The following is a 72,089-nucleotide window of genomic DNA, read 5'->3' as shown; positions in this document are numbered from 1 at the left end:
CGTATTTTCCTGACTATAAATCGCAGTTTTTTTCATAGTTTGGCCGGGCTCCAGTGCGACTTATATGTTTTTTTCCTTCTTTATTGTGCATTTTCGGCAGGTGCGACTTGTACTCCGGTGCGACTTATACTCCGAAAAATACGGTAATCACAATTAAAAAATCTGATTAATCACACTTTCAAATTTCAATTAACCATGATTATAAAAATTATTAATTGCACTTAAAAAAATGTATTAGTCATAATTAATACATTTGAGTAACCACTTTAGAATTTGGATTAATCACAATTAAAAAAACAGATTAATCACACTTTCTAATTTGAATGTGTGACAATTAATAAAATCAGATAAATTGCACTTTAAAATGTCAATTAACCATGATTAAAAATCGGATTAATTGCACTTGAAATTTGTTATTAATCATAATTCAAACATTTGATTAACCACTTTAGAATTTAGATTGATCACAATTTAAAAAAAATCTAATTAATCACACTTTAGAATTTGGGGTAGTCACAATTAAAAAATCAGATTATTCGCACTTTCAAATTTGGATGTGACAATTAATAAAATCTGATTAATCGCACTTTAAAATTTAAATTAACCATGATTTAAAAAATGGTTAATTGCACTTGAAATTTGTTATTAATCATAATTAAAACATTTGATTAACTACTTTAGAATTTGGATTGATCACAATTAATACATTTAATTAATCACACTTTAGAATTTGGATTAATCACACTTTCAAATTTGGATGTGTGACAATTAATAAAATCAGATTAATCGCACTTTAAAATTTCAATTATCCATGATCAAAAAAATTATTAATGGCTCTTAAAAAATGTATTAATCATGATTAAAACATTTGAGTAACCACTTTAGAATTTGGATTGATCACAATTAAAAATAGCATTAATCACACTTTAGAATTTGGATTAATTACAGTTAAAAAATCAGATTAAACCCACTTTCAAATTTGGATGTGTGACAATTGATAAAAATCAGATTAATCACACTTTAGAATTTGGATTAATGGCGATTAAAAAAAATCAGATTAATCACACTTAAAAATTTGAAATAACCATGATTAAAAAATGATGAATTGCACTTTTAAAATTTTAATGAACCACTTTTAAATTTGGATTATTTAACAATAAACAATCAGATTAATCACACTTTATCATTTGAATTAATCACAATTAAAAAAAAAAAATCTGATTAATCACACTTTTGAATTTGGATTATTTAGATTTGGACAAAGTTTATTGATCCACAAGCGAAATTGTTCCACTTAGTAGCTCAGTTACAAAGGAGGGAAAGTGTAAGAAGGGAAAGGATAATGCAGGTATAAAATAGACTAAAAATGTTTTGTAGTAGCAATATAACATATATGTAATATTTACATATTATATATATATAAATATATATATAATTAATTAGTTATATTATATTTTTATATAATATTAAAGAAATCAAATTACTCACACAATATAATTTGGATTAATCATGATTTAAAAACGTGTTTATTATTATTAGTTCCAACTCCTAGTCCTGTTATTGCAAACAACTGCTCCCATGTCTTGCTATTAAAAATGATATTTTAACCTACTGTGCTCCAATAAGACAATTAATCGCTGCAATATGCCTTCTTTTTTTTTTAATCCAAAGCCTGCGTCACCTTTTAGTCTTCCAAGCGTTCATGTGCACTCAACATTAATTGCATAAATTCATCATTATTGCAATTTTTAATGATTAATCACATGCGTTAAAATATTCAAATATATTTACACAAGTAGAGAATTTGTACAGCAAACATCAAAGGTGTAGTTTTGCTTTTTCTTTGGCTTTTCGCCATCATGGAAGATATCAGACAAGGTGGTTTAACTCTGGTAGTCTTTACACTTGTGTTACAAGTTTAAAAAAATGTAAATGTGAATCAAATTCCCAGCGGTATACCCGGTGGTCGTCTACAGCCACCAATCCATTTTTTGAAGGCATTGAGAGAGCGAGAACGTGCTGAAGCGTGACTTTGCCCGTGTGCACACAGCCCCCCCCACCACCACCACCGTGTACCAGAAGAACGGCGTGACGTTGGCGCTGAGTTGCGAGAAACAGTCTGACGCCAACCTGACCGTCACGCTCACCGCCTCCAACTCCTCCGATTCGGACATCTCCAGCTTCGCACTCCAGGCCGCCGTTCCCAAGGTTAGTTTTTGACCTTGTCGCCATCAAATCACTCATCAGACACATGATGCAATCTCCTTATTGTTGTTTCATTTTGGCTATAGTCATGTCAAATGGCAACTTTATGGCTTTAAGGAACACGAAAAAAAAAAAAAACTCACCACTAGTACCCTATTTTTCGGACCATAGGGTGACTAGGGTGGTAGAAGCTGGGGATCGAACCAGGAACCCTCAGGTTGCTGGCACGGCCACTCTACCAACCCCGCCATGCCGTTCATTTTGACACATTTTTGAGGGCTGTGTGTAATGTTCTATATTTTCAATGGAACATTTCAAGTTTTGGTGTTGTTTACTGGCGTCATATCGCAGTCTACACGTATTTCTTGTGTGAATGCCATCATATCGCAGTCTACACGTATATCTTATGTGTGACTGCCATCATATTGCAGTCGACACGTATCTCTTATGTGTGACTGCCATCATATTGCAGTCTACACGTATTTATTTTGTGTGACTGCCATCATATTGCAGTCTACATGTATATCTTATGTGTGACTGCCATCATATTGCAGTCTACATGTATCTCTTATGTGTGACTGCCGTCATATTGCAGTCTACACGTATCTCTTATGTGTGACTGCCATCATACCGCAGTCTACACGTATCTCTTATGTGTGACTGCTATCATATTGCAGTCTACACATATGTCTTGTGTGGCTGCCATTATATTGCAGTCTACACATATCTCTTATGTGTGACTGCCATCATATCGCAGTCTACACGTATCTCTTATGTGTGACTGCCATCATATTGCAGTCTACACGTATCTCTTATGTGTGACTGCCATCATATCGCAGTCTACACGTATGTCTTATGTGTGACTGCCATCATATTGCAGTCTACATGTATATCTTATGTGTGACTGCCATCATACTGCAGTCTACATGTATATCTTATGTGTGACTGCCATCATATTGCAGTCTACACGTATCTCTCATGTGTGACTGCCATCATATTGCAGTCTGCACGTATCTCTTAAGTGTGACTGCCATCATATTGCAGTCTACACGTATCTCTTATGTGTGACTGCCATCATATTGCAGTCTACATGTATATCTTATGTGTGACTGCCATCATATTGCAGTCTACACGTGTCTCTTATGTGTGACTGCCATCATATTGCAGTCTGCACGTATCTCTTATGTGTGACTGCCATCATATTGCAGTCTACACGTATCTCTTATGTGTGACTGCCATCATATTGCAGTCTACATGTATCTCTTATGTGTGACTGCCGTCATATCGCAGTCTTCACGTATCTCCTTTGTGTGACTGCCGTCATATCGCAGTCTACACGTATCTCTTATGTGTGACTGCCATCATATTGCAGTCTACACGTATCTCTTATGTGTGGCTGCCATCATATTGCAGTCTACACGTATCTCTTATGTGTGGCTGCCATCATATTGCAGTCTACACATATCTCTTATGTGTGACTGCCGTCATACCGCAGTCTACACGTATCTCTTATGTGTGACTGCCATCATATTGCAGTCTACACGTATCTCTTATGTGTGACTGCCATCATATTGCAGTCTACACATATCTCTTATGTGTGACTGCCATCATATCGCAGTCTACACGTATCTCTTATGTGTGACTGCCGTCATATCGCAGTCTACACGTATCTCTTATGTGTGACTGCCGTCATATCGCAGTCTACACGTATCTCTTATGTGTGACTGCCATCATATTGCAGTCTACACGTGTCTCTTATGTGTGACTGCCATCATATTGCAGTCTGCACGTATCTCTTGTGTGACTGCCATCATATTGCAGTCTACACGTATCTCTTATGTGTGACTGCCATCATATTGCAGTCTACACGTATCTCTTATGTGTGACTGCCATCATATTGCAGTCTACACGTATCTCTTATGTGTGACTGCCATCATATTGCAGTCTACATGTATCTCTTATGTGTGACTGCCGTCATATCGCAGTCTTCACGTATCTCCTTTGTGTGACTGCCGTCATATCGCAGTCTACACGTATCTCTTATGTGTGACTGCCATCATATTGCAGTCTACACGTATCTCTTATGTGTGGCTGCCATCATATTGCAGTCTACACGTATCTCTTATGTGTGGCTGCCATCATATTGCAGTCTACACATATCTCTTATGTGTGACTGCCGTCATATCGCAGTCTACACGTATCTCTTATGTGTGACTGCCATCATATTGCAGTCTACACGTATCTCTTATGTGTGACTGCCATCATATTGCAGTCTACACATATCTCTTATGTGTGACTGCCATCATATCGCAGTCTACACGTATCTCTTATGTGTGACTGCCGTCATATCGCAGTCTACACGTATCTCTTATGTGTGACTGCCGTCATATCGCAGTCTACACGTATCTCTTATGTGTGACTGCCGTCATATCGCAGTCTACACGTATTTTGGGGGTTTTAATGCAGACTAATGAACAGATTTAATCTGTTTGATCTAAAAATGCAAATGTTAGGGTCAGCGTTGGGAGAATGGCCGTGCTAGCAACCTGAGGGTTCCTGGTTCGATCCCCACCTTCTACTAACTTTGTTGTGTCCTTGAGCAAGACACTCTAACACATTTACAGACTTCCACAAGTGATTTTTTGAGTGTTTCTTAAAGCCAGAAAGTTTGATTTGACTGGTTTTGTCCTCAAAGTGTGGATCGTACAACACAAAGCTAACATGTTCATAAATCTGGTTTTCAAATTTGGCTTCAGTAAATTCTACATGATAAATGTGGCAGGGGCACATTTTTTTCCCTATTTTCAAGGGATCGCTAGAGATTTACTTTTGAAAATTCATGTTCGGACCCCAAATATATAAGACTCTCGCCGGGCACTTGCAAAAATTGATGAGTTTTTTTGTTTTTGTCCAGAGCCTCAAAAATGAGATGTAAAGGTGTGCTAATTGTTGTAAAAAAAAAAATGTGTCCACTATTTGTTGAGTGAAAATGTGAAATGTCTTCTTGCAGAGCGTCCACTTACTCATGAAGGCCCCCAGTGGAGACCTACTTCCTGCACGAGGCGCAGCTCAGGTCACCCAGCTGGTCGTTCTCAACAACCCCAACAAGGTGAGTGAGGACCCTCACACTGGTAAGAGTCCTCCCAGGTTCTTCACTTCTAAGGCCGTCTAAATAAAGCGAGGCGACTAGAATCTGAGATTATCCCAGAATTCCTGGAATTTTCTCCCCATTAAAATGAATGGGCCATTTTTCTCACTTGCACATTTCCCACATTTCTCAATCGATTTGGAACCGTTCCCCTCACGCATATCATTCACACACATTTTAGTTCTACACAGGGTAATTCTAGTTCTACACAGAGTAGTCCTAATTCTAGTTTGCCAAAGTAGTTGTAGTTCTACACAGAGTGGGTCTAATTCTACAGAGTAGTTCCAGGTGTACACAGAGTAGTTTTAATTCTACACAGAGTAATTCTAGGTGTACACAGAGTAGTTCTAGTTCAACACAGAGGAGTTGTAGTTCTACAGAGTAGTTCTAATTCTACACAGAGTAGTTTGAGTTTGACAGAGTAGTTTGAGTTCGACAGGGTAGTGCTAGTTCTACACAGGGAAGTTATTGTTCAACGCAGAGTAGTTCTAGTTCGACACAGTAGTTCTAGTCTACACAGAGTAGTTCTAGTCTACACAGAGTAGTTGTAGTAGTACACAGAGTAGTAGTACACAGAGTAGTTGTAGTAGTACACAGAGTAGTTGTAGTAGTTCTACACAGAGTAGTTGTAGTAGTAGTAGACCGAGTAGTTGTAGTAGTTCTACACAGAGTAGTTGTAGTAGTAGTAGACCGAGTAGTTGTAGTAGTTCTACACAGAGTAGTTGTAGTAGTAGTAGACCGAGTAGTAGTAGTAGGCCGAGTAGTTGTAGTAGTTCTACACAGAGTAGTTGTAGTAGTTCTACACAGAGTAGTAGTAGTTGTACAGAGTAGTTGTAGTAGTTTCACAGGGTAGTTGTAGTAGTAGACAGAGTAGTTGTAGTAGTACACAGAGTAGTTGTAGTAGTTCTACACAGAGTAGTTGTAGTAGTAGACATAGTTGTAGTAGTAGACAGAGTAGTTGTAGTTGTAGTAGACAGAGTAGTAAGTATGAACAGCAAGAAGGAGATGTACGTGTAAAGTCCAGAACCTTCTCTAAAACAGTCGCACTCTTTACATTCACCCTGCTGCTTTACCTCGGTGGAGATCGAAACTGAAAGTTAACTTGGCGTGTGAGTTGACCACACACTCTCACTGTCCACACCTGACACATATTCCTCTCCACACCTGACACACATTCCTCTCCACACCTGACACATATTCCTCTCCACACCTGACACATATTCCTCTCCAGACCTGGTACATTCTAGCACAATTCCAACTAGAGGGTGTCAGATGTATCTTCTCCATGTCACGTCCTCCCTGTAGGTCAACCTGAAGATGAGGATAAGGATGTCTTACTCCAGCCAAGGAACGACCACTCAGGACATGATCCAGATCGACTCCTTCCCTGGACTGACCTGACCACCGCTTGGTAGTGTGCGAGCACCACACCTTTTATAGTGTTGTCTCCATGGCAACACAAAGTATTCCCACTCTCCATACAAGGTGTCACATTCAGGGTTTTTAAGAGGGTATTTACTTCAATTTGTCCTTCTGAGCGGGCGTGTAACACTCCTGATGCTCCACTCCTCACTGCTCCTGTGCCTTCCTTTTGTGTGACCATCAATCAGACCCTGGACCCTTTTTAAGCTCTTTTTAATGGAACTTCATTTGGCTCTTTATTACAAAATACTTTTTTGGACAATTAATTTTTTTTTATTTAATAAAATTTCCATTTAATTTTTCATTGAATAAAAATATGTGAGCAATATTTGTTTATTTAAAAAAATCAGTGTAAAAAATGTTTTTGTGCAGAAATATTCGTGACTGAAGCAATCGATCTTGTCTCAAAGAGGCGAGTTTTGAAGCAACAAAAACATTTTTACACTGAATTTTTAATATTTTAACACAAATGTTGATCCCATTAAATAGCATAATTTGATGTAAAAAATAAAAATAAAAAAATCAGTTCACTAAATTCTGCTAGATAAATTAATTGTCTAAAAACAAAGTGTTCGTAATGAAACAAAATCCAGAAAGTATTCATAGTGCTTCACTTTTTTCCACATTTTATGTCACAGCCTTATTCCAAAACAAACCAAATTATTTTTTCTGCATACATTTCTACACACAATACCCCATAATGACAATGAAATATATATATATATATATATATATTTTCAGATGTATTAAAAAAAACTAAAAAACTCACATATCTTTGGTCAGTGTGTAATAAATGTGCAAAATAAACATCACATTGTCATGATGGAGTATTTATTGTGTGTAGAATTATGAGGACAAAAAAAGCAGTCCATTGTGAAATAAGGCTATGATGAGTGTTGTGAATACTTTCCCCACGCCATGTATATACTCATGTGGTTATACTCCTACAAGATGTATTTATTTCTGTACATGGACAACTTTGGAATGAATTGTGGGTGTCAGATCAGTTTCTCCCACCATATCCTTTTTTTTTTTTAAATAAAGTTTGGGAAGCTTGTGTTGATTTACTCTGCAGTTCATTTATCCTAACTTTCCCTCCCACTGAACACACCAATAAAGGTGTTTATAGATAGGAAGTCAGCATGTGTTACAGTACATTAATGCACATACAACATGTTAATGTGCCAGATTGAGGCTACCGTATTTTTCAGAGTATAAGTCGCACCTGCCGAAAATGCATAATAAAGAAGGAAAAAAACATATAAGTCGCACTGGAGCCCGGCCAAACTATGAAAAAAAACTGCGACTTATAGTCCAAAAAATACGGTAATTTCCATCTGCAGTCATTTTACCCAACTTTTCCACTACAGAGGGGGCCGGGGCCCACTCCTGTATTAACACTGAATTAGTCATCTTACTCTTCAATAATTATATCTAACCTATTTACAGTTTACTACCTTGTCAAATGATATAAAAGCATGTGCTAACCACAAAGATTATTATTAATTTAACAAATAAACCTCAAACTTAGGTCAGGCTGATTAGAAAAATAAGTACTAACCAAATAAACAACACATTTAGTGCTAAAAATTGATAAATGTTTCTTAACTGAACAATCAATAAAAGTAACATACAAATAAAAATACTAAATCACATATTTAGTCATAATTTTTGCGCTTAAGAAATTTCTTTGACATTGTTTTATATCACAAGTGTCAAACTCAATGTGTGTTGATAAAATACTACATTTTTACGTCCACAATTTCGCCTTGCGGAGTGGAAAGCTTCTCCGAGGTGTTATTCAATTTATCAATGCAGAGATCGCAAAACCCTAACGCCCGCAATACTGGGAGAGTTGTCCTGATGCCAATATTTTGGTACCGGTACCAAAATGAATTTTGATAACGTTTCAAAATAAAAGGGGTACCACAAAAAAAATTCATTATTGGCTTTATTTTAACAGAAAATCTTATGACTCATCAAACTTGTTTCTTATTGCAATCAAAGAAGAAGTTTCATTAAATAAAATAGTGAACATACTAGACTGCTTCAGTTTTAGTAGCAAGTAAGCAAACAAAGGCTCCTAATTTGCCTGCTGACATATTGTCATTTCTTGTTCTATTATTTTGTCAAAATTATGAGGGACAAGCGGTAGAAAAGTGATTATTAATCTACTTGTTCATTTACTGTTAATATCTGCTTATTTTCTGTTTTAACATGTTCTATCTACACTTCTGTTAAAATGTAATAATCACTTATTCTTCTCTTGTTTGATACTTTACATTAGTTTTGGATGATACCACACATTTAGGCATCAATCCGATACCAAGTCGTTACAGGATCATATTCAAAGTCCTCATGTGTCCAGGGACATATTTCCTTTTTTTTTTTTTTTTTTACTACCGGTAATTGAATGGACTGAATGAAAATATCTATTTCTATTTTGACAGGAAAAAATGCTAATCTTTTAAACGTTATTATCTAATCATAGCAAATATGACATTATTATATAGTGTATTACAAAAATATGTTAGTAAAGATAAAAATAAACAGTTGAATATTTGCTAGTCACTTTTAAGGGGGGTGTGATTGTTTGGAATTTCTTAAAGAAACATCACCACCAATCTCATCAATATTAACATATTTATCATCACCACTATTATTATTATTAACATGATTTACCAAACTTGTCAATATTAACATTATTTATCATCACCACTATTATTACATTAAAGTTACAATCTCATCATGCCAAATATAACATTATATAGTGTATTATAAAAATAGTCACTTTAGCGCATGATATATCCACTAATTTGTACATGAAATTTTTTTTATAATTATATTAATTATATTGTCATTACTGCCACAAGTGGTGGAAAAGTGTATTACAACTACCCTGTTTTATATTGTCATTACTGCCACAAGTGGTGGAAAAGTGTATTACAACTACCCCTGTTTTATATTGTCATTACTGCCACAAGTGGTGGAAAAGTGTATTACAACTACTTCTGTTTTATATTGTCATTACTGCCACAAGTGGTGGAAAAGTGTATTACAACTACCCCTGTTTTATATTGTCAATACTGCCACAAGTGGTGGAAAAGTGTATTACAACTACCCCGTTTTATATTGTCATTACTGCCACAAGTGGTGGAAAAGTGTATTACAACTACCCCTGTTTTATATTGTCAATACTGCCACAAGTGGTGGAAAAGTGTATTACAACTACCCCGTTTTATATTGTCATTACTGCCACAAGTGGTGGAAAAGTGTATCACAACTACCCCTGTTTGATATTGTCATTACTGCCACAAGTGGTGGAAAAGTGTATTACAACTACCCTTGTTTTTTATTGTCATTACTGCCACAAGTGGTGGAAAAGTGTATTACAACTACCCCGTTTTATATTGTCATTACTGCCACAAGTGGTGGAAAAGTGTATTACAACTACCCCTGTTTTATATTGTCATTACTGCCACAAGTGGTGGAAAAGTGTATTACAACTACCCTGTTTTATATTGTCATTACTGCCACAAGTGGTGGAAAAGTGTATTACAACTACCCCTGTTTTATATTGTCATTACTGCCACAAGTGGTGGAAAAGTGTATTACAACTACTTCTGTTTTATATTGTCATTACTGCCACAAGTGGTGGAAAAGTGTATCACAACTACCCCTGTTTGATATTGTCATTACTGCCACAAGTGGTGGAAAAGTGTATTACAACTACCCTTGTTTTTTATTGTCATTACTGCCACAAGTGGTGGAAAAGTGTATTACAACTACCCCGTTTTATATTGTCATTACTGCCACAAGTGGTGGAAAAGTGTATTACAACTACCCTGTTTTATAGTCACTACTGCCACAAGTGGTGGAAAAGTGTATTACAACTACTTCTGTTTTATATTGTCATTACTGCCACAAGTGGTGGAAATGTGTATTACAACTACCCCTGTTTTATATTGTCCTTACTGCCACAAGTGGTGGAAAAGTGTATTACAACTACCCCGTTTTATATTGTCATTACTGCCACAAGTGGTGGAAAAGTGTATTACAACTACCCTGTTTTATATTGTCATTACTGCCACAAGTGGTGGAAAAGTGTATTACAACTACCCCTGTTTTATATTGTCATTACTGCCACAAGTGGTGGAAAAGTGTATTACAACTACTTCTGTTTTATATTGTCATTACTGCCACAAGTGGTGGAAATGTGTATTACAACTACCCCTGTTTTATATTGTCATTACTGCCACAAGTGGTGGAAAAGTGTATTACAACTACCCCTGTTTTATATTGTCATTACTGCCACAAGTGGTGGAAAAGTGTATTACAACTACCCTTGTTTTATATTGTCATTACTGCCACAAGTGGTGGAAAAGTGTATTACAACTACCCCTGTTTTTTATTGTCATTACTGCCACAAGTGGTGGAAAAGTGTATTACTTTCACGACTGTATATATCGGTATCGGTTGATATCGGAATCGGTAATTAAGAGTTGGACAATATCGGCAAAAAAGCCATTATCGGACATCTCTAGTATTTTATTGACATATTTCCAGGCTTTTGCGGGCCATATAAAATGAGTTGTAGGGCCTAGAGTTTGACACGTGTGCACTCGACACAGCAATAAGATTGTTTATAGATGTATAATAAAACTCCTCATAGGAAATTGCCATGTGTTATAACTTTGTGACATGATACAATGCACTTTAATGAACATTGCAAAGAACCACTAATTCAGCGTTATAGTGAGTTGTATTTGTCATGCACTTCATTTTGCTGTGTTTATCTGGCACTATGCGGTCCCTGGTGGGAACAGTGCCTTAGAGGAACCATACAAAGCTCCACTTCAGCATTTATTCACAAGCAATAAAGCGCACATTTGTCAAACTGACGAGTCCAACCCAGAAAGCCAATACGGGTTACAAAAACATCCTTTTTTTTTTTCTTTCTTCTTCTCGGTGTTGTTTGTTTTTGTCTTAACGCGTTTATATGATAGGACACCTACGGCGCTCATGACGGAACGACGTGGGTGGCCGTCCCTCCTCTTAGCGCCAACACCAGGTGGAGCACCGAGCCGCCCTGGATTTTGTAGTCCGCTGCCGTCTTCTCGTCGTTCCTGCCAGACACAAACACACCGTGAGGATCTTTCACCTGCTTTTCTCTTACCTGCACAAGCCTGGAAGTCAGAGCTGTGGGTAAAGTGCAAGTTAAAACAAGATGGACAGAAGTGCAGTCATTTGTCCATTCCTTCTAGTCAACAACAACACTGCAGCTACAAGAAATACATTTATACTTATTTTCTGTCTGATAAGATCATTCTTCTCACTAAGCAGATTTGATGTTAGTGTTTTACTTGTTTTAAGGGTTTTGGTCCTAAGTGATCTCAGTAAGATATTATAGCTTGTAGCTGAGATTTGATGACCTATATTGAGTAAAACATGCTTGAAACTAGAATATCAACTGTTGCAAAGCTGTGTCATCAACACTCACAAGTATAAAACTACTTTTTTAAAGTAATCACTTCTTATTAAGTTAATATTTAAACATTTAACATGTGACATTTCAAACTATTTTGAACAGAAATAGTTCATGCACATTCAGATGAATTCTTCAAAATTACAATAAAAAAACATTTGGCCGGGAGCTGCGTGTGTGTGTGTGTATATATATATATATATATATATATATATATATATATATATATATATATATATAAATAAGAGATGTCCGATAATGACTTTTTGCCCATATCCGATATTGTCCAACTCTTAATTACCGATACCGATGTATACAGTCGTGGAATTAACACATTATTATGCCTAATTTGGACAACCAGGTATGGTGAAGATAAGGTCCTTTTTTTAAAAATTCATAAAATAAGATAAATAAATTAAAAACATATTCTTGAATAAAAAAAGTAAAACAATATAAAAACAGTTAGATAGAAACTAGTAATGAATGAAAATGAGTAAAATTAAAGGCCTACTGAAACCCACTACTACCGACCACGCAGTCTGATAGTTTATATATCAATGATGAAATCTTAACATTGCAACACATGCCAATACGGCTGGGTTAGCTTACTAAAGTGCAATTTTAAATTTCGCACGTAATATCCTGCTGAAAACGTCTCGGTATGACGACGTCAGCGCGTGACATCACGGATTGTGGAGGACATTTTGGGATAGCATGGTGGCCAGCTATTAAGTCGTCTGTTTTCATCGCAAAATTCCACAGTATTCTGGACATCTGTGTTGGTGAATCTTTTGCAATTTGTTCAATGAACAATGGAGACAGCAAAGAAGAAAGCTGTAGGTGGGAAGCGGTGTATTGCGGCCGACTGCAGCAACACAAACACAGCCGGTGTTTCATTGTTTACGTTCCCGAAAGATGACAGTCAAGCTTTACCATTGGCCTGTGGAGAACTGGGACAACAGAGACTCTTACCAGGAGGACTTTGAGTTGGATGTGCAGACACGGTACCGTGAGTACGCATGCAGCTGCGGCTTCCAAACATTTGATCGCTTGCCCGTACGTGCGTGCCGCTATGTGCATGTCACGTACGTAACTTTGGGGAAATATATGTGCTGTATGAACTTTGGGGAGGTGAACGGTACTTTTGGCTGTGGGATTGAGTGTTTTGTGCAGGTGTTTGAGTTGTATTGGCGGGTTATATGGACGGGAGGGGGGAGGTGTTTGTTATGCGGGATTAATTTGTGGCATATTAAATATAAGCCTGGTTGTGTTGTGGCTAATAGAGTATATATATGTCTTGTGTTTATTTACTGTTTTAGTCATTCCCAGCTGAATATCAGGTCCCACCCGCCTCTCACAGCATCTTCCCTATCTGAATCGCTCCCACTGCCCTCTCGTCCTTCACTCTCACTTTCCTCATCCTCGCTCAAATTAATGGGGAAATCGTCGCTTTCTCCGTCCGAATCGCTCTCGCTGCTGGTGGCCATGACTGTAAACAATGTGCAGATGTGAGAAGCTCCACAACCTGTGACGTCACACTACTCGTCTGCTACTTCCGGTACAGGCAAGGCTTTTTTATCAGCGACCAAAAGTTGCAAACTTTATCGTCGATGTTCTCTACTAAATCCTTTCAGCAAAAATATGGCAATATCGCGAAATGATCAAGTATGACACATAGAATGGACCTGCTATCCCCGTTTAAATAAGAAAATCGCATTTCAGTAGGCCTTTAAATTTTAAAGGTTAGTACTATTAGTGGACCAGCAGCACGCACAATCATGTGTGCTTACGGACTGTATCCCTTGCAGACTGTATTGATATATAATGTAGGAACCAGAATATTAATAACAGAAAGAAACAACCCTTTTGTGTGAATGAGTGTAAATGGGGGAGGTTTTTTGGGTTGGTGCACTAATTGTAAGTGTATCTTGTGTTTTTGTTGTTGATTTAATAAAAAAATTCAAAAAACGACACCGATAATAAAAAACTGATACCGATAATTTCCGATATTACATTTTAACGCATTTATCGGCCGATATTAGCGGACTTCTCTCGTTTTTAGTATAAGTTTGCTGGTTTCAAGAAATGTAATGCCGAGCGCATATCATTATGTCAAGATAATAGCACTAATATTTAAGAATATTTTTCAACATATTGAGAAAAAATATCTTTTTTTTTTCGACCAAGAAAAGTGCACTTGTTATTAGTGAGAATATACTTATTTTAAGGTATTTTGGGGTTCATTGAGGTTAGCTGATTTTACTTGTTTTGGAAAGTCTTGACAAGCCAAATTTTCTTGTTCTATTGGTAGATAATTTTGCTTAGTTCAAGTAAAATACCCCTCATTTTTGTATTTTTTTCCCTTTGTTTTGAACACTGACTTTTTGCAGTGTAAACACTCTTATGCACCTAAATGTACAATTATGGACCGTGGAGGCGCTCACATCTGTTTTCCGCTGTAGATAAGTCTTTGTTGTTGGGGCGGGATCCCTTCCTTTTCCTCCACCCGTTCTTTAATTCGCTCCACCTAGAAAGCCAAAAAAAAAACTGTGTTTTGAGCAGAAAAATACAGTGGTGGTCAAAAGTGTACATACACTTGTAAAGAACATAATGTCATGGCTGTCTTGAGTTTCCAATCATTTCTACAACTCTTATTTTTTTGTGATTGGAGCACATACTTGTTGGTCACAAAAAACATTCATGAAGTTTACTTCTTTTATGAATTTATTATGGGTCTACTGAAAATGTGACTTGGTCAAAAGTATACATACAGCAATGTTAATATTTGCTTACATGTCCCTTGGCAAGTTTACCTGCAATAAGGCACTTTTGGTAGCCATCCACAAGCTTCTGCCTGAATTTTTGACCACAAAATTGGTGCAGTTCAGCTAAATGTATTGGTTTTCCGACACTGACTTGTTTCTTCAGCATTGTCCACACATTTAAGTCAGGACTTTGGGAAGGCCATTCTAAAACCTTCATTCTAGCCTGATTTAGCCATTCCTTTACCACCTTTGACGCGTGTTTGGGGTCATTGTCCTGTTGGAACACCCAACTGTGCCCAAGACCCAACTTCCTGGCTGATGATTTTAGCTTGTCCTGAAGAATTTAGACTTAGACTTCCTTTTTATTGTCATTCAAATTTGAACTTTACAGTACAGATAAGAACAAAGTTTTGTTGCATTAGCTCATGGTAGTGCAGGATAAAAGAGCAATAAGGTACAGATATACAGTAAATAAATAAATTACTGTACAAATAAATATTTTTGCACTTTTGCATAAGCATCCACATTTATGGATGTATGTTATATTGTCTTTATATTCCATTTTGGAGGTAATCCTCATTTTTTCATTGTCCCATTTACTCTCTGTAAAGCACCAATTCCATTGGCGAAAATTGCCATCTAATCAAAAAACCAAACCCCAAAACTCAAAATTGCGCCCTAGCGCCCCCTAGGAAAAAACACAGACAAAACTGCGTGTAACTTCCGGTAGGAATGTCGTAGAGACCTGAAACAAAAACCTCTATGTAGGTCCGACTTAGACCTAGATTTCATACATTGACATCCTTCAGCAAAAATCAACAGGAAGTTGGCAATTCCCCCTTCGAAACAAAAGTTTACTAAAAACAGTCGCTTTTGCCTCTTTGAGCTGTAATTTGACCCCCTTAACATGCTTCAAAACTCACCAAACTGGACACACACATCAGGACTGGCAAAAATTGCGATCTCATAAAAAAAACTCAACCCCAAAACTCAAAATTGCGCTCCAGTGCCCCCTAGGAAGAAAACACAGACACAACTGCTCCTAGGAAGACAACTCAGACAAAACTGCCTGTAACTTCCAGTAGGAATGTCTTAGAGACATGAAACAAAAACCTCTATGTAGGTCTTACTTAGACCCACATTTCATACATTGACAATCCCCAGCAAAAATCAACAGGAAGTTTGCAATTCCCCCTTCAAAACAAAAGTTTTGTAAAAACAGTCACCTTTTTTCAAACATTATCTCCTCTGAGCGCGTTTGTCATGTCGGCTTCAAACTAGCACAGGAGAGAGATTGAACCCTTCGGATTAAAAGTTGACCAAAGAGTTTTAATTACTGCTCCGGTTTGGATGTTATGTGCCGTCAAAGTCGGTCCCGTCCATTGCTGCTTGCAGCTTTTATTATTATTATTATTCTGCTGCCTCTTTGAGCTGTAATTTGACCCCCTTAACATGCTTCAAAACTCACCATATTTGACACACACATCAGGACTGACGAAAATTGCCATCTAATCAAAAAAACAAACCCCAAAACTCAAAATTGCGCCCTAGCGCCCCCTAGGAAAAAACACAGACAAAACTGCATGTAACTTCCGGTAGGAATGTCGTAGAGACATGAAACAAAAACCTCTATGTAGGTCTGACTTAGACCTAGATTTCATACATTGACATCCTTCAGCAAAAATCAACAGGAAGTTGGCAATTCCCCCTTCAAAACAAAAGTTTTGTAAAAACCGGTCACCTTTTTTCAAACATTATCTCCTCTGAGTGCGTTTGTCGTGTCGGCTTCAAACTAGCACAGGAGAGAGATTGAACCCTTCTGACCAAAGAGTTTTAATTACTGCTCCGGTTTGGATTTTATGTGCCGTCAAAGTCGGTCCCGTCCATCGCTGCTTGCAGCTTTAATTCATAGTTAATATTGTAAATCCCACATTCTTTATTTCCATGTACATTCTGGGTGTCTCATTCAGTAAAAAAAAAAATTATGTTCCGTTTTTAAGGCAGTCTGTCACAACTTTTTCATTCAATCAGACATTGGGAGTTTTTGTATTCGTGTTCCGGGCCCCAGACACATTTTTTTTCTCAAAATTTGGCCTCCGGGTCAAAATAATTGCCCAGTCCTGCTCCAGAAGGTCTTATCTTTCTCCATGTGACGTCAGATGAAACAAAAATAAAAGATTATTGGAAACTCAAAGACAGCCATGACATTATGTCCTTTCCAAGTGTATGTAAACTTTTTTAATCGCGACTGTCACACAGGGTTTTTTTTTTAACAGCTTTACCTTATCCGTGGGCTCGATGTCGATCTCTATTTCTTTCCCAGTCAGAGTCTGAAATAAAAGCATCTAAATTTAATTGATGTTTATTTTTAAATCAGGGTTGACCTAAAAAAAACAGTTTTATTCGACTTGGCATCTTATATTGCTGTAAATGTCTAAATGTAACTAATAATCTTCATTCAGTGTATAAAAATTGTGTAAAAAAAAAAAAAATTGTTAAAAAAAGTCAGTGTATAAAAATTCAGTGCATAAAAAAATTCAGCGTATAAAATTTCATAGTTAAAAAAATTAAGTGTATAAAAATTCAGTGTATGAAAATGAAATTGTTAAAAAAAAATTCAGTGTATAAAAATTTAGTGTAAAAAAATCCAGTGCTTAAAAACTCAGTACATAAAAATTCAGTGTGTAAAAAAATTCCTGATTCAACCACGTTAAAGCTGAACTAGTATAGTTAAGTTAGTCTCACAGCTGATGTTAATCTCCATTAGGCGACTAACTAGCGATTTAACTAGTAGCAACTATGCTAGTTGACTAATAATAGTTACTTTATTCAATAACGAAGCCACACAGCTGACTTATTATGAGTTTAATCACACATTTAAGCTGTCCTTTTAAATAGTGCTAACAAATAATAATGCAAAATAGAGCGAAATAAATAAGCTTTAAACAAGCGACCATCTTTTTTAACGGACGAGCTCGCCTCACTCGGCGCTGCTTTCGTATAATTATGAAAAATAAACGCCTTACCTTCACTTTAATTAGCATTTTGACGGATGACTTAAGATATAACTTTAACTTATATGGACATTCGCCGAATAAAGCGCTAAGAGTGCTAGTGCTTCCAAAATGCTCGCCGGGATGATTCAGGAGTACTTCCGGTGTCACATAGAAAACCGTTCCGGCCACACTGTGCAAGTGCATGACGTTCCGCTTTGCCATTTTGTTTATTAATAGTATTTTTACGTTTTCTAACGTAAGCGATGAAGCTTTTGAGGCTAAAGTGTGACATTATACACGTTTTTAATCATGTAGATGAAATATTTTTTATAATTTTTGATCGTTGGAAAAAAAATATTTTTGTTTACAATAATATACGTAAATGTTAATGACGACTGTTTTTTTTTAACGTAAAAACACTGCTTTGATTTAAAAAACAATATTACTACTTTTACTTGCTGCAGACGTTTAGGGTGGTGTTTGTATTGTTGTTGTTTTTTTAACTTACATTTTTATTTCAATGACCTTCGTTTTTAGAACAATTTATAACTTCTGTAATTTAAATAAATACATAATATGCAAAAAAAAACACTTTCTGTTTCAGAACTAATAATAATAATAATAATACATTTTATTTGGTATAGCGCTTTTCAGAGTACTCAAAGACGCTTTACAGGATAACAAATTAAAATGTAAAACAGTTCAAAGTAATAATATAAAATATTACTTTTTTATTATAGAACAATTTAGAACATATGTAATTTACATAAATATATAATGTGCAAAAAAAAATCCACTTTATGTTTTTGCACTAACACAGTCCTAAAATGTTCACAAGTACATTAATAATATATATAATGGCGGTGAGTAGCCAGTAGGCCAAACCACCTGTGTGTTTTTTTTTAAATAAACCTTTATTTATAAATTAATAATAATAATAATCAAAGTAAGTACAAACACAGTACAAAACAGCACCAGGGGGTTGTAAATTCAAATAAAAACCACCTGTGTCAGTAAGGAAATACATTTGCTCAATGACGTAATCATCTAATTTGCATAATTTCCTAAATGTACCGGTAATTGTGTATCGTATTAATGCTGAAGACGTACAGGTAACCTTTCTATTCTGATTTCAGATCGACATTTGCAATAAAAGTGACCAATAGTTTACTTATTTTGCACTATTGGCTTTATTTTGTTGAAACAATTGTAGGTCATAAACTGAATAACTGTATCATTTTGTTCATATTCTCTTATATTGTTGAATTGATATATTGTTAGATAGTCCACAAATATGTTTTAAAGGATTTCAATAAAAGACAATAGTATTTTTTTTTACATTTACTTATTTTGCACTATTGGCTTTATTTTGTTTTAACAATTGTATGTCATACAGTTGAATAATTGCATCATTTAGTTTATAATGTCTCATATGTTTGTAATTATATATTGTTAGATAGTCCACAAATATTTTCTAAAGGATTTGAATGAGACAATAGTATTAATTTTTTGTTTACTTATTTTGCACTATTTATTTTTTTTGTTCAGTGTCATAAAACTGAATATTTGTATAATTTTGTTTATAATGTCTCATATGTTTGTAATTATATATTGTTAGATAGTCCACAAATATTTTCTAAAGGATTTGAATGAGACAATAGTATTAATTTTTTGTTTACTTATTTTGCACTATTTATTTTTTTTGTTCAGTGTCATAAAACTGAATAATTTGATCATTTTGTTGATATTGTCTCATATGTTTGTATTTATACATTGTTAAATTGTTCACGAATAATTTTCTAAAGTATTTGAAAGTAGTAGTTTGTTTTTGAAAAAAATATTTATCTTTCTGTTGTATTCTAATTATAATCAGCAAATTACAAGCACAACCTTTAAAAAGTACATTATCAGTTAAGGATGTGAACTACTCACGATTTAATTTGATAGCGATTCTTGGAGTGATGATGTGATTTGTAATCCATTATCGATTCTGCTGCATGATTTTTATAATAATTATATATGATGTGTGCCCTTTAATTAATTCCAAATATTGTTATGTAATTATGTATTGTATTGTTGATAAACAATTTGATTGTTAGTATTATTTAATCTGAATGATGGTACAAAAACACTATAAGCTTTTTTCTTTTCTTTTATTATTTCTTTATTTTCAATAAAGTTTAGTTTTTTTTGTATTTATTGATTTTTTGGGGGGTAATTAATTTATTTTATTTTAATATTACTATTGTTTTTCCAGATGACAATATCGTATTAAAGACACTCTATTTTTTTGTGTGTGTGTGTCTTTAAAATTAATTAATAAATGAAATATTTTATTTGGTATGAAAATGATGTCCAAAATAATAATTATTAAATAAACTAGTAAAATAAAATCATAAAGGAATCTTTTCAAAACCAGCTTGAGGTTACAAAAAGCTCCTCTTGGCTTAAAGCGCGGAAATTGCATAAGAAAACATCTTTAAAAATAATTAATAATTAAAAGCATATATTTTTGAAAATCATGAATCGATTCAGAATCGCAATTTTTTTTCAGCACCTCTACTATCAGTAATACGGTGCCTGTATTTCCTTGGTATCAAATCTACACACGTGTGTGCAGTATCGCCCAACCCTGCTGCCCACCTGTGCTGCACACCTGTGTGTCATTGCAGTGATGGCACAAGACACTATAAGCCTTTGTTTCCCTTTTTTTATTTTTTACTTTTATTATTCCTTTATTTTTAATTTAATTTGATTTTTTTTTTTTTTTTTTTAAATGTAACAATTTAATTTAATTTCATTTAACAATTATTTCTTTATTTCTAATTTTATTGTAGTTTTTTTTATATTTGTTTATTTTTTTAAATGTTATTTATTTATTTTATTTAATATTAATATTGTTTTTCCAGGTGACAATATCGTATTAAAGACACTCTATTTGTTTAGTTTTTTTGTGTCTTTAAAATAAATTAATATAATGAAATATTTTATTTGGTATGAAAATGATGTATAAAAAAGAATAATTAATAAAGAAACTAGTAAAATAAAATCATAAACGAACCTTTTCAAAAACCGTCTTAAGGTTACAAAAGCTAAAAAATTCAGAGCTTAAAAATTCAGGCTGTAAAAAAATTCAGTGTATAAACTTTCATTGTTAAAAAAAATTAAATGCCTAAAAATTCAGTCCATAAAAATTCAGTGTAAAAAAAATTCAGTGTATAAAAATTCTGTGTAAAAAAAAAAATTGTTAAAAAAATTCAGTGTATAAAAATTCAGTGCATAAAAAGATTCAGCGTATAAAATTTCATAGTTAAAAAAATTAAGTGTATAAAAATTCAGTACGTGAAAATTCAGTGTATAAAAATGAAATTGTTTAAAAAATTCAGTGTAAAAAGATTCAGTGTATAAAAATTCAGTGTAAAAAAATCCAGTGCTTAAAAACTCAGTACATAAAAATTCAGTGTGTAAAAATTCAGGGTGTAAAAAAATTCAGTGTATAAACTTTCATTGTTAAAAAAAATTAAATGCCTAAAAATTCAGTCCACAAAAATTTTATGTAAAAAAATTCAGTGTATAAAAATTCTGTGTAAAGAAAAAAGAAATTGTTAAAAAAATTCAGTGTATAAAAATTCAGTGCATAAAAAAGTTCAGCGTATAAAATTTCATGGTCAAAAAAATTAAGTGTATAAAAATTCAGTACGTAAAAATTCAGTATAAAAATGCAATTGTTAGAAAAATTCAGTGTAAAAAAATTCAGTGTAAAAAAATTCAGTGCTTAAAAATTCAGTACATACAAATTCAGTGTGTAAAAATTCAGGGTGTAAAAAAATTCAGTGTACAAACTTTCATTGTTAAAAACAAAAATGCCTAAAAATTCAGTCCATAAAAATTTAGTGTAAAAAAATTCAGTGTGTAAAAATTCTGTGTAAAAAAAAAAAAATTGTTAAAAAAATTCAGTGTATAAAAATTAAGTGCATAAAAAAATTCAGCGTATAAAATTTCATGGTTAAAAAAAATAAGTGTATAAAAATTCAGTACGTAAAAATTCACTGTATAAAAATGTAATTGTTAAAAAAAATTCAGTGCTTAAAAATTCAGTACATACAAATTCAGTGTGTAAAAAAATTCAGTGTACAAACTTTCATTAACAAAAATTAAATGCCTAAAAATTCAGTCCATAAAAATTTAGTGTAAAAAAATTCAGTGTATAAAAATTCAGTCCATAAAAATTTTGTGTAAAAAAATTCAGTGTATAAAAATTCTGTGTAAAAAAAAAAAAATTGTTTAAAAAAAATTCAGTGTAAAAAAATTCAGTGCATAAAAGAATTCAGCGTATAAAATTTCATAGTTGAAAAAATTAAGTGTATAAAAATGTAATTGTTAAAAAAATTCAGTGTAAAAAATATCAGTGTATAAAATGTCATTGTTAAAGCTCCTCTTGGCTTGAAGTGAGGAAACTTCCTGAAAAAAAAACATCTTTTAAAAAATGTACTGTGAAAAAAATTAATAATTGAAAATATATTTTTGAAAATAATGAATTTATTCGGATGTGAATCGATTTTTTTCAGCACCTTTACTATCAGTAATACTGCGCCTGTATTTCCTTAATATCAAATCTACACAAGCGTGTGCAGTATCGCCCAACCCCTGCTGCCCACCTGTGCTGCACACCTGTGCGTCATTGCAGTGATTAGACAGGAAGTGGGTATATAATCCCCCCTCCAGGTGCACAGTCTTCTAGAGTCACCATGATCCACCTGTGCCTGGGCGTGCTGGTCTTGGCTGCGTTAGCGGCGGGCGAAGATGAAGGTAGTGTGTGGGAAAAACTGTCGGCGTTGTCCCGGGGGGGCCGCCCGTTAACGCCATTTTTTTTGTCTCTGCAGCGATCCGCATCGCCTGCGGGAAGAACCGGGTCAACGTCACGTGGAGGCTCAGTCGCCAGTTGGCGCCGCACGGCAGCCGCTTCTTCCTGGGCAACTGCATCCGCTCGCACGCCACCAAGCTGCCCGGCGGGGAGGTGGAGCTCAAATTCGACGTCTCCTTCACCGAGTGCAAATTCACCAAGCTGGTATTTTGTTTTATTTCTTCTAAAAAAGGGATTTGTTGCTAACTGTTTGTGTCCGCAGATGAAAGGCAAGCACGTGGTCTTCCAGAACAAACTGACCTACAGGCCGCAGCCTAAATCCAAGCCTGCAGCTTATGAGTACCCCTTCAGCTGCGTCTACGACAGGTACATTTATTTTTACTTCCTTTCCTCCCGGCTGCCGATATATTAACCCTTTGTCAGGTTCAAACACTGGCATTTATTAAACAAGACAAGAAGCAAGGAATTAAACAGACAGGATTCAATTTGGCTCAATTGAGGAGAAACGTGTCGACCTGTAACCTCTTACAGGGTCACCCACGCTCTGGTGGAAGATTGTACGCCACTTGAGGCGGTAGAGCGGCCGTGCCAGCAACTTGAGGGTTCCAGGTTCAATCCCCGCTTCCGCCATCCTAGTCACTGCCGTTGTCCTTGGGCAAGACACTTTACCCACCTGCTCCCAGTGCCACCCACACTGGTTTAAATGTCACTTAGATATTGGGTTTCACTATGTAAAGCGCTTTGAGTCACTAGAGAAAAGCGCTATATAAATATAATTCACTTCACTTCACACTTTTTATTTGGACTTTCCTTGTTTACATAACAGCTGGGAAAGGAATGGGTGGTATGTAAACGGTCTTTGTTTTCGGTCACATTAACCCAAAAGAGAAAGATGCCTCGGGCTGGTCCTGGATCGAGCTTGGGCAAATCTTGGATTCATCCATTTTCTACCGCTTGTCCCTTTTTGGAGTCGCGGGGGAGGGGAGTGCTGGAGCATATCTCTGCTGCATTCGGGCGGAAGGCGGTGTACACCCTGGACCTACTCTGTGGCCTTGTGGTTAGTGTCCGCCCTGAGATCGGTAGGTTGTGAGTTCAGACCAAAGACGATAAAAATGGGAGCCATTACCTCCCTGTTTGGCACTTAGCATCAAGGGTTGGAATTGGGGGTTAAATCACCAAAAATGATTCCCGGGCGTGGCCACCGCTGCTGCCCACTGCTCCCCTCACCTCCAAGGGGATGGGTCAAATGCAGAGGACAAATTTCACCACACCTAGTACTTTAACTTAACAAGTCGTCACCTCATCACAGGGCTTTTTGTATATATATTTTCTATATGTTTAGTTATTTATGTATATATTTAAAATATATGTTGTATATATTTTATTTTTTTAAATATATTGTGTATATTTATATGTATTTATATATATATTTGAAATATATTTCATGTATATATAAATATGTTAAAATTGTGTATAATATATTTTTGGTTATATACTTTCTATATATGTATGTATTTGCATATATTCAAAATATATTTTGTGTTTAAAATATGTTGTGTACAATATATATATTTTTTATATATGTATTTATTGTGTATATAAATATATATGTTAAAATATATTAAGTATATTTTTGTATATACTTTCTATATATATGCATTTACTTATTTATATGTATTTGTTTTTGAAATGTATTGTGTATAATATATATATATATTTTGTGTGTGTGTTTGTTAAAATATACTAGTATAATTGTATATATACTTTCTATATATGTAATTTATTTATATGAATATATTTAAGTTTGTTTATGCTTTTAAAATATATTGTGTATAATATATATATACTTATTTATGTATATATTTTGTGTATATATTTTTGTTTTTAAAAATATATTATAATATATTTTTGTATATACTTTCTATATATATGCATTTATTTATGTATATATTTTATTTGTATATAAAAAATATATATATATTATGTTAAAATATATATATATATATATATATTTTAAAAACAAATACAATATATACATATATATATTATTTTTAAAATATTATATATATATTTTAAAAACAAAATATATACATAAATAAATGCATATATATAAAGTATATACAAAAATATATTTAAAAAAAATATGTATATATATTTTTTTAATATTTTTGTATATACTTTCTATATATATATGCATTTATTCATGTATATATTTAATATATTTTGTATGTTTTTAAAATATTATATATATATTTTAAAAACAAATAAAATATATACAAAATATATTAAATATATACATAAATGCATATATATATATATATATATATATATATATATATATATATATATATATATACTTATGTGTATATATATATATATATATAAGTGTATATATATGTATATATATATATATACTTATGTATATATATACAAAAATATATATATATATACTTATGTGTAAATATATATATATATATATATATATATATATATATATATATATATATATATATATATATTTCTATGTATGTGTATGACAGCTTTCATCTGTTCACTGGAAACTCGGGGGGGGGGGAATGTTTTGGATAATTTACATACAATTTTTGTGACACCCTTCAGACCCGAGGCGTGGATCCCACCCTTCTTGAACCCGGGCTTCAGTGCGACGGTGGGACGAGGCGGCCTCATCTTCCGCATGGCGCTGCTCAACGGTGACTTCCTCCGGTTTGTGGCGCTCTTATTCTGAAGGCTGACTGTGTGTGTGTGGATACCTCTACAGAGCAGATGTCGGGCGTGGCCAAGACCAACGTGGTGCCCCTGGGCTCCTTCATGCCCATCTGGGCGGCGGTGGAGCAGCAAGCCCACCAGCCCCTGCGTCTCTTCATGGAGGAGTGCGTGGTGGCCGATACGGCCGTGCTGCAGCCGCGGCGCCAGGTCTACCCCATCATCGGCAACAAAGGGTGAGGTCTGATCCAGAAAACTGAATTTATTCACTTTTAAAACATTTTTTTACATCTTTCCGCAGGTGTCTGACGGATAGTGTACGCACAAATTCTGTCTTCCTTCCTCGATACCACTCCTCCGCTATCGTCCTCTACATGCAGACCCTCATGTTGGGTGTTGGAGAGGTGAGGTGAAAAGTACCCAAGTGGTTGCTTTTTTGATGCTGTTTGGAAAACGAGTATCAAATGATCAGTCCGATACAAGCAAAGCTGGAGAGACAGTTAACATCTATCCATATTAAATGGTTACCAATTTGATACTGTAAAATAAGGCTGTTCCGATCCCATGTTTAAAAAAAAAGTAGTATCAAATATCAGTCCGATACCAGCGAACCTGGAGAAACATTTAATATCTATCCATATAAAATAGTTACCAATTTGATACTGTAAAATAAGGCTGTTCCGATCCTATGTTTGGAAAACATGTATGAAATATCAGTTCGATACAAGCAAAGCTGGAGAGACGGTTAACATCTATCCATATAAAATGGTTACCAATTTGATACTGTAAAATATGGCTGTTCCGATCCCATGTTTGGAAAACGAGTATCAAATATCAGTCCGATACCAGCAAACCTAGAGACTGTTAACATCTATCCATATTAAATGGTTACCAATTTGAAACTGTAAAATAAGGCTGTTCCAATCCCATGTTTGGAAAACGAGGATCAAATGTTATCAGTCGATACAAGCAAAGCTGGAGACGGTTAACATCTAAATGTTAAATAAGCACACAAGATTGGTATTTTTCTATTTTAGGCCTCTACAAAAGGTAAACTAGGTATAGCTACTAGGAGCTACACCACAGCTAAGCATACTATAACACCCAAGCTAGACCTACTAATTGGACAATATTGCAATCTAAAACTGCACATTTGTCAACATGTCAAATAGTTACTAAGTGGCTACTTTTTGATACAGTAAAATAAGGCTGTCCGATCCTATGTTATCGAAAATCAGTCCGATACCAGCAGTCCTTGTGCAAAACTGGATAACCAGTAACATCTAAATGTTAAGTACAAGATTGGTATTTTCTTGTATTTTAGGCATCTACGAAAGGTAAACCGAGCAGCTACACAACAACCAAGCACACGCGAGACATGCCTAAGTGTCCTTAAATGGACAATATTGCAGTCTAAAATGGCACTTTTCAATATAAGAATCTGACATGGTGTTATGACCTCTCCAAGGCAGAAGTGTATTTGACATATCCAGTAACAAACGTGTTAGCAGCAAAAACGATCAGTTTGCATGTAAACTGTCCGATACAAGCGGTGATTATGCATGGCTGCACAGCCAGTTAACATCTAAATGTCCCCCCAATGAGCAAAACCAGTTCCTTTTTGGTATGTACAAAAAGTAAACACTGAGCAGCTACACAACAGCTAAGGACACAATAGCACACAAGCTAGACATACATAAGTGTCCTTAATTGGACAATATCGCAGTCTACAATGGCACATGTCTATAAGTATCAAACATAGCTACAGATTACTGCTATAAGGTCTCAAAGGCAGAAGCGTATTGGAAGTATCCAGTAACAAACGTGTCCGCATCATTATTTTAAATGTCTTTTTCAAACCTATTCTGAGAAATTTAATTTTGAATTGAATATTTTTCTAAAGGCCTACTGAAAGCCACTACTACCAAACATGTAGTTTGATAGTTTATATATCAATGATGAAATCTTAACATTGCAACACATGCCAATACGGCCGGGTTAGCTTACTAAAGTGCAATTTTAAATTTTGCGTGAAATATCCTGCTGAAAACGTCTCGGTATGGTGACGTCGCGGATTGTAGAGGACATTTTGGGACAGCACGGTGGCCAGCTATTAAGTCGTCCGTTTTCATCGCAAAATTCCACAGTATTCTGTACATCTGTGTTGGTGAATCTTTTGCAATTTGTTCAATGAACAATGGAGACAGCAAAGAAGAAAGCTGTAGGTGGGAAGCTGTGTATTGCGGCCGGCTGCAGCAACACAAACACAGCCGGTGTTTCATTGTTTACATTACCTGAAAATGACAGTCAAGCTTTACCATTGGCCTGTGGAGAACTGGGACAACAGACTCTTACCAGGAGGACTTTGAGTTGGATGCGCAGACGCGGTACCGTGAGTACGCATGCAGCTGCGGCTTCCAAACATTTGATCGCTTGCCTGTACGTGCGTGCTGCTATGTGCATGTCACGTACGTAACTTTGGGGAAATATATGTGCTGTATGAACTTTGGGGAGGTGAACGGTACTTTGGGCTGTGGGATTGAGTGTGTTGTATGGACGGGAGGGGGGAGGTGTTTGTTATGCGGGATTAATTTGTGGCATATTAAATATAAGCGTGGTTGTGTTGTGGCTAATAGTGTGTGTGTGTGTGTATATATATATGTCTTGTGTGTATTTACTGTTTTAGTCATTCCCAGCTGAATATCAGGTCCCACTCTCCTCACAGCATCTTCCCTATCTGAATCGCTCCCACTGCCCTCTCGTCCTTCACTCTCACTTTCCTCATCCACGAATCTTTCATCCTCGCTCAAATTAATGGGGAAATCGTCGCTTTCTCGGTCCGAATTCGCTCTCGCTGCTGGTGGCCATGATTGTAAACGATGTGAGGAGCTCCACAACCTGTGACGTCACGCTACTTGTCTGCTACTTCCGGTACAGGCAAGGCTTTTTTTAATCGGCGTCCAAAAGTTGCGAACTTTATCGTTGATGTTCTCTACTAAATCCTTTCAGCAATATCGCGAAATGATCAAGTATGACACATAGAATGGACCTGCTATCCTCGTTTAAATAAGAAAATCGCATTTCAGTAGGCCTTTAACACGCCACACTACAGAATATGCATCACAATTTGGTATCAGATTAATGCCGAGGCTCGAATATCGTATTAGGAAGTGAGAAGTTTTACGTGTGTTCTTCAGGTGTACATCCACTGCAAACTGGTGGCCTGGGATCCTGAGGTCCTAAATGAAAGCAAGAAGGCGTGTCACTACTCAAAGCAGAACGGCATGTAAGTTCCGCATGCGGCCACTCTTGATACTTGTCCCTGTTGATACGTACTTGGACGTGTCCTCAGGTGGGAGATGCTGGACGACCCCGCCCAGAGCGACCTGTGCAGCTGCTGCGACAACACCTGCAGCCCACGGCACAGAAGACAAGCTGAGCAGGGTATTTAAATTAGAAATTCTCACCATTAACTCCTTTTTTTTTTTAAACAATTTTCATGTCCTCCTCCAGACTCTGGACTCCTCAGTCAACATTCAGTCTTGGGACCTCTTGTCATCGTCTAACAAGATGGCGGACCTGTTGATGGATCGCCCTGATAACTTGTTGTTGGCCATTAAGTGATGTTTCTTAAAATAAAAATCATGTGCTGAAATCATTTTTATACTTTTCATCAAACAAACATGAGCAATTTACTTTAATTTAACAGTCCTTTTGACAAGCGTCCCCTGGTGGCCCGCCAAAAATATATCAACATCAATACCGGAAGACACTATGGTCCACGCATGCGCGAATATACGTCACTTCCTGGACTTTAATTTTTCTTTTTTCTTTTTTAACTTTTATAATCATACTTGAATTTTCCGGGAGACTCACGAAATTCAGCGCCTCTCCCGGAAAACCTCCCGGGAAAAATATTCTCCCGAAAATATCCCGATTTTCAGCCGGAGCTGGAGGCCGCGCCCCCTCCAGCTCCATGCGGACCCGAGTGAGGACAGCCTTTTCTTTATGACAACAGGGGTGACAAGAACTAAATCATCCAGACTAGAGATACATTGTATTATGTTTATCTTACCTAAAAATAAATATATTTATTAAAAAAAATTTTTTTTTAAATTACTATATTTTGCTAAAAACATCTAAATTGTATTTTTATTTATTTTTTCTGACTCATTATATCCAGCCATATAATTATACATTAAAATAAACATATTTTAAATGATCATAATTCATTTAAAATGACCATATTATTAAAATAATTACTTGTTTATCAACAACTTTAGCATTTTATTCATTACATTTTGAAGCTCTCAGAAGCCAAGTTATGTTATATTCCTTAATTTGTGATTGCCGCTGTTCACATTCACTCACAATCACACACGCGTATACGTCCACACGGAAGTAATACAAATAACGCTTTTCAAAACAAAAGCAGCACCATTGTATTGCACACTCAACATAGATACTTTTTTACATTTATTTTGTAATTTATGATTGGCCTCACGCGGGCCGGTCCGGGACGCACAAAGGGGGCTGTAGAATACCCAGGGCTGGCATAGACAGTCGTTAAAAAAACAAAAACATTACTTTTTTGCAATGGTTATACAAAATTACACAATATTTTGTCCTTTAACGTTGCCTATAAAAAAATTTTTAGGAAATGAAAAATGACATGTCCTTTATGAAAAAAATATTAAAAATAAGTATAGAAAAAAATAATCAAACAGTGGCAGTACCAATAAAATATATATAAATATATATATATTGAATAAATATATAATAAGGCAAATCCTTACACGGTTATATTTATTGACTGATATCCCTGATGTCATAAAGCTATTCAAAAAAAAAAAAAAAAATCTAAAATACTAGGGATGTCCGATAATGGCTTTTTGCCGTTATCCGGTATTGTCCAACTCTTCAATTACCGATACCGATATATACAGTCGTGGAATTAACACATTATTATGCCTAATTTGGACAACCAGGTATATATATATATATATATATATATATATATATATATATATATATATATATATATATATATATATATATATATATATATATATATATATATATATATATATATATATATATAGGGCTTCACGGTGGCAGAGGGGTTAGTGCATCTGCCTCACAATACGAAGGTCCTGAGTAGTCTTGGGTTCAATCCCGGGCTCGGGATCTTTCTGTGTGGAGTTTGCATGTTCTCCCCGTGACTGCGTGGGTTCCCTCCGGGTACTCCGGCTTCCTCCCACCTCCAAAGACATGCACCTGGGGATAAGTTGATTGGCAACACTAAATTGGCCCTAGTGTGTGGATGTGAGTGTGGATGTTGTCTGTCTATCTGTGTTGGCCCTGCGATGAGGTGGCGACTTGTCCAGGGTGTACCCCGATTGTAGCTGAGATAGGCTCCAGCGACCCCAAAAAGGGAATAAGCGGTAGAAAATGGATGGTATGGTGAAGATAAGGTACTTTTAAAAAAAATTAATAAAATAAAATAAGATAAATAAATTAAAAACATTTTCTTGAATAAAAAAGAAAGTAAAACAATATAAAAACAGTTACATAGAAACTAGTAATTAATGAAAATTAGTAAAATTAACTGTTAAAGGTTAGTACTATTAGTGGACCAGCAGCACGCACAATCATGTGTGCTTACGGACTGTATCCCTTGCAGACTGTATTGATATATATTGATATATAATGTAGGAACCAGAATATTAATAACAGAAGGAAACAACCCTTTTGTGTGAATGAGTGTAAATGGGGGAGGAAGGTTTTTTGGGTTGGTGCACTAATTGTAAGTGTATCTTGTGTTTTTCATGTTGATTTAATAAAAAAAACAAAACTGATATCGATAATAAAAAAACGATACCGATAATTTTCGATATTACATTTTAACGCATTTATCGGCTGATAATATCGGCAGGCCGATATTATCGGACATCTCTATAAAATACCATATCATCATTTGTAAAAAAATAAAAAATAAAAAATAAATAAATAATAATAATAGTAACGTTAAAATAAAAAAAATAAGTCTTATACAAAAAACAAATTGACTTTTGATGCATCAATGTGACACAATGTCGTTCCAAATTTAAATGTAAACAATTTAAAACAAAAAAAAATGCTGACAAAATTGCAATGAGAAAGAAAGAGAAGGTTAACGAGGCGCACCTGAGCACCCAACAGGTGAGCACAATCACCCTGATTGGCCCCTGGGCGTATAAAAGCAGCGTCAGTGCAACTCTCCCACATGTTCAGTCATGATGGCTTCTCTCTGGTGCCGTGCTCTGCTCTTCAGCCTCCTCCTCGCCGCTTCCTCCGTGCACGCTGGTAAGTCAACACCATCGTCCCGCCGCCCCCTCGCCGTTTAACGCCGGCGTCTCCTCCCCAGACATGAAGTTGGACTGCAAGCCCGGCATGGTGTCTCTGGTCTGGACGGAAGGCAGGTCCCGCGTCGACACCTCCATGTTCCGCCTGGGCAACTGCCCCCCCACCGCCACCTCGGCCCGGGAGGCCACCTTCACCGTGGAGCTCCACGACTGCAACTTCATGGCCATGGTAAGCCAGCCTGACGCCCGCCATCTCAAGGGCGCCGGTAACGTCTGTGTCGCAGGTCACCGGGAGCCAGCTGGTGTACACCAACGCCTTGACTTACCTGAGCGACTCCAAGAGCCACACCTTCATCCAGCCCGTGGTTTGCGTCTTCGAGAGGTAGGTATCGGCGTCACAGGTGAGTTCCTGCTGGATTAATTGACTTCTGCTTGCTTGTCTAGACCCAAGGAGTATCACCCCATCCTCTACGACCCCATCTTTGCATCCTCTGGCAGTTCCAACCTGATGTTCCACATGGCGCTCATGAATGGTGGGTCTTAATCACTCTTTAATTTGGCTTAATCTGTAGTGATATCTACAAAAACATCATCTGATATCACTTTTGAAAAGTCTGATACAAGAGTCCCTCAGTCTTAACTTGTACATCCAGTTAGCGTCTAAACGTTTTCCACCACTTGTGGCAGTAATGACAATATAAAACAGGTAGTTGTAATACACTTTTCCACCACTTGTGGCAGTAATGACAATATAAAACGGGGGTAGTTGTAATACACTTTTCCACCACTTGTGGCAGTAATGACAATATAAAACGGGTAGTTGTAATACACTTTTCCACCACTTGTTCCAGTAATGACAATATAAAATAGGGGTAGTTGTAATGCACTTTTCCACCACTTGTGGCATACAATATAAAAATGGGGTAGTTGTAATACACTTTCCACCACTTGTGGCAGTAATGACCATATCAAAGTCTGGAGTTTAAGTCGTAGTTTAAGCGCAAGAAATATGACAAGTGGTAAATCTGTATTATCCTAAAATCTAATTATTTACAGTTTAAGAAATATATCCAGTTTGAGTATACTCTTATTTATAATCAGCCTGACCTAAGCCTTGATAGAGTAACACATGATTTCATATAATTTGAGTCTATCCTGGTAAATAAAGTACCACTGATAGTCACACACTAGGTGTGGTGAAATTACCCTCTGCATTAGTTCCACCTCCTGGGGAGCAGTGAGAAGCAGCTGTGGCCACTCGGTAATCATTTTTGGTGATTTAACTCCAATTCCAACCTAAACTAAGTTAAAATTAAAATGATTGAGAGGGCGGGGGGGCGCTCTGTAATGGATAAATTAAAAAACCCCTCGGGTTAATCTTAATCTGCAATTTTTGGGATTAATCACAGGAGTTGCAACCTTTTTCTGTACTCTTAGAGGACTTCTCAAGCCCGGCTGAATCCAATCTTTTCGCCCTGGGCTCCTTCATCCCCATCATGGCTCGTGTGGATCAGATTACCCATCAGCCATTGCTGCTCCTGATGGAGGAATGTGTGGCCACCACCAAACCCCAGCTGCAGGCCGACAGCCCTTCCTACCACATCATCAACAATAAGGGGTATGGCTCTGTGACGGTGGTCTGGAAGAAACAGTTAAAGTCTACTCCTGCTCTAAAGGTGCCTGTCGGACAGCAAGAGGTCTCGGTCCAGGTTCGAGCCCAGACAGGTGCCGTCGGAAATGCTGCTGTCCCTCCAAGCGTTTAGGTTCGCTCTCGGAGAAGAGGTAAATCGACGCTGATGTCGCCATCTTGTGGACACGTATTAATCATTATTTACGACAGGTGTTCATCCACTGCAAACTTGTGGCCTGGGATCCTGAAGGTCTCGACACGACCAAGAAGGCGTGCAACTTCGTGCACGGCCATGGGTAAGTAACATATTTCCACTAGGGATGGGTGGCAAATCGGTACTTTTTTTGGTGGTGGTCCTACCAGACACTGATTTGTGTGTAAAGGGGTAGTTGCAATACACTTTTCCACCACTTGTGGCAGTAATGACAATATGAAACAGGGGTAGTTGTAATACACTTTTCCACCACTTGCAGTAATGACAATATAAAACAGAGTAGTTGTAATACACTTTTCCACCACTTGTGACAGTAATGACAATATAAAACAGGGTAGTGGTAATACACTTTTCCACCACTTGTGGCAATAATGACAATATAAAATTGGGGTAGGTGTAGTAAACTTTTCCACCACTTGTGGCAGTAATGACAATATAAAACAGGGGTAGTTGTAGTACACTTTTCCACCACTTGTGGCAGTAATGACAATATAAAACAGGGTAGTGGTAATACACTTTTTCAACCACTTGTGGCACTAATGACAATATAAAACAGAAGTCTGCAGCTTTAAGAAGTTTAAGTGCAAAAAATGATGACCAACGCAGTGAAGTTTTAATTTTATTTAATCATAAAATCAAACAGTTTAAGGAAAATATCTATTTAAATCAGTTTGACTAGTATTTTAGTAGGCAATTTTCCACACCCACAAAAATTGACTCAAAATGCTGTGGTATATAACTTTTCCACCACTTGTGGCAGTATTGACCATATCAAAGTCTGGAGCTTAAGTCGGGACGGCGTGGGCAGTGGAAGAGTGGCCGTGCGCGACCCGAGGGTCCCTGGTTCAATCCCCACCTAGTACCAACCTTGTCATGTCTGTTGTGTCCTGAGCAAGACACTTCACCCTTGCTCCTGATGGGTACTGGTTAGCACCTTGCATGGCAGCTCCCTCCATCAGTGTGTGAATGTGTGTGTGTGTGTGTGTGTGTGTGTGTGTGTGTGAATGGGTAAATGTGGAAGTAGTGTCAAAGCGCTTTGAGTACCTTGAAGGTAGAAAAGCGCTATAAAAGTACAACCCATTTATCATTTAAGTCATCTAAGCGCCTAAAATTATGACTAAAGTGGTGAAGTTGTGTTCATTTTATAATAAAAGCAAACTTTATTGTCAGTTTAATAAATATATCCAGTTTGAGTATATCTAATCAGCCTGACCTAAGCCTTGATAAAAAATTTGAGAACATGATTTCATGCGATGAGGTGGCGACTTGTCCAGGGTGTACACCGCCTTCCGCCCGATTGTAGCTGAGATAGGCTCCCGTGACCCTGAAGGGAATAAGCGGTAGAAAATGGATGGATTTCATATCATTTGACAAAGTTTATCTTGGTAAACTAAGTTAAAATTTAATATGAATAAAATCCAGAGTAAAATGATTAATTCAGTGTGGGGGGCCCTCTGTATTGGAAAAGTTGGGCCTCAAGGTTAAGAACCCCTGTCCTGAAGTAAATCAGGTTTATCTTGAACGGTTTAATAAATAAGCTATCTTGATGCTGCTATACATTGGCTGAGCTGTTGACATGCTACTAATTAGCATAATCTAACTTGAGCTATTTTCATACACAAACCATAACTATAAAAAAAAATGGAAGAGAAAACTCAAACATGCAAAAGCATGGCACTGGGAATTTAAGGAAAATGCCATGCTAAAGAATGGTGTTTGAAAATAAAAAATGTGCAAACTTTAATTATGCTTAAAACAAATTTGAGAATAACTGTACAATAAAGTGATTTTACATGGCAAAATGCCTTAATTATTGAAACTTAAGTTGCATATTACATTTGTAGAACTTGCTGTATTAACACTTTGTAGGGCGCAGCAAAAACACACTATGCACTACTGCTAACATCTTGAACTTGCAAGTGATCTAATTAAACAGAACAAATGGACAGCAGATCGGCAATTAAAAATACTGCAATAAATGAGAATTTATTACAAAATACATGAAAGAACTTGACAGTTCTAATTTTGCCTCATGCTACAAATATTGCAAAATTGCTTTTTAAATGGCGCCTTGAAATCACTTCAACGTTCGATGAGATGGAGATGCCGGCTTCTTTCCCCCACTCAATTTCTTTTCTTGCATGAAATGGGAAGTGTTTGGTAGACTTTCTGGAATGTAGCTGTATTGAGACAATTGTGCACTTGTAAGTCTTGGGTCTGCACTAAAAAGAACTTGTAACTACCAGCAAATTCACACTAATATGAAAGGGTAATAAGTCATTCCAATAACATAAAAAAAAATGTCCAGGTGGCAGCTGCTGGACAATCCTGCCTTCAGCAACCTGTGTGACTGCTGTGAGTCCAGCTGCAAGTCCAGGTGGACAAGGAGTACACGATCAGGTACTGACACAATGCCATCTTCTTTCCCCCTGCACTTGTACTAATCAAAGTACTTTCTGCTTGCAGGGAGGCGTGGAATTACCCAGAATGCAGTTCTGGGGCCCCTCACTATCACTGAGGTAAGTGACAACTTGATAAATGGATTAAAGTCATTTTTTTATCACTGTTTCCCCTTACAGGAGTAGATGGACTGGAAGTGAACTAATTGTATATCCAATAAACAGCTGGAGATAACTACTTCTGACTACATGTTTTCTTCACGTTAAACTGTGTACTATTGCTCTAACAGGGTTAGGGTTAGTTCTTGCAAGTACTCAAACTTGGGGTCTACTTGACAATAATTGTAGCCAAAGTACATAAAGTCTAGTGATGGGTAAATGATGCCTCAGTGAGTGTATGTAAGGTGGGAATATTTGGGCACCTGATTCTTATAACATTTGATTCCCAATTACTTGGTTCATGTATTAAGTTTGAATTTTCCTACGAGGGGGAAAAATATTTTGGACCAAGTATACTGCAACGTGAGGGAGCCTATAAGGTTGTACCCAGAGCACACTTTGGACTATGTGATCACATCTCAGCTTTTCTATATCCAGCGTACAGACAGCGCCTCAAGCAAGCCCCCTCAGTGAGAAAAACTGTTAGTGTGGAATGAAGACACTGAACTAGTGCTTTGGGAGTACAGACTGGTACACATTCAAAACTGCTGCTCAGAGGGATATGCTTCCAGTGGAACTGGCTACATCAGCACATGTGTGGAAAACATTGTGCCCACAAAATATACCCAAACCAAAAACCCTGGATTAACTGATGTTCGGTCCAAGCTACATGCCCGCTCCACTGCATTTTTCTCAGGCAACGCTGAGGATTACAAGAAGGCCAGATATGACCTGTGAAAACCATCAGCGAGGCCAAGGTACAATACAGACAAAAGCTGGAGTGATTCTACTCCACCACAGATTCCCGGCGCATGTGGCAAGGCCTGCAACCCATCAGACTACAAGCAGGGGAGCAGGGGGGGTCACAAACAGCCAACGCTCACTGCCAGATGAGCTGAATGAGTTCTACGCCCGCTTCAAGGTCCTCAACACCAACAAACAGATGGGTTCCGACCACGGAACGCGCGCAGGACCCACCACTCACTGACAATAGCAGAGGTACGTACAGTTCTGAGAACAAACCCACGGACCCCCAGACAACATCCCTGGCCAGGCCCTCAGGGTGTGTTCATCAGAGCTGGCTGACGTACTTGCTGACATATACAACTTGTCATTAGCACAAGCTGTTGTGTCCACCTGCTTCAAGACCACCATCGTGCCCCTGCCAAAGAAAAACACTGACCTGTCTGACTATCGCCCTGTTGCACTCACCCCAATAGTGATTAAGTCCTTTGAGAGGATAGTCATGTCACACATCAAGACCATCCCAGACACACTGGATCCTCTTCAGTTTGCCTACCGGCAGAACAGGTCCACTGAGGATGCAGTCAACACCGTCCTCCTCACCCACTTAGAGGGCAAGGACACCTATGCCAGGCTATTATTCATCAACTACAGCTCTGCTTTTAAAACTGTCATCCCACACAAACTCACTGCTAAACTCCTCACTGTTGGTCTGACACCAGCTCTCTGTGACTGGGTCCTGAACTTTCTCACAAACCGGCCCCAGTCGGTCAGAATCGGCAACCAGACATCAGGCACAAAGGTTCTAAGCACAGGGACCCCCCCCCCCCCCGATAAATGCTTTAAAATGTAATATCGGAAATTATCGGTATCGTGTTTTTATTATCAGTATTGTTTTTTATTTATTAAATCAACATAAAAAAACACAAGATACACTTACAATTAGTGCACCAACCCAAAAACCTCCCTCCCCATTCACACAAGGGTTGTTTCTTTGTTATTAATATTGTGGTTCCTACATTATATATCAATACAGTCTGCAAGGGATAAAGTCCGTAAGCACACATGATTGTGCGTGCTACTGGTCCACTAATAGTACCGGTACTAACCTTTAACACTTAATTTTACTAATTGTCATTCATTACTAGTTTCAATGTAACTGTTTTTATATTTTGCTTTCTTTTTTATTCAAGAACATGTTTTTAATTTATTTCTTTTTATCTTTTTTTAAGTACCTTATCTTCACCATACCTGGTTGTCCAAATTATGCATAATAATGTGTTAGTTACAAGACTGTGTATATATCGGTATCGGTTGATATCTGTATCGGTAATTAAAGAGTTGGACAATATCCCGATATCGGTAAAAAGCCATTATCGGACATCCGTAAACAAAATGTTTATTTTTTTTCACTGATATCATCTCCATAGCTTGTAAAACCTTTTGAAAAAACTGTTAAGGGTTTGACAAACTACTCTACGCACAAATGTCCAAAATGTCTTGAACACTTTGGATCGATTCAGAATCATGAATCCATTAGTTTACTGACTAGTGCGAGCTGTCACTTGTCAGCCGAGAGAAATGCTTCCTGATAAACAGTTGAGCGCTTCAGTCAAACACTGCGTGTGTGTGTGTATATGTGTATATATTAGGGATGTCCAATAATGGCTTTGTGCAGCACGCACAATCATGTGTGCTTACGGACTGTATCCCTTTCAGACTGTATTGATATATATTGATATATAATGTAGGAACCAGCAGTGTTGGGTTAGTTACTGAAAAACAGTAACTAGTTATAGTTACTAGTTACTTCATTTCAAAAGTAACTCAGTTACTTACACCAAAAAGTAATGCGTTACTGTGAAAAGTAACTAGTTCTTTTTTTCTTATTTTTTTAAAGCCCCAATTAATGCCCTTTTAGCCTTTATTTCAGTACTGTTATTGCACTGGAGAATAATACAATCTGTTGATCAACTTGACATACATTTGTATCACTGAACTCTGCTAAGCAATGTGGTCGACATACAACACACAAAGACAAAGATATGTTACAAAGGCCAATTTGTTTCTGGCCAGAACAAATTGACAAAATTATTTTAAATAGCTGCAACATAACATACATAAGTAACAAACAGCATAATAACAGCATAGCTGTAAAGCAAGAAAGGCACACACTACATACACAAAGCCTAACCAGGCATTTTTTCCTCAAGAAATTCTGACACAAAATCATGTCTGAAGCCCAGAACACTCTACACATTTCCCCAGTTTTAGTTTAGAGATAAGGAAAGATTGGCCTGGCCCACTAGCATCCCTCTTTATGATTGACAGTGTGTTTCAGAGTTCTGAAAGATGAGCAGAGGCAGAGTTAATCCTTACGTGGTGAAGTGTCATTGGAGTCTCTGTCTCTCTTTACTAGCTTCGTCGAAGCATGTTGCTATGTAGCTTGTTTCAGCAGATTTGAATTGCTGTTTTGGGCAGTAGATGGGATCTTTGATCCAAAGCACAATTTACATTTAACTAAATTGTTATTTTCTTTGTGCTCGACTAAAGAAAAGTAGTGAAAATATCTCCATGTTAGCAAACTCGACTTCTGGCTCCGCCATGATCAGACACGCCCCCCTCCCCCCTCTCCTTCCTCCACACACTCACACTCACACACAGAGCGCGTGTCTCTCTCTCTTCTCCGGCTTGTGACACAAGAAGAATCAGAACGATGACACAGTAGCCCTGCGATAAAACACACTTTATACTACAAAAAAAGTAACGTAAAATAACGCAGTAACGCATCATGTAGTAACGGTAACCAAATTACTGAATATAAAAAAATAACGCGTTAGATTACTAGTTACCGCCGAATTAGTCCCAACACTGGGAACCAGAATATTAATAACAGAAAGAAACAATCCTTTTGTGTGAATGAGTGTAAATGGGGGAGGGAGGTTTTTTTTGGGTTGGTGCACTAATTGTAAGTGTATCTTGTGTTTTTTATGTTGATTTAATAAAACAAAACAAAACCAAAAAACCCGATACCGATAATAATAAAAAAACCGATACAGATAATTTCCGATATTACATTTTAACGCATTTTTCGGACATCTCTATCCATCCATCCATTTCCTACCGCTTATTCCCTTTGGGGTCGCGGGGGGCGCTGGAGCCTATCTCAGCTACAATCGGGCGGAAGGCGGGGTACACCCTGGACAAGTCGCCACCTCATCGCAGGGCCAACACAGATAGACAGACAACATTCACACTCACATCCACACACTAGGGCCAATTTAGTGTTGCCAATCAACTTATCCCCAGGTGCATGTCTTTGGAAGTGGGAGGAAGCCGGAGTACCCGGAGGGAACCCACGCAGTCACGGGGAGGACATGCAAACTCCACACAGAAAGATCCCGAGCCCGGGATTGAACCCAAGACTACTCAGGACCTTCGTATTGTGAGGCAGATGCACTAACCCCTCTGCCACCGTGAAGCCCCGGACATCTCTAATATATATATATATATCGAGGAAGAGTCATTAAAGACGTATTTGTGAATAATCAAATAATTGTCCTACATGTTTTCACGGGAAGCATCATTTAATTTTTTTATTTTTTTTATTTTTTTTTACTATTACATGTTAATAATAATAATAATAATAATACATTTTATTTATAAGGCGCCTTTCTGGGCACTCAAGGACACCGTACAAAATCACAACAATAAAATCAAATTGGATAAAAACAACAAAGAGAAAAGAAAATATGATGTTAAAGCTCTCTTGTCCCGAACGGCCGGTGTTGTGCAGGTGTTGTGCCGGAAAACGCACCCCTGCCATAATATGCACCCCCTGACGCGGGAGCGCGCTTACGTCACTCGGTTGCATCACTCGTCTCGAAAAGTATATCTAACTCGGCTGTTGGCTGAAATCGCCTCTTTTAAATCGCCTCTTTCGGCATAAAAAAGTACATGAAGTGAAATAATCCAAGTTTTCTTTACTTGTGCTTTACTTGTGGATGAATTAAAAATTGTGAGCCTTTAATGATTTCGCCGTCATTCAAGTGGCTGAAATCGCCTCTTTCGGCATAATAAAGTACATAAAGTGAAATTATCCTTACTTGTGGATGGATTCCAAATTGTGAGCATTTAATGATTTCGCCGTCATTAGATCAGATAAGGCGAAAACAACCAATTAATATTGGAATATTTGCTGTCCCGAAAATGTAGTATTGTCTACCAATTGACAGCTATACTGTAAAGAATATGTACACCAAAGTAAACCTCTATATGTACTTTTTTAGAGACATCAAGAAGAACGAATGTTTGCTGCTTCATTCGACGTGTTGTCGTGATCCAATACTCGTATTTTAAAAATATGACATTTTCTTTAACTTTAAGGAGCTCATGGGTGGATGGAGGAATAAATAAATTAATGCATCTGATAATCTACCTTTGATTTGGTTTTAAGAAGTTTCAAATTGAACATTCACAAATAACGTTACCAAAAGTACCCGAAGTACCAGAGGCGGAGTTATGGGGGGGGGGAATGCTCCCCCCATCTATCTCTGGCTAGGAAGGTCCTAGAGACATGAAACTCACCCTGGTTACTCATCATAGCCCCCCGGGTATACACTGAAAACCATGTGAAAATTGGACTACCAGAAGTGGAGTTATGGGGGGGTGCATTACCCACCTTCCACAGAATGCTCCCCCCATCTATCTCTGGCTAGGAAGGTCCTAGAGACATGAAACTCACCCTGGTTACTCATCATAGCCCCCCGGGTATACACTGAAAACCATGTGAAAATTGGACTACCAGAAGTGGAGTTATGGGGGGGGGGGGGTGCATTTCCCACCTGCCATAAAATGCACACCCCATCTATCTCTGGTTAGGAAGATCATAGAGACATGAAACTCACCCTGGTTACTCATCATAGCCCCCCGGGTATACACTGAAAACCATGTGATGATCGGACTACCAGAAGTGGAGTTATGGGGGGGGTGCATTTCCCACCTGCCATAAAATGCACCCCCCATCTATCTCTGGTTAGGAAGGTCATAGAGACATGGAACTCACCCTGGTTACTCATCATAGCCCCCCCTGTATACAGTGAGAACCATGTGAAAATTGGATCTCCAGAGGTGGAGTTATTTGCATTTTCAGGCAGGACGTTCAGGCCAGCTGCCTGAGAATGCACCCCCTATGTTTTTCTTGGTATGTACAGTGTCCCCAGCTCTTGGTACATGGGACTTCTCTAACAAAGTTTACCTCACAATAGAGATAAAGTCCCTGTCACACCAAACATCATAAATACATCGGTATTACGATAATATAATCTGAAACCAGTCTTGTAATTAAATAGGTTTTTTCAGGTCAGAGGAGAAGAAATATAATTTCTTATCAAACAAGGTATAATGCAATTTACTTTAATACAAACAAATAACAAAATCCACCAATAGTTAAATAATTTATATATACAATATTCAAAGTCAAACGTCAAATAAAGTGAACACAAAGACAATCAATCAATCAATCAATGTTTATTTATATAGCCCTAAATCACAAGTGTCTCAAAGGGCTGCACAAGCCACAACGACATCCTCGGTACAAAGCCCACATAAGGGCAAGGAAAACTCACCCCAGTGGGACGTCGATGTGAATGACTATGAGAAACCTTGGAGAGGGCCGCATATGTGGGTAACCCCCCCCTCTAGGGGAGACCGAAAGCAATGGATGTCGAGTGGGTCTGACATAATATTGTGAGAGTACAGTCCATAGTGGATCTAACATAATAGTAAGAGTCCAGTCCATAGTGGGGTCAGCAGGACACCATCCCGAGCGGAGACGGGTCAGCAGCGCAGAGATGTTCCCAACCGATGCACAGGCGAGCGGTCCACCCCGGGTCCCGACTCTGGACAGCCAGCACTTCATCCATGGCCACCGGACCTGTGCCCCCCGCCCCCTCCACAAGGGAGAGGGGAGCAGAGGAGAAAAAAAAAGAAACGGCAGATCAACTGGTCTAAAAAGGGGGTCTATTTAAAGGCTAGAGTATACAAATGAGTTTTAAGATGGGACTTAAATGCTTCTACTGAGGTAGCATCTCTAACTGTTACTGCTAGAACATTCCATAGTACTGGATCCCAAATAGAAAACGCTCTATAGCCCGCAGACTATCGCTGGCTAGTTCTAGCTTAACTGACTCAAAATAGAACACTTTTTTGTAATAAAATGTAACTCCTCATAAAAAACTATACATCTATAAACAGAAATATTATTATATATTGGGCAGAAGGGGATAACATAAATATAGTTTAATACTTCCAACACTCCCCTCATCATGAACACGCAGGGCACAGGTAATCCCCATCCACATCTGGCCTCAGGACACACTCGTGGTGAAACCACCTATCACAGATGTCACAGCAGATCTAAGGTGGGGGAGGAGGATGGAGGTGAGGAGGCAGATAAGTTGGGCCATTAAATGTATATAAATTCCGAATTTAAATAATTCATCATTATCACTGTTACAGCTCCATATCGAGACTTCACAGCCACAGAATCCACTTGCTCATACTACACATGAAATGGACTGAGACTGAGACCCAACCGATGCACAGGCGAGCGGTCCACCCCGTATATATACATATATGTATATATGTATATATACATACATATATATATACATATATATATATACATATATATATGGGTATATATGGGTAATGCACCCCCCCCCCCCCCCCCCCCCCCCCCCCCTCAAAGGTAGATTATCAGATGCATTAATTTATTTATTCATCCATCCACCCATGAGCTCCTTAAAGTTAAAGAAAATGTCATATTTTTAAAATACGAGTATTGGATCACGACAACACGTCGAATGAAGCAGCAAACATTCGTTCTTCTTCATGTCTCTAAAAAAGTACATATAGAGGTTTACTTTGGTGTACATATTCTTTACAGTATAGCTGTCAATTGGTAGACAATACTACATTTTCGGGACAGCAAATATTCCAATATTAATTGGTTGTTTTCGCCTTATCTGATCTAATGACGGCGAAATCATTAAATGCTCACAATTTGGAATCCATCCACAAGTAAGGATAATTTCACTTTATGTACTTTATTATGCCGAAAGAGGCGATTTCAGCCACTTGAATGACGGCGAAATCATTAAAGGCTCACAATTTTTTATTCATCCACAAGTAAAGCACAAGTAAAGAAAACTTGGATTATTTCACTTTATGTACTTTTTTATGCCGAAAGAGGCGATTTAAAAGAGGCGATTTCAGCCAACAGCCGAGTTAGATATACTTTTCGAGACGAGTGATGCAACCGAGTGACGTAAGCGCGCTCCCGCGTCAGGGGGTGCATATTATGGCAGGGGTGCGTTTTCCGGCACAACACCTGTTGATATTATGGCAGGGGTGCGTTTTCCGGCACAACACCTCTTATGGTTGCAAATAATGGCGTCCTTGGCCGCAATTCGTTCAAAAGTTGCACAGTCCATCGTTACAAGGATATTTTATTCATAAGTAAAACGTCCATTAAAAAAGTAACCTGATTAGTTCCAGTGCCGACAAAGTTGTCAGTGTGTAAATACTCTTCACAGAAAGAAAATGGGTTCCCTCAATTTGTATTTTATTTTGAAATATAAAAAATGTTTGTTTCCGGCGCCGAAGAGCATCACACACATCTAAGTAAACGGTGGATTTTTTTAGTTCTTTTATATAGCAAAAATTAACGTAATTGGTTAACGCAAACGAATGAAATGGTCAAAAACAGATTAACCGATTTTTAATAGAAACTTCTTGTTCCGGGATACTTCCTTTCTTTACGTCCCTCCTTCCTGGGAGTCCTCCATGCAGGGACACGCCCACACTTCCTTCATGGACTTTTTTACTTTTTTTATTGAACAAACATAATTCTCACAAAAGTCAAGGCACTTTCAACATCAAGGAAAGAAAACAAAAGCAAATACAGAGTAATAATACTGAAAAAATATGTATTTTTTTAATACTGTATATACATATACATATATACAGAACATATGTATACAAAATAATTATATAAATATATATATTATACACAATATATTTTAAAAACATATAAATAAAAATAAAATATATATATATATATATATATATATATATATATATATATATATATATATATATATATAATTACATATATACTTACAAAATATATATATATATATATATATACAGTATATATATATATATATATATATATATATAAATAAATATATTATCATTTATTTTATTTATATATATATATATAAAAATACTTATAGAACATATATACAACAAAATGTATATATAAATATATATCCAAAATGTATATATAAATATATATATTATACACAATATATTTAAAAAACATATAAATATATAATATATATATATATATATATATACAACATATATTTTAAATATATACATATAAATAAATAAATAAATAAATAAAGAACATATATAAACCAAAATATATCCATACATATATATATTATACACAATATATTTAAAAAAAAAACATAAATAAATAAATACATTTTTATATATATATATATATATATATATATATATATATATATATATATATATATACAGTATATGTATATATATATATATGTACATATACTTACAAAATATTTTTTTAATATATATATATAAATACATATAGAACATATACATCCAAAATGTATACATAAATATATATATTATACACAATATATTTAAAAAAACATATAAATATATAATATATATATATATATATATACAACATATACTTTAAATATATACATATAAATAAATAAATATATAAAGAACATATATTTACCAAAATATATCCATACATATATATTATAAACAATATGTTTTAAAAACATATAAATAAATAAAACAAATAAAAATAAAAATAAAATACATGCACCTGGGGATAAGTTGATTGGCAACACTAAATGGTCCGTAGTGTGTGAATGTGAGTGTGAATGTTGTCTGTCTATCTTTGTTGGCCCTGTGATGGGGAGGCGACTTGTCCAGGGTGTACCCCGCCTTCCGCCCGAATGCAGCTGAGATAGGCTCCAGCACCCCCCCCCCCCATATATATATAAATACAAAATATATATATATACATATATATACAATATATATATATATATATATATATATATATATATATATATATATATATATATATATATATATATATACACACACACACAAATCAAATGCATAGACAGTCGTAAAAAAAAATAAAAATGTATTACTTTTTTGCAATGGTTTCACAAAATTACACAATATTTTGTCCTTTAACGTTGCCTGTATATATATATATTTTTTTTTTTCAGGAAATGAAAAATGACAATAAATGTCATTCAGGAATTTTTTTTTAAAATAAGTACAGACATTTTTTTTTATCAAACAGTGGCAGTATCAATAAAAAAGAAAAAAAACAAATTGAATAAATATATAATAAGGCAAATCCTTACACGGTTATATTTATTCACTGGTATCCCTGGTGTCATAAAGTTATTCAAAGAAAAAAAAACATCTAAAATACAATATTATCATTTGTAAAAACAAATAAAAAAAATAAAAATAATAATAGTAATGTTAAAAAAAAAAGTCGTATTTCACAAAAAACAAATTGACTTTTGATGCATCAATGTGACACAATGTTCCAAAAATAAATAAATCAATTTAAAACAATAAAAAAAAAAATGCTGACAAAATTGCAATCCGAAAGAAAGAGAAGGTTAACGAGGCGCACCTGAGCACCCAACAGGTGAGCACAATCACCCTGATTGGCCCCTGGGCGTATAAAAGCAGCGTCAGTGCAACTCTCCCACATGTTAAGTCATGATGGCTTCTCTCTGGTGCCGTGCTCTGCTCTTCAGCCTCCTCCTCGCCGCTTCCTCCGTGCACGCTGGTAAGTCAACACCATCGTCCCGCCGCCCCCTCGCCGTTTAACGCCGGCGTCTCCTCCCCAGACATGAAGTTGGACTGCAAGCCCGGCATGGTGTCTCTGGTCTGGACGGAAGGCAGGTCCCGCGTCGACACCTCCATGTTCCGCCTGGGCAACTGCCCCCCCACCGCCACCTCAGCCCGGGAGGCCACCTTCACCGTGGAGCTCCACGACTGCAACTTCATGGCCATGGTAAGCCAGCCTGACGCCCGCCATCTCAAGGGCGCCGGTAACGTCTGTGTCGCAGGTCACCGGGAGCCAGCTGGTGTACACCAACGCCTTGACTTACCTGAGCGACTCCAAGAGCCACACCTTCATCCAGCCCGTGGTTTGCGTCTTCGAGAGGTAGGTATCGGTGTCACAGGTGAGTTCCTGCAGGATGAATTGACTTCTGCTTGCTTGTCTAGACCCAAGGAGTATCACCCCATCCTCTACGACCCCATCTTTGCATCCTCTGGCAGTTCCAACCTGGTGTTCCACATGGCGCTCATGAACGGTGGGTCTTAATCACTCTTTAATTTGGATTCATCTCTAGTGATATCTACAAAAACATTGTCTGATATCACTTTTGAAACTTCTGATACAAGAGTCCCTCAGTCTTAACTTGTACATCCAGTTAGTCTAAATCAGGGGTCACCAACGCGGTGCCCGCGGGCACCAGGTAGCCCGTAAGGACCAGATGAGTAGCCCGCTGGCCTGTTCTAAAAATAGCTCAAATAGCAGCACTTACCAGTGAGCTGCCTCTATTTTTTTTTTAATTTTATTTACTAGCAAGCTGGTCTCGCTTTGCTCAACATTTTTAATTCTAAGAGTCAAAACTCAAATAGAATTTGAAAATATTTTAAAGACTTGGTCTTCACTAACTGACAAAGTAACAGATTTGGTGTCCAGTTCAAAGTGTGACATGATTTATTTAAAAATGAGGGTTGACTTTTGTATTTTACATGAGTTATTTGTACACACATGGTGTAAAGTAATTCATTATTTGTTAAAAAATGTTAGTGGCTGGCTAGTTAAAATGGGATAGTGATTTCACAAGACTGTCTTAGAAGTGATCATTTGAAAATGTGCACTTAGAGAAAATATAAAAATAAAGTGTTGCATATTGATATTTATCTGTTTCTATATATATTGTGAGAAATCATTAAGATCAGTGTTTCCACAAAGATAAATATTATTAACATAGAGTTAAAGGTAAATTGAGCAAATTGGCTATTTCTGGCTATTTAAGTGTGTATCAAACTGGTAGCCCCTGCGATGAGATGGCGACTTGTCCAGGGTGTACCCCGCCTTCCGCCCGATTGTAGCTGAGATAGGCTCCAGCGAACCCAATGGGAATAAGCGGTAGCGGTAAGCGGATGGATGGAAACTGGTAGCCCTTCGCATTAATCCGTACCCAAGAAGTAGCTCTTGGTTTCAAAAAGGTAGGTGACCCCTGCTCTAAATGTTTTCCACCACTTGTGGCAGTAATGACAATATAAAGCGGGGGTAGTTGTACTACACTTTTCCACCACTTGTGGCAGTAATGACTATATAAAACAGGGGTAGTTGTAATGCACTTTTCCACCACTTGTGGCAGTAATGACAATATAAAACTGGGGTAGTTGTAATACACTTTTCCACCACTTGTGGCAGTAATGACAATATAAAACAGATGTAGTTGTAATACACTTTTCCACCACTTGTGGCAGTAATGACAATATAAAGGGGGGGTAGTTGTAATACACTTTTCCACCACTTGTGGCAGTAATGACAATATAAAGCAGGGGTAGTTGTACTACACTTTTCCACCACTTGTGGCAGTAATGACAATATAAAGCGGGGGTAGTTGTAATACACTTTTCCACTACTTGTGGCAGTAATGACAATATAAAACGGGGGTAGTTGTAATACACTTTTCCACCACTTGTGGCAGTAATGACAATATAAAACAGATGTAGTTGTAATACACTTTTCCACCACTTGTGGCAGTAATGACAATATAAAGCGGGGGTAGTTGTAATACATTTTCCACCACTTGTGGCAGTAATGACAATATAAAGCGGTGTAGTAGTACTACACGTTTCCACCACGTGTGGCAGTAATGACTATATAAAACGGGGTAGTTGTAATACACTTTTCCACCACTTGTGGCAGTAATGACTATATAAAACGGGGTAGTTGTAATACACATTACCACCACTTGTGGTAGTAATGACAATATAAAACATACTTTTCCACCACCTATGGCAGTAATGACTATAAAACACACTTTTCCACCACTTGTGGCAGTAATGACTATATAAAATACACTTTTCCACCACCTGTGGCAGTAATGACAATATAAAACACACTTTTCCACCACCTGTGGCAGTAGTGACAATATAAAACAGGGGTAGCTGTAATACACTTTTCCACCACTTGTGACAGTAATGACTATAAAACACACTTTTCCACCACTTGTGACAGTATAAAAGGGGGTAGTTGTAATACACTTTTCCACCACTTGTGGCAGTAATGACAGTATAAAACAGGGGGTAGCTGTAATACACTTTTCCACCACTTGTGGCAGTAATGACAATATAAAACAGGGGGTAGCTGTCATACACTTTTCCACCACTCGTGGCAGTAATGACAATATAAAACGGGGGTAGCTGTAATACACTTTTCCACCACTTGTGGCAGTAATGACAATATAAAACAGGGGGTAGCTGTAATACACTTTTCCACCACTTGTGACAGTAATGACTATAAAACACACTTTTCCACCACTTGTGGCAGTAATGACAGTATAAAAGGGGGTAGTTGTAATACACTTTTCCACCACTTGTGGCAGTAATGACCGTATAAAACAGGGGGTAGCTGTAATACACTTTTCCACCACTTGTGGCAGTAATGACAATATAAAACAGGGGGTAGCGGTCATAAACTTTTCCACCACTCGTGGCAGTAATGACAATATAAAACAGGGGTAGCTGTAATACACTTTTACACCACTTGTGGCAGTAATGACTATATAAAACAGGTGTAGTTGTAACACACTTTTCCACCACTTGTGGCAGTAATGACAATATAAAACAGGGGGTAGCTGTAATACACTTTTCCACCACTTGTGACAATAATGACTATAAAACAGACTTTTCCACCACTTGTGGCAGTAATGACTATATAAAACAGGGGTAGTTGTAATACACTTTTCCACCACCTGTGGCAGTAGTGACAATATAAAACAGGGGTAGCTGTAATACACTTTTCCACCACTTGTGACAGTAATGACTATAAAACACACTTTTCCACCACTTGTGGCAGTAATGACAGTATAAAAGGGGGTAGTTGTAATACACTTTTCCACCACTTGTGGCAGTAATGACAATATAAAACAGGGGGTAGCTGTAATACACTTTTCCACCACTTGTGGCAGTAATGACTATAAAACAGACTTTTCCACCACTTGTGGCAGTAATGACTATATAAAACAGGGGTAGCTGTAATACACTTTTCCACCACTTGTGGCAGTAATGACAATATAAAACAGGGGGTAGCTGTCATACACTTTTCCACCACTTGTGGCAGTAATGACAATATAAAACAGGGGGTAGCTGTAATACACTTTTCCACCACTTGTGACAATGACTATAAAACTGACTTTTCCACCACTTGTGGCAGTAATGACTATATAAAACAGGGGTAGTTGTAATACAGTTTTCCACCACTTGTGGCAGTAATGACATAACAGGGGGTAGCTGTCATACACTTTTCCACCACTGGTGGCAGTAATGACAATATAAAACAGGGGGTAGCTGTAATACACTTTTCCACCACCTGTGGCAGTAATGACTATATAAACACACTTTTCCACCACTTGTGGCAGTAATGACTATATACAACACACTTTTCCACCACTTGTGGCAGTAATGACCATATCAAAGTCTGGCGCTTTAGTCATATTTTTCGCGCTTAAATGATGACTTAAGTGGTGAATCTGTGTTTATCATAAAATCAAACTATTTACAGTTTAAGAAATATATCCAGTTTGAGTACAATCTTAGTGTTTATATAATCAGCCTGACCTAAGCCTTGACACATTATTTCACATCATTTGACAAAATGTATCCAGTTAAAGTACCACTAATAGTCCCACACTAGGTGTGGTGAAATTACCCTCTGCATTTGTTCCACCCCCTGGGAAGCAGTGAGCAGCAGCGGTGGCCACGCTCGGGGAATCATTTTAGGTGATTTAAGCCCCAATTCCAACCTAAGCTAAGTTAGAATCGAATATGATTTAAAATAGGGGGGGGGGGGGGGGCCTCTGTAATGGAAAAGTTGAGCTTCAAGGTTAAGAACCCCTGTCCTGAAGTAAAGTCAGGTTTATCTCTTAAAAGTATGACATCACTGACCAAATGTGATTAATCAGCAGTTTTTGGGATTAATCACAGGAGTGGACTCTAAACATTGCAACCTTTTTGTACTCTTCAGATGACTTCTCCGGCCCGGCTGAATCCAATCTCTTCGCCCTGGGCTCCTTCATCCCCATCATGGCTCGCGTGGATCAGATTACCCATCAGCCATTGCTGCTCCTGATGGAGGAATGTGTGGCCACCACCAAACCCCAGCTGCAGGCCGACAGCCCTTCCTACCACATCATCAACAATAAGGGGTATGGCTCTGTGACGGTGGTCTGGAAGAAACAGTTAAAGTCTACTCCTGCTCTAAAGGTGCCTGTCAGACAGCAAGAGGTCTCGGTCCAGGTTCGAGCCCAGACAGGTGCCGTCGGAAATGCTGCTGTCCCTGCAAGCGTTTAGGTTCGCTCTCGGAGAAGAGGTAAATCGACGCTGATGTCGCCATCTTGTGGACACATATTAATCATTATTTACGACAGGTGTTCATCCACTGCAAACTTGTGGCCTGGGATCCTGAAGGTCTCGACACGACCAAGAAGGCGTGCAACTTCGTGCACGGCCATGGGTAAGTAACATATTTCCACTAGGGATGGGTGGCAAATCGGTACTTTTTTTGGCACAGACAAACGGTGCTCTGACCAGGCACTGATTAGCACTCCAGCAGCACTGAGGGCAAACTTGTGTAAATTACCTCGATGTAGTGTTATTGTGACAACTAGTTGCAAAGCATAAGTTGTTTGTGCCTAGAATTGTTTTCAATCTTTTTTCTAGCATTACAAAATATGTACTTATGTCATTTAGTATTTACACCTATTTGAGTGTTTTCATTCAAACATTCCCACTACAAAAGTACTATGATTCCTGCTGGTATCGGCCAACACTCTATTCTCCAGTATCGAAGAGGAAAAGCCGTATCATAGCTGTGGGCCATACTCTGTTGTAATACAATTTTCCACCACTTGTGGCAGTAATAATAAAGTCTGGAGTTAAGTCAGTTAAGCGCAAAAAATTATGACTGAAGAGGTGAAGCTGTATTCATCATAAAATCAAACACTATTTATAAAAAAAAAAAAAAAATCATTTTAAATCAGTTTGAGTAAGGTCTTACTATTTAAGTAATCAGTCAAATATTTATCAAGGCTTAGGTCAGGCTAATGCATGATTTCATATATTTTGACTAGGTTTATCCTGGTAAATTAAGTTAGAATTTAATGTGATTCAGTGTGGGGCCTCTGTAGTGGATAAGTTGGGCCTCAAGGTTAAGAACCCCTGTCCTGAAGTAAAGCAGTGTTGAGCCAGAGGGCTGCCAAAAACTGAAGCTGTGGGCCATACTCAGTTGTAATACTCTTTTCCACCACTTGTGGCAGTAATGACAATATAAAACCGGGACAGTTGTAATACACTTTTCCACCACTTGTGGCAGTAATGACAATATAAAACAGGAGTAGTTGTAATACTCTTTTCCACCGCTTGTGGCAGTAACGAAAATATAAAACAGGGGTAGTTGTAATACCCTTTTCCACCACTTGTGGCAGTAATGACAATATCAGTCTTAAACTTAAGTCATAGTTTAAGTGCAAAAAAATCAAGTGGTGAAGCTGTTTTCATAAAATCAAACTCCATTTATTGACAGTTAAAGAAAAAATCTTAAATCCAGTTTAAGTATCTTTCTTTAGTTTATTTGGAACATGAACACACTTACAGTATAATACATCACACAATTTCATTTTACATCATGCCTGAAAAGGAGTAGGAAGAAGCAAAGCTTATTTAATCCTACCCCTTTCTTACCTCATAGCGTTTACAAATGTATAGAATCATTTACTGACCTTTTTATAAAATATCTATGAATTAGTATACATAACAGTTTTGTAATTAATTCAGTCATTATTAACATACTGAGATGATGAATATTTAATTTTCATAGTTCTCTTAATTCTTCTTCTTTGTACTTTGTAAGCACTATTTTGAACAACTGGATCATAGGAGTACCATTTTTAATTTTACTTAATCCATTCCATAATTTAATTCCACATACTGATATGCTAAAGCTTCTAAGTGTAATACGTGCATATAAATGTTAAATTATTTTTTTCCCTCTAAGGTTATATTTCTCTTTAGTTGAGAAGAATTGTTGTACATTCTTTGGTAGCAGGTTATAGTTTGCTTTGTACATCATTTTAGCTGTTTGCAATTTTGCCAAATCACCGAACTTTAATATTTTTGACTCAATAAATAAAAGTTTGTATGTTCTCTATATCCAACATTATGTATTATACTAACTGATCTTTTTTGTAACACGGTTAGCGAATGTAGCGCACATTTGTAGTTATTTCTGCACAATAACTCAGATATGTAACACTAGCGAGCAGTAGAGAATATGAAGTGATTTTTGGACCAGGACGTATTTTGCTTTATTCATTGAAATTTTTGCCACCTTATGTTTTGTATGAGATTTCATTCGATCTATTAATACTCCCAAAAATCTGGTTTCTTTTACCCTTTCGATGTATGATGTTCTTTTCTACTATTACCAAATAGCATTATTTTAGTTTTACTGAGACTCAGAGTCTGGTTTTTGTCAAACCATCTTTTTAATTTGTTCATTTCTTCGGTTTGTATTATCTTCTGTGTTCTCAGTATAATATCTTTGTAATCAGCCTGACCTAAGCCTTGATAAATATTTGAGTAACATGATTTCATATCATTTGACAAAGTTTATCCTGGTAAACTAAGTTGGAATTGAGTCATTAAAATTAAGAGTCAAATGAATGTGGGGGCTCTCTGTAGTGTCCTAAAGTAAAGTCAGGTTTATCTTTAACATTTTCATAAATAAGAGCTTGATGCTGCTATAATGCTACTAATTAGCATAATCTAACTTGAGTTGTTTTCATACACAAACCATTTCTGTACAAAACGATGGAGGAGAAAACTCAAGCACGCAAAAGCATGGCACTGAGAATTTAAGCAAAATGCCATGCTAAAGAATGGCATGTAAAAATAATAAAATGTGTAAACTTATGCTTAAACATAAATCTGAGAATAATGGTACAATATAAAGTGATTTTGCATGGCGAAATGCCTTAATTCATTATCGAAACTTAAGTTGCATGTTACGTTTGTACTTGCAGTATTAACACTTTGTAGGGCACAGCAAAAATGCACTATTGCAAAAAATTAGATTTGTTACCAAATACATGAAAGTATCGTTCTAATTTTGCCTCTCTACAAATGATTGTGAGAATTACTTTTTAAATGGTGACTTAAATTCACTTCAACATTCAGTGAGATGGAGATGCCGGCTCCTTTCCACTTTTTCTTTTTTTTTTTCTTGCCTGTAACGGGAAGTGTTAGACCTTCTGGAATGTAGCTGTATGGACACACTTGGGCACTCTAAAGTCTTGAGTCTGCACTAAAAGAACTTGTAACTACCAACAATTTTGCACTAATATGAAAGGGTTGCACTTAGGGATGATGTTAAGAAATTATCGAGTTTGAGCCTATTATCGAACAAATTCCTTATCGATTCTCTTATAGAGTCCAGATAGGTTGTTGTATATGGGGGGAAAAAACACACAATATTTGGTTTAACCTAAAGCTCACTTTTATTGTAAGAAAAAAATAAAATCTAATAAACCAATATTGACTGTTAACCCCCTAAAAAAATAAAATAAAGAAATTACTGTTACCCAAAGCATATTAAGTGTGATTTTTCAGAAAAACAAATATATACAGTAACACAAACAACCTGTCTCTGTGATTACTATAGGTGTATAAATAATAGTGTTAAATAAAATCAGTCCCTTGGGCACAAAACTGAAAACAATACAGCTCTCCAAAAAGTGCACTTCTGCTGCTATTTGACATAACTGTTTGTTATGATGCTTTGGCATTTTTGCACTTTATTGGAAGAAAATTCTATGAAGAGAAGTTGTTTCCAAATGTGGTTACAATACTAAAAAAATAAAGTTAAAGCTAAATACACTTTATTGAGTTAACATTTCTTTATAGGGGGAAAAATGTGATATGAGCTAGGGCAGGGGTCGGCAACCCGCGGCTCTCGAGCCGCATGCGGCTGTTTAGCGCCGCCCTAGTGGCTCTCTGGAGCTTTTTCAAAAATGTATGGGAAAAAAATGAGGGAAAAACTGTTTTATATGGTTTTTGTAGGAGGACAAACATGACACAAACCTCCCTAATTGTTACAAAGCACACGGTTTATATTAAACATGCTTCACTGATTAAAGTATTTGGCGAGCGCCGTTTTGTCCTAATTTTGGTGGTCCTTGAACTCACCTTAGTTTGTTTACATGTATAACTTTCTAGGACGTGTTTTATGCCACTTCTTTTCCTGTCTCATTTTGTCCACCAAACTTAATGTTGTGCATGAAAGGTGAGTTTTGTTGATGTTGACTTGTGTAGAGTGCTAATCAGACATATTTGGTCACTGCATGTCTGCAAGCTACTCGATGCTATTTAGGCTAGCTATATGTACATATTGCATCATTATACCTCATTTGTAGCTATATTTGAGGTCATTTAGTTTCCTATAAGTCCTCTTAATTCAATTTATATCATGACACTCTGTATGTAATATGGCTTTTAATTTTTTGCGGCTCCAGACAGATTTGTTTTTGTATTTTTGGTCCAATATGGCTCTTTCAACATTTAGGGTTGCCGACCCCTGAGCTAGGGAATATAACTACACTCCCAGCATGCAACGGGAGTGGCGAGCATGCGCGGTAGCCCCAAAAAGTGTTGTTGCATGTTGCCACCGGCAGCTAAGAATGAGGTTATGAGCACGCTGTGAAAGTAAACGTCAAGAACTCAGCCAACACGCCTCGTCTGCATTATTTATAATTAGACAACACATATACAGTGTGATTTTGTTTACAAGGAAAACAAAAGTTAAAAAATATAGTATGTGCTGCGGTTGCTTTAAGAACGTTGCGGCAGCTGCCGTAAAGGAGGTGCGTTGCTAGCCTGGTTGCTATGTTTCCGGTTGGTTTGTACCCTGCTCAAATCTCAGTAAATTTATTCATTGGATTATACCTTTTTGTTTTACACCTTGGAGCGCTTTTTCCTAATTGAGCTACGTGACGTCATTTCTTGTGATGTCACACGGGGCATTTCTGGTCGGGACGGGATTCGTTCCGAGGGATTCGAATAAAGAACCAACTCTTTCTTTACTATAGTGGTCTCGATAACGGGTACCGGTTCTCAAAAAGGGATTCGAGTCCGAGGACTCGGTTCTTTTCTTATCGAACAACCGGGGAAACCGATTTCGAGTATTATCCCTAGTTGCACTAAAGTCACAATAAGTCGTTCCAATAACGTAAAAAAAAAATGTGTCCAGGTGGCAGCTGCTGGACAATCCTGCCTTCAGCAACCTGTGTGACTGCTGTGAGTCCAGCTGCAAGTCCAGGTGGACAAGGAGTACACGATCAGGTACTGACACAATGCCATCTTCTTTCCCCCACCCCCCTTGCACTTGTACTAATCAAAGTACTTTCTGCTTGCAGGGAGGCGTGGAATTACCCAGAATGCAGTTCTGGGGCCCCTCACTATCACTGAGGTAAGCAACAACTTGATAAATGGATTAAAGTCCTTCTTTTTTTAACCACTTTTTTCCCCTTATAGGAGTAGATGGACAGGATTGAACTAATTGTATATCCAATAAACAGCTGGAGAAAACTACTTCTGACTAAATGTTTTCTTCACGTTAAACTGTTTGTTGTTGCTCAAACACACTTAATGTGTCAGTTCTTGCAAGTACTCAAACTTGGTGTCTACTTGACAATTGTAGCAAAGTACATAAAGTCTAATGATGGGTAAATGATGCCTCAGTGAGTGTATGGCACACTCACCTTCTGTATTGACACTATTTTTATGATCTACCACACCTGGATTTACTTGGTCACATTTAACCTGCAAATCAAGGTGGGTATTTGGGCACCCGATTCAGATTCTTATACAACTTGGTTCACATAATTTTGGTATAAACCCGTGGCAACGGGTGTACCACAGGCCTAAAAACTTAGTTTAAATTCTATTTCCAAAAACACTAATGCAATCCCAATATTTAAGTTTACTAAGCAGTTGACCTACATGTACTAATCTTATTTTTTAAATACTATTAGGACAAATTAAAACCTTTTGGTCAAAAATAGGTGAAATGTAAATGTTTGAATGCTATTTCTAAGCAGTTATTGATCCAAAAATATTGAATACATTTTAAATCTGAATTGGATGAATTTATTTTTTTTACACTGCCCCCAGCTTTTTATATTTTTTTTAAACACATTTCTTTGCAAAATAAGTATGAAAAGCACAACCGTTTATGAAAGACTCACCTTAAATGATAACTCAAAAATAATCCCGCTTTTTAATTTTAGTCTGGTTTAGCTCGATAATTGTGACCAAACGTCAAACACTCGGGATGAGTCTTGAAACTCTCCATTCGATTCCAGTTCTCGGATGGAGATTCGAATCAGAATTGATACTGAATTCAGATTCTTGTAATATGTAAATGTTTTTTAATCCCGCCAAAATACACAATACCATAACCCAAACCTGGCTCAGCAACATTCAGAATAGCAACCAAAAGAGCAATTGAGGACACACAAACATGACACAAAAATTAACAGTATCAGTATTAAGAATTCCAACATAGTGATTATAAGTCCCTCATTTAAATTATCACAGCCATTTATAAAAAATATATATAAAAACATTTTAAAAAACCAAAAAATAGTCACACTGGCTTACACTTGCATTGACAACTCATTGTGTCCAATATTTTCCACAAAGATAAGTCATATTTTAATTTAAAAAATGTAAATGGATCCCATATTCCAATATGACTATCTAAATTAAATGCATTTTACCGATATCTCCATAGCTTGTAAAACCTTTTGGGGAGGGGGGGTTAAGGGTTACAAACTACTCCACGCACAAATGTTCAAAATGTCTTGAACACTTTGAATCGATTCAGAATCATTAGTTTACTGACTTCTAGTGTGAGCTGAAACGCTTCCTGATAAACAGTTGAGCGCTTCAGTCAAACTGCATATGTATGTGTACTATATATATATATATATATAGGGTGTGGGAAAATTCGAATTGCGATTCTCACATTGTGCGATTCAGAATCGATTGTCATTTTTTAAACTTTTTTTTTAATTTAAATTTATTTTTTTTAATTAATCAACAAGGCAATACCATAACAATGCAAACCCAACTCAGCAACACTCAGAACTGCAATAAACAGAACAATTGAGAGGAAACACAAACTAAAAGTAGTGAAATAAAAATATCTATTGGTTACAATTTCAACATAGTGATTAAAAATCCCTCTGACATTATCATTAGACATTTATAAAAATAACAGTGTCACAGTGGCTTACACTTGCATCTCATAAGCTTGACAACACACTGTGTCCAATATTTTCACAAAGATAAAATAAGTCATATTTTTGGTTCATTTAATATCCATCCATCTTCTTCCGCTTATCCGAGGTCGGGTCGCGGGGGCAGCAGCCTAAGCAGGGAAGCCCAGACTTCCCTCTTCCCAGCCACTTTGTCCAGCTCTTCCCGGGGAATCCCAAGGCGTTCCCAGGCCAGCCGGGAGATGTAGTCTTCCCAACGTGTCCTGGGTCTTCCCCGTGGCCTCCTACCGGTCGGACAGGCCCTAAATACCTCCCTAGGGAGGCGTTCGGGTGGCATCCTGACCAGATGCCCGAACCACCTCATCTGGCTCCTCTCCATGTGGAGGAGCAGCAGCGGCTTTACTTTGAGCTCCTCCTGGATGACAGAGCTTCTCACCCTATCTCTAAGGGAGAGCCCCGCCACCCGGCGGAGGAAACTCATTTGGGCCGCTTGTACCCGTGATCTTGTCCTTTCGGTCATAACCCAAAGCTCATGACCATAGGTGAGGATGGGAACGTAGATCGACCGGTAAATTGAGAGCTTTGCCTTCCGGCTCAGCTCCTTCACAATAACGTGTTGATACAGCGTCCGCATTACTGAAGGCACCGATCCGCCTGTCGATCTTACGATCCACTCGTGAACAAGACTCCAAGGTACTTGAACTCCTCCACTTGGGGCAAGATCTCCTCCGCAACCCGGAGATGGCACTCCACCCTTTTCCGGGAGAGAACCATGGACTCTGACTTGGAGGTGCTGATTCTCATCCCAGTCCCATACCGATCCAGTGAGAGCTAAAGATCCTGGCCAGGTGAAACCATCAGGACCACATCTGCAAAAAGCAGAGACCTAATCTTTCAGCCACCAAACCGGATCCCCTCAACGCCTTGACTGCGCCTAGCAATTCTGTCCATAAAAGTTATGAACAGAATCGGTGACAAAGGGCAGCCTTGGCAGAGTCCAACCCTCACTGGAAACGGGTCCGACTTACTGCCGGCAATGCGGACCAAGCTCTGGCACTGATCATACAGGGAGTGGACTGCCACAATCAGACAGTCCGATACCCCATACTCTCTGAACACTCCCCACAGGACACGGTCGAATGCCTTCTCCAAGTCCACAAAGCACATGTAGACTGGTTCATTTAATAGTTAAAACAAATTTACATTATTGCAATCAGTTGATAAAACATTGTCCTTTACAATTATAAAAGCTTTTTACAAAAATCTACGACTGCTTGCATGTCAGCAGACTGATTGATTCATTGAAACTTGTATTAGTAGATTGCACAGTGAAGTACATATTCCGTACAATTGACCACTAAATGGTAACACCCCAATAAGTTTTTCAACTTGTTTAAGTCGGGGTCCATGTAAATTGATTCATGATACAGTTACTGTATATACTATCATAATACAATGGATGTCCGCTAACTTTTTGCAACTCAACACTAAGACAACGGAAATGCTGATTATCGGTCCTGCTCAACACCGACACCTATTTAATACCACCTTAACATTTGACAACCAAACAATTACACAAAGCGACTCGGTAAAGAATCTGGGTATTATCTTCGACCCAACTCTCTCCTTTGAGTCACACATTAAGAGTGTTACTAAAACGGCCTTCTTCCATCTCTGTAATATCGCTAAAATTTGTTCCATTTTATCCACTAGCGACGCTGAGATCATTATTCATGCGTTCGTTACGTCTCGTCTCGATTACTGTAACGTATTATTTTCTGGTCTCCCTATGTCTAGCATTAAAAGATTACAGCAGGTACAAAATGCGGCTGCTAGACTTTTGACAAGAACAAGAAAGTTTGATCATATTACGCCTATACTGGCTCACCTGCACTGGCTTCCTGTGCACTTAAGATGCGACTTTAAGGTTTTACTACTTGCGTATAAAATACTACACGGTCTAGCTCCGTCCTATCTTGCCGATTGCATTGTACCATATGTCCCGGTAAGAAACCTGCGTTCAAAGAACTCCGGCTTATTAGTGATTCCCAGAGTCCAAAAAAAGTCTGCGGGCTTTAGAGCGTTTTCCATTCAGGCTCCAATACTCTGGAATGCCCTCCTGGTAACAATTAGATGCTACCTCAGTAGAAGCATTTAAGTCCCATCTTAAAACTCATTTGTATACTCTAGCCTTTAAATCAGGGGTGCTCATTACGTCAATTGCGAGCTACCGGTCGATCACCAGCCAGGCATTAAAAAAATAGTCCTAAAAATGAGCGATCATAAATCTTCACTATGACGTCACTTTCGTCACTTGATTGACATTCACGGCACCCGAGGGTCTTCTGAGATGACGCTGGCTGCTGCCAGCTCATTAAGTTTACCGACTGGAAGGCGAGAAACACTTTAATACAACAGACTCTGGCGTCGTACCTGTCGTCAAAACTCCAAAGACCGACTGCACAGTTGCACAATAAAAGCTCTGCTTCATCCTGCCTGCGCTAACAAAATAAGAGTCTCAGAAAACTGGCGTGCACAAGCTAGCAAGCTATGGAGTTTGCCGACAATGTATTTCTTGTAAAGTGTATACAAAGGAGTACGGAAGCTGGACAAATAAGATGCCAAAAACCAACCACTTTCATGTGGTATTGGACAGAAATAACTTTTTTCTCCTCCATTCGAAAATGCGGACGTTTTTAGCACCACTGTCTGATTCCAATCAATGCAAGTCATCAGAATCAGGTAATACACCAACTTATATTCTTGTCTTCATGAAAGAAAGGAATCTATATGTGTTAAACATGCCTGTATTATCTTTAAACATCTTAACTTGTTAACAATATTAACTATGTGTTAAACATGCTTGCATTATCTTTAAACACCTTTAACTTAACAGTATTAACTATGTGTTAAACATGCTTGTATTACCATTAAACACCTTTAACTTGTTAATATTAACTATGTTAAACATGCTTGTATTATCTTTAAACACCTTTAACTTATTAATATTAACCATATGTATTAAACATGCTTGTATTATCATTAAACACCTTTAACTTATTAATATTAACTATATGTATTAAACATGCTTGCATTATCTTTAAACACCTTTAACTTATTAACTATATGTATTAAACATACTTGTATTATCATTATACACCTTTAATTTATTAACTATGTGTTAAACATGATTGCACTATCATTAAACACCTTTAACTTATTAACAAAAACATATATTTCATAAATAAGTAAATATAAATTATATATATGAATGAGGTAGATCCCCACGACTTGATCAATTTAAAAGTAGCTCGCCTGCAGAAAAAGTGTGAGCACCCCTGCTTTAAATAGACAAATAATAAATAAATGGGTTGTACTTGTATAGCGCTTTTCTACCTTCAAGGTACTCAAAGCGCTTTGACACTACTTCCACATTTACCCATTCACACACACATTCACACACTGATGGAGGGAGCTGCCATGCAAGGCGCTAACCAGCACCCATCAGGAGCAAGGGTGAAGTGTCTTGCTCAGGACACAACGGACATGACGAGGTTGGTACTAGGTTGGGATTGAACCAGGGACCCTCGGGTTGCGCACGGCCACTCTCCCACTGCGCCACGCCGCCCCCTTTCTAGACCAGTTGATCTGCTGTTTCTTTTCTTTTCTCCTCTGCCTCCTCGTCGGGTTATTCCGGTTCCGGTGACCATGGATGAAGTGCTGGCTGTCCAGAGTTGGGACCCAGGGTGGACCGCTTGCCTGGGGACATCTCTGTGCTGCTGACCCGTCTCTGCTCGGGATGGTCTCCTGCTGGTCTCCTGCTGGTCTCCTACTGGCCCCACTATGGACTGGACTCTCACTTCTATGTTAGATCCACTAAGGACTGTTCTTTCATATGTCACTCGACATCCATTGCTTTCGGTCTCCCCTAGAGAGGGGGGAAGTTACCCACATATGCGGTTTCTCATAGTCATTCACATCGACGTCCCTTATGTGGGCTCTGTACCGAGGATGTCGTTGTGGCTTGTACAGCCCTTTGAGACTTTTGTGATTTAGGGCTATATAAATAAACATTGATTGATTGATTGAATACATACAGTCATCACACAAGATAATCATCAGAGTATATACATTGAATTATTTACAATCTGGGGTGTGGGATATGGAGGGGGGTGAGTCAGACACTTCAGTCAACCATTGCATCATCAGAGAAATGGACATTGGAACAGTGTAGGTCTGACTTGGTAGGATATGTACAGCAAGTAGTGGACACAAAGAGAGGTATCAGAAAGTATAAGAAAAAGTGTCGACATTTGATTATTTACAATCCGAAGAGGTATGATGTGGAAGGGAGGGTGTTAGTTTAGGGTTGAAGTTGCCTGGAGGTGTTCTTTTAGTGCGGTTTTGACGGAGGATAATAATAATAACTGGGATTTATATAGCGCTTTTCTAAGTACCCAAAGTCGCTTTACATGTAGAACCCATCAGTCATTCACACCTGTTGGTGGTAAGCTACTTTCATAGCCACAGCTACCCTGGGGTAGACTGACGGAAGCGTGGCTGCAATTTGCGCCAACGGCCCCTCCGACCACCACCTATCATTCATCATTCAATTCACCGGTGTGAGTGGCACCGGGGGCAAAGGGTGAAGTGTCCCGCCCAAGGACACAACGGCAGCAATTTTTGGATGGTAAGAGGCGGGGAGCGAACCTGCAACCCCCAGGTTTCTGGCACGGTTGCTCTACCCACTACGCCATGCTGCCCCTATAATAGAGATGCCCTTTCTTTTACACCTGTTGGGAGTGCATTCCATATTGATGTGGCAATGACAAAAAAAAGACTGGGGTAGATCCTGCTGAAATCCTATGTATTGAATGAATAGAGAATCCTTTTGAATCGGGAAAATATCGTTTTTGAATCGAGAATCGCGTTGAATCGAAAAAAAAAAATCGATTTTTGAATCGAATCGTGACCCCATGAATTGATATTGAATCGAATCGTGGGACACCCAAAGATTCACAGCCTTAATACACACACATGAATATGTGTTTATATATATATATATATATATATATATATATATATATATATATATATATTTATATACGTATATGCACGTGTGTGTGTATATATATATATGTGTTTATGCATATATGTGTGTGTATATATATATATATATATATATATATACAAACCCCGTTTCCATATGAGTTGGGAAATTGTGTTAGATGTAAATATAAACGGAATACAATGATTTGCAAATCCTTTTCAACCCATATTCAGTTGAGTGCACTACAAAGACAACATATTTGATGTTCAAACTCAATCAATCAATCAATCAATCTTTATTTATATAGCCCTAAATCACAAGTGTCTCAAAGGGCTGCACAAGCCACAACGACATCCTCGGTACAAAGCCCACATACGGGCAAGGAAAAACTCACCCCAGTGGGACGTCGATGTGAATGACTATGAGAAACCTTGGAGAGGACCGCATATGTGGGTAACCCCCCCCCTCTAGGGGAGACCGAAAGCAATGGATGTCGAGTGGGTCTGACATAATATTGTGAGAGTCCAGTCCATAGTGGATCCAACATAATAGTAAGAGTCCAGTCCATAGTGGGGCCAGCAGGACACCATCCCGAGCGGAGACGGGTCAGCAGCGTAGAGATGTTCCCAGCCGATGCACAGGCGAGCGGTCCACCCCGGGTCCCGACTCTGGACAGCCAGCACTTCATCCATGGCCACCGGACCTGTGCCCCCCCCCCCCCCTCAAGGAAAAGGGGAGCAGAGGAGAAAAGAAAAGAAACGGCAGATCAACTGGTCCAACAGGGGGGCTATTTAAAGGCTAGAGTATACAAATGAGTTTTAAGATGGGACTTAAATGCTTCTACTGAGGTAGCATCTCTAATTGTTACCGGGAGGGCATTCCATAGTACTGGAGCCCGAATAGAAAACGCTCTATAGCCCGCAGACTTTTTTTGGGCTCTGGGAATCACTAATAAGCCGGAGTTCTTTGAACGCAGATTTCTTGCCGGGACATATGGTACAATACAATCGACAAGATAGGACGGAGCTAGACCGTGTAGTATTTTATACGTAAGTAGTAAAACCTTAAAGTCACTTCTTAAGTGCACAGGAAGCCAGTGCAGGTGAGCCAGTATAGGCGTAATATGATCAAACTTTCTTGTTCTTGTCAAAAGTCTAGCAGCCGCATTTTGTACCAACTGTAATTTTTTAATGCTAGACATAGGGAGACCCGAAAATAATACTCATAAACTTTTTTTTTTTTGCAAATAATAATTAACTTAGAATTTCATGGCTGCAACACGTGCCAAAGTAGTTGGGAAAAGGCATGTTCACCACTGTGTTACATGGCCTTTCCTTTTAACAACACTCAGTAAACGTTTGGGAACTGAGGAGACACATTTTTGAAGCTTCTCAGGTGGAATTCTTTCCCATTCTTGCTTGATGTACAGCTTAAGTTGTTCAACAGTCGGGGGGTCTCCGTTGTGCTATTTTAGGCTTCATAATGCGCCACACATTTTCAATGGGAGACAGGTCTGGACTACAGGCAGGCCAGTCTAGTACCCGCACTCTTTTACTATGAAGCCACGTTGATGTAACATCTGGCTTGGCATTGTCTTGCTGAAATAAGCAGGGGCGTCCATGGTAACGTTGCTTGGATGGCAACATATGTTGCTCCAAAACCTGTATGTACCTTTCAGCATTAATGGTGCCTTCACAGATGTGTAAGTTACCCATGTCTTGGGCACTAATACATCCACATACCATCACAGATGCTGGCTTTTCAACTATAACAATCCGGATGGTTCTTTTCCTCTTTGGTCCGGAGGACACAACGTCCACAGTTTCCAAAAACAATTTGAAATGTGGACTCGTCAGACCACAGAACACTTTTCCACTTTGTATCAGTCCATCTTAGATGAGCTCAGGCCCAGCGAAGCCGACGGCGTTTCTGGGTGTTGTTGATAAACTGTTTTCGCCTTGCATAGGAGAGTTTTAACTTGCACTTACAGATGTAGCGACCAACTGTAGTTACTGACAGTGGGTTTCTGAAGTGTTCCTGAGCCCATGTGGTGATATCCTTTACACACTGATGTCGCTTGTTGATACAGTACAGCCTGAGGGATCTAAGGTCACGGGCTTAGCTGCTTACGTGCAGTGATTTCTCCAGATTCTCTGAACCCTTTGATATTACAGACTGTAGATGGTGAAACCCCTAAATTCCTTGCAATAGCTGGTTGAGAAAGGTTCTTCTTAAACTGTTCAACAATTTGCTCACGCATTTGTTGACAAAGTGGTGACCCTCGCTCCATCCTTGTTTGTGAATGACTGAGCATTTCATGGAATCTACTTTTATACCCAATCATGGCACCCACCTGTTCCCACTTTGCCTGTTCACCTGTGGGATGTTCCAAATAAGTGTTTGATGAGCATTCCTCAACTTTATCAGTATTTATTGCCACCTTTCCCAACTTCTTTGTCACGTGTTGCTGGCATCAAATTCTAAAGTTAATGGTTATTTGCAAAAAAAAAAAAATGTTTATCAGTTTGAACATCAAATATGTTGTCTTTGTAGCATATTCAACTGAATATGGGTTGAAAATGATTTGCAAATCATTGTATTCCGTTTATATTTACATCTAACACAATTTCCCAACTCATATGGAAACGGGGTTTGTATATATATTGGCAACACTAAATTGGCCCTAGTGTGTGAGTGTGAATGTTGTCTGTCTGTCTGTGTTGGCCCTGCGATGAGGTGGCGACTTGTCCAGGGTGTACCCCGCCTTTTTGCCAGAATGCAGCCGAGATAGGCTCCAGCGACCCCAAAAGGGACAAGCAGTAGAAAATGAATGGATGTATGGAGGTGAAATGTAACAAAAAAGTTGCAATGTTGACTCTAATAAAAAAATAAAAAATATAAACAATGCAATTTTTTTTTCTTTAAAGCTGTCATTGTTTAAAAAAATAAAAATCATGTTCTCATGAGTTGTTGATCGAAAGATGGCTCCAACTACTTCACATCCAATATTCCACCTGGAAATATTTTTCGGGGAAAATATTGCAAATTTTGTGTTTGCCATTGAAAAAAAAACAAGTTTCTATGATAAAAACAGCATAAAATAAACAAACAAAATACACGCTTTTAATTGATGGATGGATTTGAATCTAGAGATTTAAACATTGAAAGTAAAATAAAAAATAATGTAAAACTTATGAGTGGGGCCCAATTTTAGTGAGCTATTTTTTTTTGTTAAAAAATGTAATAAATCAAAAACATAAATGTTGACATAATTAAGGCTCCAATTACTTCACATCAAATATTCCACTTTGAAAATATTTTTGGAGGAGATATTGCATACTTTTTGTTTTTGCCATAAAAAGTATTCTTAACAAAAATTGCGTTAAACATTTTATTTTAAATAACTTTATATCGACATATTGATCCGAATTTGATCTAGAGATTCAAGCGTTAATTCTGTTTTTTTGCTTTTTTATTATATATGACTTATTTTTAATACTTTTATGAGTGTGGCCCTTTGGATCCCTGATAATTTTAGTGGGATTTTCTTTTTAATGTCTTTGTGAATTTTTTTTTGTAATAAATCAAAACCAGCGTTGTGAATTATTGACCTATTTAAGGCTCCAAATACTCCGCATCAAATATTCCACTTTGAAAATATTTTTTTGGAAGATATTGCAATGCTTTATTTTTGCCATAAAAAGTTTTCTAACAAAAATTGCATTAAAAATGTATTTTAAATAACTTTATTTCGACATATTAATCCGAATTTGATCTAGAGAATTAGGCGTTAATTCTATTTTTTATTTTATTTTATTATATATGACTTATTTTTAATACTTTTATGAGTGTGGCTCTTTGGAGCCCCAATAATTTTAGTGGGATTTTGTTTTTAATGTCTTTTCGTAAAAAAAATAATTAATAAATCAAAACCAGGGTTGGGAATTATTGACCTATTTAAGGCTCTAATTACTCCACATCAAATATTCCACTTTGAAAATATTTTTGTGGAAGATTTTGCAATATTTTGTTTTTGCCATAAAAAGTTTTCTTAACAAAAATTGCATTAAACATTTTGTTTTAAATAACTTTATATCGACATATTGATCCGAATTTGATCTAGCGATTTAAGCGTTAATTCTATTTTTTTGTTTTTTATTATATATGACTTATTTTTAATACTTTTATGAGTGTGGCCCTTTGGATCTCCAATCATTTTAGTGGGATTTTCTTTTTTATGTCTTTGTTTAAAAAATTGTAATAAATCAAAACCAGCGTTGTGAATTATTGACCTATTTAAGGCTCCAATTACTCCACATCAAATATTCCACTTTGAAAATATTTTTGTGGAAGATATTGCAATGCTTTATTTTTGCCATTAAAAAGTTTTCTTAACAAAAATTGCATAAAACATTTTAATTAAATAACTTTATATCGACAGATTGATCTGAATTTGATCTAGAGATTTAAGCGTGAATTCTATTTTTTAATTTTTTATAATAATTACTTATTTTTAATACTTTTATGAGTGTGGCCCTTTGGATCCCTGATAATTTTAGTGGGATTTTCTTTTTAATGTCTTTGTGAAAAAAAAATTGTAATAAATCAAAACCAGCGTTGTGAATTATTGACCTATTTAAGGCTCCAAATACTCCACATCAAATATTCCACTTTGAAAATATTTTTGTGGAAGATATTGCAATGTTTTATTTTTGCCATAAAAAGTTTTCTTAACAAAAATTGCATAAAACATTTTATTTTAAATAACTTTATATCGACAGATTGATTTGAATTTGATCTAGAGATTGAAGCGTGAATTCTATTTTTTGATTTTTTATAATATATGACTTATTTTTAATACCTTTATGAGTGTGGCCCTTTGGATCCCCAGTAAATTTAGTGGGATTTTATTTTTAATGTCTTTGTTAAAAAAAAATTGTAATAAATCAAAACCAGCGTTGTGAATTATTGACCTATTTAAGGCCCCAATTACTTCACATTAAATATTCCACTTTGAAAATATTTTTGTGGAAGATATTACAATGTTTTGTTTTTGCCAAAAAAACAACAACAGGCTTTTCGACAACAAAAAGAGCATTAAACATGAAATAAAAACTTCATATCGAGAGATAGGTCTGAAATTAATACACAACTTAATTGTTAACACTTTTATGACGGAGGCCACTCTATCAAATTGGCCCTTGCATGCTTGGATTGTTCAGTGAAAAAGTTTGGACACCCCTGATATCGTACAATAATTTGTCCTTTCCCATCTGGCAACCCTCATCACCACCACCTGTCTACTGCGGGACGACTGAAGCCACAAAACAGGTATTAAATTGTAAATTGTGTCAGCTAGTTCGAACTTATATCCAAACAGGCACACATTTTCTAGCAAAATATATTTTTGATGTGTCTCACAGAAAGTCTAAATGTTTGTGAAAGTGCTCATACTGACCTATGTTGTGCTAATAAGCTAACAGCTAACTTCTATTTCTTTTTGGCTTGGAAGCTAATTTAACTAACATAACTCGGATATTACTGTGTGTTTTTATTTTTAATTATATTTTATATTAGTAAGAAACCGTGAAATTCGTGTTTTTTTTGTTGAGTTAGTACTAACTACACTCTTTTGGCTAACAACTATTATTATCACATAACAGTACATAGCCACATCTTGCTAATTGTCATTGCATTATTCCAATTATATGCACTTAATTATTGTTACAAGGAATATAAAATACTAAAGAGTAAGGCTTGGGACTTTTTAAATATGTAGCTGTGTTCCACATAGAGTGGTGTTCAAAATGTGTCTCAGGGTCATTTGTGGCCCACTTCTCTTGTTTTATTGGCCTGTGGCACATTGTAAATGTACAATTCAACGCAACTACAACTACTAATAATGTGCTTTTTCACCTAACTCAAAGCTGAAATGAGGTCTGTTTTTCTTTTAATACATATATAATTGGTCCTTGTACCTTCCGTTCATTCTATTTACAATTCTTAAATGCAAATCAAAAAACTAAATTGGGGCCGTTTTTTGATTTTTACTATATATGGTAGATTTTAAAACCCAAAAAATGGTTGATTATATATATATATATATATATATGTACATGTGTGTGTATATATATATGTATATGTGTGTATATATATGTATATGTGTATATATACATATATATATATATATATATATATATATATATATATATATATATATATATACGTGTATGTATATTAGGGCTGCAACTAACGATTCATTTGATAATCGATTAATCTGTTGTAGGGCTGCAACAACTAATAGATTAAAATCGATTATAAAAATAGTTGGCGATTAATTTAGTCATCGATTGGTTGGATCTATGCCCATCCGCACAGGCAATTTTTTAAAATATTTTTTTAATTTTATTTCTATTTTTGTTTAATAAACCTTTATTTATAAACTGCAACATGTACAAACAGCTGAGAAACAATAATCAAAATAAGTACTGTGCCAGTATGCTGTTTCCTCCCCCAATAAAATACTGGAAAGGATAGAAATGTACTTTGTCTCTTTTATCCGATTATTAATCGAAGTAATAATCGACAGATTAATCGATTATCAAATTAATCGTTAGTTGCAACCCTAATCTGCCGATTATTACTTCGATTAATCGATTGATAATCGGATAATACTTCTACTTATTTTGATTATTGTTTCTCAGATGTTTGTACATGTTGCAGTTTATAAATAAAGGTCTATTAAAAAAAATAATTAATAAAACATTAAAAATTGCCTATGCGCATAGCATAGATCCAACGAATCGATGACTAAATTAATCGCCAACTATTTTTGTAATCGATTTAATCGATTAGTTGTTGCAGCCCTAATATATATATATATATATATGTATATACCGGTGTGTGTATATATATATATATATATATATATATATATATAATATATATAATATAAAAAAAAGTTGCAATGTTGACTCTGATAAAACAAAACTTTTTTTTCTTTGAAGCTGTCATTGTTTAAAAAAACAATAAATCAAAATCACGTTCTTATGAATTGTTGACCTAAAGAAGGCTCCAACTACTTCACATCCAATATTCCACCTTTCAAATATTTTTGGGGAAAATATTGCAAATGTAGTTTTTGCTATTAAAAAAACAAAACAAGTTTCTATGTTTAAAAAACAGCATAAAATAAACAAACGAACATAATAAAAACGTATAATTGATGGATGGATTTGAAGTCAATCCAGAGATTTAAACATTGAAAGTAAAATAAAGACTTTTATGAGTGGAGCACAGAGTCTGAATGTTTTCTTCTTCCTAGTAAGAGGATATAATGGAGGAGCACTGCCATAAACTAAACGTTGTGTGTGATTGCAGGAAGGAGCACCAATGGAGTGGTTCCATTGTAACCGCTGTTTCACCAAGACAGGATCCAAGTTTGCAGTGGCCAGCTGTGGCCACATCTGCTGTGAAGCTTGCATCAAATCTAGTAAGGCTCGCCCGCTTTGACAAATGTCTGAAGTGTTCATGCCTTGACTCTGTGACTCGGCCCTCAGAGCAGTGCGTCATATGTGGAACCAGCTGCAGTTATCTACCCATCACAGATCAGGTCGGTGATCTTTTCCTCTTTGAGTCTTTCCTTGTTGACTCCATCACCAGTGGAAATAATGCAGTTTGCACACCTTGCCATGGAAATTTTAGACCACAGGTGTCAGATCTGGCCCGCAAAATCCATTTGTGTGGCCCCCAAAAGCGTGTAAATAATATATATAAATAATATGTGTAAATAATGTACCTTATCTTTTTTTAATAAATGTATTACAAAAATAAATGCGCTGCGTACAATTACATATATTTACACTTTAATCATCTCTAATAATAAAATAAAATATTATATCATCATACATTTCAAAACAATGTTATTGTTCAAATAAAAATAAATATTTAAATATCTGCTTGACTTAGGATTTATGATTTGACCTATGACTTCTTATGTACATAGTGTATACACCCCCCCCTCCCCCCCTTTTTTTGTATATATTGTTTTTCAAATCACCTGACATGTATACTGTGTACATGTACATAATTTATCAATTTTTAACGTACATTTTTATATACATGTTACAGGATGATATATCTTTTATTATTGATTGTATCAAATGTGATGAATATTTAATGGCCCACAATGGAAACAAGCCTT

The 72,089-nt window shown here is 36.9% G+C and overlaps 6 protein-coding genes across 6 annotated transcripts in view; 5 read left to right on the top strand and 1 right to left on the bottom strand.

Annotated features, from left to right (window-relative positions):
* ap1g2 (adaptor related protein complex 1 subunit gamma 2) overlaps positions 1-7,832 on the top strand; it is an 81,437-nt gene extending 73,605 nt beyond the window's left edge. The window contains exons 20-22 of the mRNA XM_061935860.1: positions 2,051-2,208; positions 5,216-5,314; positions 6,659-7,832. Coding sequence (XP_061791844.1) covers positions 2,051-2,208; positions 5,216-5,314; positions 6,659-6,754 — 353 coding nt within the window. The 3' untranslated portion in view covers positions 6,755-7,832. The remainder of the gene's footprint in view (positions 1-2,050; positions 2,209-5,215; positions 5,315-6,658) is intronic.
* A 3,470-nt stretch (positions 7,833-11,302) lies between these two features.
* Positions 11,303-18,229, bottom strand: nedd8l (NEDD8 ubiquitin like modifier, like). The gene is made up of 4 exons (XM_061935881.1): positions 18,052-18,229; positions 17,308-17,355; positions 14,705-14,787; positions 11,303-11,901 (listed from the first exon to the last, which is right to left on the bottom strand). The coding sequence occupies exons 1-4, from the start codon at positions 18,223-18,225 to the stop codon at positions 11,796-11,798; spliced, it is 411 nt and encodes a 136-aa protein (XP_061791865.1). The 5' UTR covers positions 18,226-18,229; the 3' UTR covers positions 11,303-11,795.
* Positions 18,230-22,718: 4,489 nt separating this feature from the next.
* On the top strand, positions 22,719-29,267 carry LOC133581752 (zona pellucida sperm-binding protein 3-like). The gene is made up of 9 exons (XM_061935849.1): positions 22,719-22,830; positions 22,905-23,089; positions 23,148-23,251; positions 25,505-25,596; positions 25,665-25,845; positions 25,911-26,013; positions 28,807-28,895; positions 28,962-29,053; positions 29,123-29,267. The coding sequence occupies exons 1-9, from the start codon at positions 22,770-22,772 to the stop codon at positions 29,173-29,175; spliced, it is 960 nt and encodes a 319-aa protein (XP_061791833.1). The 5' UTR covers positions 22,719-22,769; the 3' UTR covers positions 29,176-29,267.
* A 2,604-nt stretch (positions 29,268-31,871) lies between these two features.
* LOC133575773 (zona pellucida sperm-binding protein 3-like) lies at positions 31,872-36,434 on the top strand. The gene is made up of 10 exons (XM_061928602.1): positions 31,872-31,954; positions 32,016-32,182; positions 32,238-32,335; positions 32,398-32,486; positions 33,391-33,571; positions 33,630-33,735; positions 33,794-33,879; positions 36,106-36,197; positions 36,264-36,316; positions 36,377-36,434. Exons 1-10 carry the CDS (start codon positions 31,885-31,887, stop codon positions 36,380-36,382), a joined length of 948 nt encoding a protein of 315 aa, XP_061784586.1. The 5' UTR covers positions 31,872-31,884; the 3' UTR covers positions 36,383-36,434.
* A 10,516-nt stretch (positions 36,435-46,950) lies between these two features.
* LOC133575764 (zona pellucida sperm-binding protein 3-like) lies at positions 46,951-57,145 on the top strand. The gene is made up of 10 exons (XM_061928589.1): positions 46,951-47,036; positions 47,098-47,264; positions 47,320-47,417; positions 47,480-47,568; positions 51,528-51,708; positions 51,767-51,872; positions 51,931-52,016; positions 56,805-56,896; positions 56,971-57,023; positions 57,089-57,145. Exons 1-10 carry the CDS (start codon positions 46,967-46,969, stop codon positions 57,092-57,094), a joined length of 948 nt encoding a protein of 315 aa, XP_061784573.1. The 5' UTR covers positions 46,951-46,966; the 3' UTR covers positions 57,095-57,145.
* Positions 57,146-69,143: 11,998 nt separating this feature from the next.
* LOC133581730 (E3 ubiquitin-protein ligase RNF212B-like) overlaps positions 69,144-72,089 on the top strand; it is a 54,584-nt gene continuing 51,638 nt past the window's right edge. The window contains 3 exon segments of the mRNA XM_072912825.1: positions 69,144-69,217; positions 71,267-71,378; positions 71,446-71,498. Of these exon segments, the coding sequence (XP_072768926.1) occupies positions 71,279-71,378; positions 71,446-71,498 (153 nt within the window). The 5' untranslated portion in view covers positions 69,144-69,217; positions 71,267-71,278.

This window comes from Nerophis lumbriciformis, linkage group LG03 (assembly GCF_033978685.3).
Source record: "Nerophis lumbriciformis linkage group LG03, RoL_Nlum_v2.1, whole genome shotgun sequence".
Lineage (NCBI taxonomy): Eukaryota > Metazoa > Chordata > Actinopteri > Syngnathiformes > Syngnathidae > Nerophis > Nerophis lumbriciformis.
The sequence above is the reverse complement of the archived record's forward strand: the minus strand, read 5'-3'. Positions and strand labels throughout refer to the sequence as shown.

Excerpts from the sequence above, each read along its gene's own strand:
- nedd8l (XM_061935881.1), bottom strand. The coding sequence starts at position 18,225 with ATGCACTTGCACAGTGTGGCCGGAACGGTTTTCTATGTGACACCGGAA. Across the intron at positions 14,788-17,307 it reads ACATCGAGCCCACGGATAAG|GTGGAGCGAATTAAAGAACG; the intron begins GTAAAGCTGTTA and ends TTGGCTTTCTAG. Across the intron at positions 11,902-14,704 it reads ATCTACAGCGGAAAACAGAT|GAACGACGAGAAGACGGCAG; the intron begins GTGAGCGCCTCC and ends TGTGTCTGGCAG.
- LOC133581752 (XM_061935849.1), top strand. The coding sequence starts at position 22,770 with ATGATCCACCTGTGCCTGGGCGTGCTGGTCTTGGCTGCGTTAGCGGCG. Across the intron at positions 25,846-25,910 it reads CCCATCATCGGCAACAAAGG|GTGTCTGACGGATAGTGTAC; the intron begins GTGAGGTCTGAT and ends ATCTTTCCGCAG. Across the intron at positions 28,896-28,961 it reads TACTCAAAGCAGAACGGCAT|GTGGGAGATGCTGGACGACC; the intron begins GTAAGTTCCGCA and ends ACGTGTCCTCAG.
- LOC133575773 (XM_061928602.1), top strand. The coding sequence starts at position 31,885 with ATGATGGCTTCTCTCTGGTGCCGTGCTCTGCTCTTCAGCCTCCTCCTC. Across the intron at positions 33,736-33,793 it reads GGTTCGCTCTCGGAGAAGAG|GTGTTCATCCACTGCAAACT; the intron begins GTAAATCGACGC and ends TATTTACGACAG. Across the intron at positions 33,880-36,105 it reads AACTTCGTGCACGGCCATGG|GTGGCAGCTGCTGGACAATC; the intron begins GTAAGTAACATA and ends AAAAATGTCCAG.
- LOC133575764 (XM_061928589.1), top strand. The coding sequence starts at position 46,967 with ATGATGGCTTCTCTCTGGTGCCGTGCTCTGCTCTTCAGCCTCCTCCTC. Across the intron at positions 47,037-47,097 it reads CGCTTCCTCCGTGCACGCTG|ACATGAAGTTGGACTGCAAG; the intron begins GTAAGTCAACAC and ends TCTCCTCCCCAG. Across the intron at positions 47,569-51,527 it reads CCACATGGCGCTCATGAACG|ATGACTTCTCCGGCCCGGCT; the intron begins GTGGGTCTTAAT and ends TGTACTCTTCAG.